Source organism: Meriones unguiculatus (genome assembly GCF_030254825.1).
Source record: "Meriones unguiculatus strain TT.TT164.6M chromosome X unlocalized genomic scaffold, Bangor_MerUng_6.1 ChrX_unordered_Scaffold_30, whole genome shotgun sequence".
NCBI classification, from domain to species: Eukaryota; Metazoa; Chordata; class Mammalia; order Rodentia; family Muridae; genus Meriones; species Meriones unguiculatus.
The window spans coordinates 11,957,869-12,029,957 of NW_026843706.1; the positions used below are offsets into that span (position 1 = coordinate 11,957,869).

At 40.6% G+C, this 72,089-nt stretch overlaps 1 protein-coding gene across 1 annotated transcript; it reads right to left on the reverse strand.

Annotated features, from left to right (window-relative positions):
* Positions 1 to 12,717: 12,717 nt before the first annotated feature.
* Positions 12,718 to 42,006, reverse strand: Clic2 (chloride intracellular channel 2). Its single transcript, XM_060376772.1, is given in 6 exon segments — positions 12,718 to 12,874; positions 13,307 to 13,487; positions 14,091 to 14,197; positions 41,331 to 41,456; positions 41,578 to 41,687; positions 41,959 to 42,006. Coding segments are annotated over 6 exon segments (729 nt in total).
* Between the last annotated feature and the right edge of the window lie 30,083 nt (positions 42,007 to 72,089).

Here is a 72,089-nt window from a genome sequence, read left to right on the forward strand (position 1 = left end):
AAATTTTGTCTACTTTGAACTCATGCAAGTTTTGGCATGCTGAAATAACATCTCTAAGTTCATGATCTGTTGTGGCTACATGACTCTTTTCCCTTGGTATTATCACCACTTCTGGATCTCAGTCTTTCTACCTCCTCTTCTACATAGATCCTTGAGCCTTGAGAGGAAAGGTTTGATAAAGGAACCCAATTTAGGGATGACCACTCCAAAGTCTCTCATTTGTTTTACATTGCCCTGTTGTAGGTCTCTGTATTAGTTACCATCTACTCCAGGAAGATACTTCTCTGATGTGATATTGATCTATGGGCATAACAATATGTTATTAGGAGTCATTTTGTTGCTATATTCTTTTAACAGAATAATAGTACTAGATTTCCTTCTAGGCCAATGAACCATTTGTGTCAAGTTCTTGGTCACTTTAGCAATATTAGTTATGGGGTTCCGTCTCATAGAGTAACCATTAAATCCAATAAAAAGTAGTTAGTTACTCCCATACCATTGTATCACTATTACACTAGTACATCTTGCAGGCAGTTTGCTGCTGAAAATTACAGGGTTGATATTGATTATCTTTCTCCTGCAGTAGCATGCAAAGTACCTTGTAGCACCTGAACAGCAGTCAATAGGAGTAAAAATTCAAGTTAGGTATCAGCTCAAATTCTCTGTGTTTTATGGAATAAGTGTTGTTATCTTCAACAATAGGGCCTTATCATAAGGCTGTGAAAAACAACTAATAGTCTGGTCATAGGCTGTGATAATTGGGGGTTGTATTGGACCTTTTTGGTCAATGACCCATTCCTAGCACTGGAGTTTTTACTTATTTAGTTTGGACATTGTTTCCTCTATTGTGAGAGATTCCTGAAGGCTTTATCGTTAACAGGAAAAGAAATCCAGGTGAGGAAAGAATGAAGCTTGATTTAGGTAACTGGGGTTGGACCATGACTTCTCGGAGTCTGACATCAGTCATTTATTTTATTTTATTGCCATATTTTAGTGTAGTATAATTTGGAAAAACGTTTTCAGATAACAATTAAGAGCCCTGTGAATGCAGCAAAACTTAAGACATGTTTACATTGAAACTCTTTACAAAGTACATATGGCTTCTCCCATAATATGGGTTCTTGTTGACTTAGAAACATGCTCTAGATAACAGTATAGGGAGAATGACTGAGGCAAACATAATTCCTATGGGACTTGGGATTATGGCCTGGCCCTAAGATAACATAGAAATCACTTAGGCCATTGTGAAGTGCAAATGACATCTCTTACAAGGATACATTTTATGACCTAGAAGTAATGCTCAAGGTTTTAGAGGAAAGGGGTCTGGAATAAGTAAAACATAAAATTTGGAAGATATAAGCAGAAATAGCAAGAGATCTCAGCTATTTATATTTCATCTTTTGTGAACTCTCTGTTCACTTCTACACCCAATTTTAATTGGTTTACTTGTTTTCCTGTTGTTCAGTTCTTCATGAAGTCACATTTATTACTTGCTGATTTAATGCCTGTGCTATCTGTGTTTTATTCAGAATGTCTTTTCCTATGTCAAAGAGTTCAAGCACATTCCTTATTTTCTTTTCTACCAGATTCAGGGTATCTTGTCTTATGTTGAAGTTCTTGTTTTGTTCAGGGATATATATGGGTTATATATATGTGTTATCTATCAGTCTATCAATCTATCTATCTATCTATCTATCTATCTATCTATCTATCTATCTATCTATCTATCTTCCTTTTATTCTTCTACATGAAGCTATTCAGATTGACCAGCACCATTTGTTGAAAATGCTGTTTTTTTCCTTCCATTGTGTTGTGGTGTTGTTGTTGTTCCTTCTTTGTCAAAACTCAGTTGTTTGTAGGTGTGTGGGATTATGTATGGGTTCTTCAATTCTATTACATTTATTGTGTCTGTTTTATATCAATACTATGCTCTTTTATTACTATTATCTCTTTTGTTAAAAAGATTGATTTATTTATTTAGTACACAATGTTCTGTCTGCATGTACAGCTGCATGCCAGAAGAGGGCATTAGATCTCATTGTAGATGGTTGTGAGCCACCATGTCGTTGTTCGGAAATTGAACTCAGGAACTCTGGAAGAGCAGCCAGTGCTGTTAACCTCTGAGCCATCTCTCCAACCCCCTATATCTCTTTAACACAACTTGAAATCTGGGATGATCATTCCTCTAGAAGTTCTTATATTATTTGTGATTATTCTGGATAACATTCTGTTTTGTTTTGTTTTTGTTTCCATTTGAAGTTGGAGATTGTCTTATTTTTCTCATTTTCTATGAAGAATTGGATTGGAATTTTGATTGGGTTGAATCTGTAGATTGTTTTTGGTAGAATGACAATTTGAACAATATTTATCATATTTATGTATGAGCATGGGAGATCTTTACATTTACTGGCATCTTCTTTAATTTCTTTCCTCAATATCTTAAAGTTTTTGTTATATAAGTCTTTCACTTGCTGAATTAGTGTTATCTCAAAATTGCTAGATTTTATTAAAGAATTTTTCTGCATCTATGAAATGACCACATGGTTTGTATCTTTTGGTCTGTTTATGTGGTGGATTACTTTTACAGATTCATGTATGTTGGAACATGTTTGCATCTCTGAGAAGTCCAAAGCAACTTGTAGATAATCGTTTTTGCTGTGTTCTTGAATTCAGTTTGCATGTATTTTTATTGAGAAAATTTGCATACGTGTTCAGAAGGGATATTTGTCTATAATTTTATTTTTATTGGGTCTTTGCGTGGTTTGGATAATAGTGGCTTTGTAAAAAGAATTAGGTAATGTTCCCTCAGTTTCTATTTTTGTTGAACAATTTGAGAAGTGTTGGTGTTAGTCCTTTGATGGTTTGCTAGAATTCTGAATATATATGGCCATGGCCTTATTTTGGTTGGGAGAATTTTAATTAATTATTCTATTTAAGTAGGGGTTATCAGTATGCTCAGCTTGTTTATTTCATCTTGATTCAACTTTGATATATCATATCTATTAGGAAATTTTTTTCATTTTTGTGAGGTTTTACAATTTGGTAGAATACAGATTTTTAAAGCATGTCCCTATAATTCCCTGAATTTCCCTGGTGTTTGCTATAACATCTCCTTTTTTTTTTAATCTACAATTTTATTAATTTGTATATTCTCTTTCCTTCTTCTGGTTAGTTTTATTATTTAAAGCTTGTCAATTTTGTTGATTTTCTCAAAAAAACCTAACTTTTCATTTCATTGATTCTTTGTACTTTTTGTTGTTTGTTTGTTTTGATTTCATTGATTTCAGTTTCATGTTATTTTTCTAGAGCTTTCAAGTGTGTTACTAAGTTATCAGTATGAGAATTCCCCAAGATTGTTTCATTTCTTTGTTTGTTTGTTTGTTTGTTTTTGTTTCATGGAGGCATCTAGTGCTACAAACTTTCGTCTTAAAACTGCTTCTGCTTTGTTCTGAGTTTGGGTATGTTACGTTTTAATTATCATTAAATTCTAAAAAAGTTTTTAATATCCTTCTTCTGTTGCTCTCCACAATTAATTCTTATTAATTATTAATGATAATTAAAATGTAACATACCCAAACTCATAGAACAAAGCAGAAGCAGTTTTAAGACGGAAGTTTGTAGCACTAGATGCCTCCATGAAACAAAAAGAAGGAGAGCAACAGAACAAGAAAATTTGAACACAGGGAACTTCCCAGAGACTCATACTCCAACCAAGGACTATTCATGGAGATAACCTAAAACCCTGACAATGCAGCCACTTCTGATGAGAACTGATAGACTAAAATCATAAAGAAGAAGAGGAGGACCTCCCCTATCAGTGGACGTGGGGAGGGGCATGCATGCAGAAAGGGGGAGGGGAGGGTGGGACCGGGAGGGGAGGAGGGAGGGGCTTATGGGGGGATACAAAATTAATAAAGTGTAATTAATAAAAGTTAAATAAAAAATTAAAAAATCCTTCTTGATTTTTGTCTTCACCCAATTTTCATTCAATAGTGAGTTCTTCAGCTTCCACAAGTTTGAATATTTTCTGCTATTTATTGTTCCTGATACCCGGTTTTATTCCATGGTGCTAATACAAGGTTCAGGGTGTTATTTCAATTTTCTGAAATCTGTTGAGACTTGCTTTATGTGCAATAGTTTCATCATGAACTTTTCCTTTAACGAATACATACTTTTCTTTCCTATCTCTTCTGATTAGTTTTGGTTTGAAGTCTATTTTCTCAGGTGTTAAAATAACTACGCCTGTTTCTTGGTTCTTCTTCGTTTGCTTAGAATACCTTTTGCATCCTTTTACCCTCAGTTGATGATTGTACTTGATGGTGAGGTGTATTTCTTAGATGTAGCAGAAAGATGGATTTTGTTTTCTGATCCAATCTGTTATGTCAGTCTGTGTCAATTTTATTGGGGGAATTGAAACCTTTGATATTGAGAGTTACTTTTGAAGAGTGCTTATTAATAATTCCTGTTTTCTTTTTTAATTGTTATGATGTGGGTTTCCTCTCCTCTTTTGATTGACTGTACTGAAATTATTTACCCCTTGTGTGTTCTTGGGTATCATTAACTTTCTCCAGACTGAAGTTTTATTTCTAGTGCCTTCTAGTCTGGAGAGGTGGACAGAAGTTGCTTAAATTTGCTTTATTGTGAAATATTTTTCTTTCTCTGTTGATTGTGTCAAATAGTTTTGCTATGCATAATGCTCTGTGCTCGTGTCTGTGGTCATTCAGAACTCGTAGAATATATGTCCCTTCCCTTCAGAGTCTCAATTGAAAAGTTAGGTGTTATTCCAATGACTTGCCTTTATATGTGACTTGGTCTTTTTTCTTGCCACTTTAAATATGCTTTCTTTGTTCTTTATATTAGTGTTTTGATTATCTTGTGTTGTGGGGAGTTTCTTTTCTGCTCCTGTCTATCAGGTGTTCTGTATGCCTCTTACACCATGATAGGCATCTTTTTCTGTGGAGTGGAGAGTTTTTCTTCTCCAATTTTATTAAATTATATTTTCTGACCAGGCAACTGTGGCACATGCCTTTAAATCCCAGAACTTGGGATGCAGAGGCAGGAATATGTCTGTGAGCTCAAGGCCAACCTGGCCTACAGAGTCCCAGGACATCCAGAGCTACACAGAGATACCGTATCTCAAAAATAAATAAATAAATAAATAAAATAAAAAATAAAAATAAAACATTTTCTGTGCCTTTAACCTGGGTTTCTTCGCCTTCCTCTATACCTATCATTTGTGCCTTTCATAGTATCCCAGATATCTTGAGGCTTTATGTCTCTGTCTTTTTAAAATGTTTTTAACATTTCTTTTGACTAAGCCTACGCTACTACTTTCTTTTTCCTTTTAATTTTGTCTTCTGCGTCTTTCAGTTAGTTTGTGAAGCTTACTTCTAAGTATTTTGTTTGACTTCCTGAATTTTTCATTTCCAGTTTAGTTTTTTTAGTGATTCTATTTCTTTGTTAAAATCTATTTTCATATCTTGAATCACTTTTATTATTCTACTCAACTATTAGTTGTTGTTGTTTTTTTTTTTTTTTTCATTGTCCTCAATGAGGTGTTTATTTATATCCTCTTTAAGGTCCTTGAACACATTCATAATTGCCATTTTGAAGTACATTTTATTTTTATATTAATTACAGTTTATTCACTTTATATCCCAGCTGTAGTCCCTCCGTTATTTCCTCTCAATCCCACCCTCCCTCCCTCATCTCTTCCCATGCCCCTTCACCAGTCCACCGATAGGGGAGGTCCTCCTCCCCTTCCTTCTGACCCTAGCCTGTCAGGTCTCATCAGGAGTGTCTACATTGTCTTCCTCTGTGTCATGGTAAGTCTGCTTACCCTCTCAGGGAGGTCATCAAAGAGCCAGGCACTGAATTCATGTCAGAGACAGTCCCTATACTGTACCCACTTGGATACTGAGCTGCCATGGGCTACATCTGTGCAGGGGATCTAGGTTATCTCCATACATGGTCCTTGATTGGAGTATCAATCTCACAAAAGACCTCTGGGCCAAGATTTTTTGGCTCTGTTGGCCTCCTTGTGGAGCTCCTGTCCCCAACAGGTCTTTCTATCTCCCCCATCTTTCATAAGATTCCCTGCACTCTGCCCTAAGTTTGGCTATGAGCCTCAGCATCTGCTTTGATACACTGCTGGAGAGAGTCTTGCAGAGGCCCTCTGTGATAGGCTTCTGTCCTATTGCCTGTTTTCTCCCTCTTCTGATGCTCATCCCATTTGCTTTTCTGAGTGAGGACTGAACATCTTACCCAGGGTCCTCCTTATTGCTTAGCTTCTTTAGGTGTGCAGATTTTAGTATGTTTATCCTATATTATATGTCTAATATCCACTCATAAATGAGTATATACCATGTGTGTCTTTCTGCTTCTGGGATACCTCACTCAGGATGATCTTTTCTAGTTCCCACAATTTGCTTGCAAATTTAAAGATTTTCTGGTTTTTAATTGCTGAGTAGTATTCCTATGTGGACATATACCATAATTTCTGTATCTGTTCCTCAGTTGAGGGGCATCTGGGTTGTTTCTAGGTTCTGGCTATTATGAATAAACCTGCTATGAACATGGTTGAGTAAAAGTACTTGAGCATATTTTGGATATATGCCCAGGAGTGCTATAGCTGGATCTTGAGGAAGCACTATTCTTAATTGTCTGAGAAAATGCCAGATTGATTTCCAAAGTGGTTGTACAAGTTTACATTACCACCAGCAATGGAGGAGTGTTCCCCTTTCTCTACATCCTCTCCAGCATGTGTTGTTACTCGAATATTTGATCTTAATCATTCTGATGGATGCAAGGTGAAATTTCAGGGTCATTTTGATTTTCATTTCCCTGATGACCAAGGATGATGAGCATTTCTTTAAGTGTTTCTCTGCCATTCGACATTCCTCTATTGTGAATTCTCTGCTTAGCTCTGTACCCCATTTTTTAATTGGATTACTTGATTTGTTGCTTTTTAACTTCTTGAGTTCTTTATATATTATGGATATCAGCCTTCTGTTAGATATAGGGTTGGTGAAGATCCTTTCCCAGTCTTTAGGCTGTCATTTTGTTCTGATGACAGTGTCCTTTGCTTTACAGAAACTTTTCAGTTTCATAAGATCTTATTTATTGATTGTTGGTCTTAGAGCCTCGTGGCAGCCAGAGTGGATTCGAATTAGCCAAAATGGAGTGCGTATTTGGTGCTGAGCTTGAGTAGTGGTCTCCGGTAAATAAAATTTTGTTTTCTGACTTTGGCAGTCAGTCAGCCTCTGAAAGACTGACCTTGGCAAACTTTGCATTAGGGACTGCTATTCTTGGGAACAAGATAGACAAGTTTGGCGCTATTCCTGGGAACAAGATTAAGAAGTCTTCTCTCTACCCTGGGAACCAGATAGCTGGTCCCGTGCAAACTTGAGCTACCCTGGAAGCCAGATAGCTGGTTTTGTGCAACCTTGAGTGAATCCTTGGAGAAGCTGCCAGCTGACACATGTGGATGTTACAATAAAGTAAGTGCCTTGTTTTCTCTTGCTTTAATATAGTTGGCTCTCCTTTCAATAAATCGGCACCTTGATCAATGACTTGGTGTCCTTCTTTGTGTCACCTTGTTCTCTTTATCTCCCAGCCCTCTCTAAGGCGGTATCCAAGTGTGGCTGTGGGCCACAGAGCCTGTGCTGTTGGTGTTCTGTTCAGGAAATTGCCTCTTGTGCCAATGAGTTCAAGTCTATTCCTCAGTTTTTCTTCTAACAGGTTTAGTATATCTGGTTTTATATTGAGGTCCTTGATCTACTTGGACTTTAGTTTTGTGCAGGGTAATAAATACAGGTCTATTAGCATTTTCTACATGTAGACATCTAGCTAGACCAGCACCATTTGTTGAAGATGCTATCATTTTTTTCATTGTATGGTTTTGTCATCTTTGTCAAAATCAGGTGTTCATAAGTGTGTGGGTTTACTTCTCGGTCTTCTATTCGACCCACCATTCTGTTTCTATGCCAGTACCATGCAGTTTTTTATTACTATTGTTCTATAGTACAGCTTGAGATATCTTGGATGGAGATACCTCCAGAAGATCTTTTATTGTAAAGAGTTTTAAAAAGCTATTCTGGGCTTTTTGTTTTTCCATATGAAGTTGAGAATCTTTCTTTCAAGGTCTGTAAAGAATTGTGTTGGTATTTTGATTAGAACTGCTTTGAATCTGTAGATTGCTTTTGGCAGAATGGCCATTTTCACAATGTTAATCCTACTGATCCATGAGCATGGGAGATCTTTCCATGTTCTGATATCTTCTTCAATTTCTTTCTTCAGAGACTTGAAGTTTTTTTGGAACAGGTCTTTCACTTGCTTGGTTAGAGTCACACCAAGGTACTTTATGTCCTTTGTTGCTATTGTGAAGGGTGTTGTTTCCCTAATTTCTTTCTCAGACCTTTTGTCTTTTGTATACAGGAGGGCTACTGATTTTTTGAGTTAATATTGTATCCAGCCACTTTGATGAAGGTGTTTATGTTTAGTTCTCTTATAAATAAATAACAGCATTTGAGAATTGTGTTTTTATGTAATTTATAGATAAATATACTTTTTTATAATTCACAGAGTTGTTATGGGCATTAAATAACAAAATAATAACAACATAGTAAGTATCCATTAAGTACTTACTATTAAGTATTGAGTCCTGTTAATATCATTTAAGAAGATAACAGGCTGGGAAATTTCTAAGATCCACTTCAACTGGCCCTGGCAGCTTAATGGAAAAAAAAAGATAATAATTCTTTTGTCTAAGAATAGTTGGGTAACAACTTCCTTGTAATGAATTCCCATCTTTTTTATATTCTGGATCTTACTTGGATCACTAAGCTGTAAAAACAGCTTGAACTAACACATTTCAAGGCATAACAGAAACTTTGTTGAGATGCTTTGTGCCTTAAAAATCATAAATCTTAAACAGCTTTGCTTTCTGAAATCATATTAGTGAAAAATGGAAATATCAGATCTGTTTAGAGATGCTACAACTCCACCAGATTACAGGTACAATTTCTTAGATCAGAAGACTTCCAGTGAGGAGACACATTGGCTTTATACATTTACTTTGAGTGATTATCAAAGACAGTACATTGTAGCATTTATGTGCCTAGGCTTGATGTTAGCTATATACTCACTGCCTCACTTTTCTTCTACCTATTAAAACACTTCATCCTCCTTCCCCTATTCTTCAGAATAGTGGAACACCCCTATCCAGACACACCAGCTCATCTATTCACATGAGGTCTTGGGTTCATTTTCCTCTCCTGTGGCCTGAAGTCCCATCAGGAGGAAGTGATCAGAAATCAGGCAACATTGTCTGTGTCAGAGATATTCCCACTAAACTAGTGGGTCGACATGAAGCCCAAGATGTCCATCGAACTTATTTTCTTGGGGTCTGTGCATTGCAGTATGTCTATCCTATACAATGTGACTAAATTCTGCTTATAAGTGAGTATATACATTGTGTGTCTTTCTGGGTCTGTGTTACCTCACTCAGGATGATCTTTTCTAGTTCCATTCATTTGCCTGCAAATTTTACACAATAAATTTACACAATAAATTTCACATTTCTTTATCCATTCTTCAGTTGAGGGACATCTAGCTTGTTTCCAGATTCTGGCTATTACAAATAAAGCTGCTATGAACATAGTTGAGCAAATGTCATTGCTGTATTGTGGAGCATATTTTGGGTATATGACCAACAGTGGTATTCACAATCTTCTGAAAAAGTGACAGATTGATTTCCAAAGTGCTTGAGCAAGTTTGTACTCCCACCAGCAATGGAGTAGTGTTTCTCTTTCTCCACATCCTCTCCAGCATGTGTTATCACTTGAGATTTTATCTTGGCCATTCTAACAGGTGTAAGATGGAATTTCAGGGTTGATTGATTTGCATTTCACTGATGACTATGGACATTGAGCATTTCTTTATGTGCCTCTCCATCATTTGATATTCCTCTGTTGAGAATTATCTGTTAAGCTTGTACCCCATTTTAATTGTATTATTTGGTTTGTTGGTATTTAATTTCTTGAGTTCTTTATATATTCTGGATATTAGCCCTTTGTCAGATGTAGGGTTGGTGAAGATCTTATCCCAATCTGTAGACTGCTGTTTTGTTCCATTGATAGTGTCAGATAGCCAACATCAAACTAAATGGAGAGAAACTCAAAGCAATCTCACTAAAATCAGGGACAAAACAAGGTTGCCCACTCTCATCATATATCTTCAACATAGTACTAGAAGTTATAGCCAGCAAATAAGACAACTAAAGGAGATTAAAGGGTTACAAATCTGAAAAGAAGTTAAAGCTTCACTATTTGCAGATAACCATGATAGTATACATAAGCGACCCCCAAAATTCCAGCAGAGAATTCTTGCAGCTGATAAACTTCTGTAGTAGCCCTTCTGTATACAAATGACAAATGGGATGAGAAAGAAATTAAGGAAACCACACTCTTCACAATAGCCACAAATAATATAAAATATCTAGGAGTAACTCTAACCGAAGAAGTCAAAGACCTGTATGATCAGAACTTCAAGTCTCTGAAGAAAGAAATTAAAGAAGATACCAGAAGGTGGAACGATCTCCCATACTGATGGATTGGTAAGATTAACATAGCAAAAATGGCAATTTTACGAAGAGCAATCTACATATTCAGTGCAATTCCCATGAAAATACCAACATAATTTTTCACAGGCCTTGAAAGAACAATTCTAAATTTCGTATGGAAAAACAACAACAACAACAAATCAGAATAGTGAGAATAATCCTATGCAATAATAGAACTTCTGGAGATTTCTCCATACCTTACCTCAAGGTATACTATAGAGCAATAGTAATACAACTCCTGCAGTAACAAAAATAGTAATAAAAACTGAATGGTACTAGCATAGACATAGGCTGGTTGATTAATGGAATCCAATCAAAGAACCAGAAATAAACCCACATATCTATGCACAACTAATTTTTGACAAACCACAATGGAAAAATGACAGCATCTTCATCAATGATGCTGGTCTAACCGATGTCTACATGTAGGAAAACGAAAGTAGAGCCATATTTATCACTCTACACATAACTCAAGTCCAAGTGGATCAAAGACCTCAACATAAAACCAGATACACTAACACTGCTAGAGGAGAAAGTGGGTAAGAGCTTTGAACTCATTGGCACAGAAGACAACTTCCTGAACAGAACACCAACAGCTCAGGCTCTAAGATCTAGAATTAATAAACGGGACCACTTGAAACTGAAAAGCTTCTGTAAGGCAAAGGACACATCTATATTTTTCTTTCTTGAAGCTTCTCATTTACTTCTTTCTCCTTCAAAGGAACAAGTTCAGTTTTTGTTCCCCTATTTGAATGATACATTGACATGTGATATGCAAGGCATTTATGAGTTTTAATATATATGGTACTCTTAAAATTCCGTAGAAAGCTTTATGATCATCTTACATTCACAATATAATTTAATAGCTCAAAATCCTTTTGTCAACTAAGTTTCTTCATTTACTTTTTTATATGAATGAAAGATCCAATTGATTTTGCAGCTTTGCTATGCATTCTCTCCTCATCTCTTTTTATAAAATTAAGGTTTGACAAATTAATACTTGTTCATTTAATAATAGTAATATAATATGGTCACAAAGGCCATAGTCTCATCTCTGGGATGTGATCATATTTCTAGGTATTGAGTACTCTTATATGACTAACTGGTTTTGGTCTCTTTAATGATCTTTATTTAGTTATTTGAAACAGAGTCTCACTATGTTGCCTTGGCTATGTTCTCACTAGGTAGACCAGGATGGCCTCAAATTCACAGAGACCACCTGTCCTCTCAAAAACGGGGATTAGGAGAAAGTGCTACCATGCCTAGACTGTTTAATTATTAAAAAAAAAAAACTCATTGTTTTGGAATTTCTGTCTTTGAAGTGGTCATGCTTTGATGTCAGTTTCACTTCAGAAACAGACTAATGTAGGTATTAATCAAAATGTAACCTTGCAATAGTCGAAATGCTATAGTTTAATTACTATAGATGGAATATTTTTTTTAGTGTTGAAATTGTGGGTATATCATTCAGTACCTCAGACATGTTGTTTTTTTCAATTATTTTATTGTATTGGCTATTATTAAACTCAAAACATTTTTAATTCTTCTCATTTTCATTTTGGGGATTCTACTTTAATAATACACATACTGTTATTATCTATAGTTACAGTAAAATGAATAAGAATACTAGAACTTATTTTTCATATCTAGTTGTAACTTAATGCCTATTGATCAAGGTTTTATTTTAGCTATTTTTCTATCTTTGTACTCTCCCAGCCTTTGGTAACTACTATCTTAGATCCTGTGACATCAGTTTCTGTTTGCAAGTTTACAAATGGGTGATGTCAATATCTACTTAGATATATGTTTTAGCTCACATGCTATGCAGTCTAGGAACTCAACAAAAAAGCAAAAGATCTTGATGCTTGCCATGTTTTAAGATTGAATGGTTTGTCATATGAATAAATAAAGTGAAAAATATGACGTATGTTAAACACAAAGATTACTTATGGTGCAAAAACTGTAGAATTCTTTTCTGTTACTGGGTTGATTAGAGGAAATAATATTTTCCATGCTATTATTATTTTCAATAATCTTTCTAAAAAGATACGAAGTGTTATTAAATAACAAAGAGAGCTTTTTCTTCTGAGTTGTTTCTACCGTTTACCCACACTTGCATAGGTATTTTCAATTTCTTTGTCTTCAGGACATATGTGGGCAAATTCTTCATGGGCATAGGCATTGTGAAGATAGCACCATACTCCTGAGAATTCTGCTGGAATGTCAAAGTTCCCATACTTCTTTACAGCAACCGATGGTTTTAAAAAGAAATGAGAAAAGTTGATAACAAAATAAATCAGTTATGTTCTAATATGTAGAAGCACACACCAAAGGCCAAATACTGTAAAATAAACTATAAAATAAGCATAAAAATATATTTACTATTTTTTATTTATTTATTAATATTAGTTATAGTTTATTAACTTTGTATCCCAGCTATATCCCCCTCCCTCATTCCCTCCCAATCCCACCCTCCTTCTCTCATCTCCTCCTTGCCCCTTTTCAAGTCCACTGATAGGGGAGGACCTCCTCCCCTTTCATCTGACCCTGGTTTACTATTTTAATGTTTTGTCTACAAAAGTAAACAAAGACATATTCTCCCTTACTAGAAGGTCACTGTATTATATACTACAAACTGATAAGCCCCTCACACTATATGGATACTTACTGATACTCAAACTTACTTTAATAATGTTCAGTTTGGGCAGCAAACTGCAGTCAGCCAGTGTTAGTTGGTCCCCATCCAAGAACAATCTTCTGGAAACTATGTGTTCCTTGGCACTGTCTGAATCAGTTTCATCCAGAAGTGGAGTATTTAAGTATTCATCCAGATGTTTAAATTCTCTAAGCAGAGACTTTTCAAAATCTGAGCAAATGACATAATAAGGTTACTTATAAATATTATAAGCATTATCTTTGTAACTAAATATGTTCTTAATAAACATCCATGGTTTGCACACTGATTGAATTGGCTCTTTTCCACTAATACACTGATGACACAGGGTCAGCTCAAATGGTGAGTAGAAATATCTTGGACCTTTCTTTAGGAGAAATACAATGGTAGGAAAGTCAAAGAAAGAAAGAAAAATCATTATACATTATCCAACACAGAAGAGTCAAAAAGTGAGAGGGGAGACTATTTTTATAAATCAGAAGAAAACAAATTTACTCAAGAATGTTTATTGGAGATGCTAGGTCCTTCAATTAAAGAACTTCAAAGGCATAGTTCTGCACTTAGTTCACAGCTGGCCCACAAATGCTCTATTTGAATTATTCTGTTACTTGATATATTGAATCTTGGATTCTAAACACAATGAAACTCAATGCTAGGGAATTTCAGAGGACAGACTGTAGAAGTGGGTTGGCCTCCAAAATGTACTATGTATTTGTGAAAATTCTGTTTTAGTTGAGTAGCAATGGAAGGATGAGCAAGTAACTTAGAAAAATAGAAACTTAAAAACATTCTTAATCTCATTTCCTTCCTTTTGTGTATTTTTAATGTATGCAGAAAACTTGAAAAAGAGATTACAGGCCACATCAAAAGATTCCTTTTACTTGGGACTTAGGTAAGGATACCTTAAAAAGAAACACAGGTGACTATTATTCCCATACTGTATCACAGCTACCAGGTTGTCCAAACCTTTATTGTACAAATAATAGAAATTTTAGGAAATTATGCTGAAAATTGAGGGTATTCAGAAACCTCTCAGTAGAAATATATTTTTCCTCAAACTGAGAATATTTTAGTTTCTAAAATTCAGTTGAAATTATACCTGGAATATAAAACTTATATATCTATAAGAATGCTTTAGAGTTTAGCTTATGTTCTTATTTGGTGCAAGGAACAAAAGCAATACATTTTCAGTAAGTAGTAGGGAAACAATCAGGTAAAATGTCTTGTTTGTAGACTCAAGCACATAAAAAGCATGATCATTTTTTAGACACAGAAAAGACCCTTGGCAAAAATCCAACATACCTTTATTATTAAAGTCTTAGAGAGACTAGAGATCCAAGGGACATATCTTAACATAATAAAGATAATTAGAGCAAGCCCACAACCAACATCATATTAAATGGAGAAAAACTCAGAGAATTTCTATTAAAATCAGGAATAAGACAAGGATTTTCATTCTTTCCATGCTTGTTCAATGTAGAGCTTTAACTCTTAGCTAGAGCAGTAAGACAAAGAGGATACAAATAGGAAAGGAAGAGGTCAAAATGTCCTTACTCACAGATATGATTCTTTTCATAAAGAGCATAAACACTCCATCAGAGATATAGCTGAAAATTTTATTCAGCAAAGTAGATGAATACAAAATTAACACACAACAATCAGTAGCCTTTCTATATACAAGTGACAAACACACTGAGAAAAGAATCAATGGAAAAATACCATTTAAAATAGCCTCAAAAATAGTGTAAGATTTAAAGTATATCTAACCAAACTAAACAGCTCGGTACACCTGTGAGAGATTTTTCTTCAGTAAATGATTTGAAGTAGGAAGAGCCACATTTAATCCAGATCTTTGAGGTGGGAAAATCCAATTTTAATCTGGGCTACACCTTCTGGTGGCAGCCTGTAGTGAGAATTTTGGTTTCTTTTTTGATTTTTTTTTTTTTTGTTACAGTTTATTCACTTTGTATTCCAGCTGCAGCCCCCTCATCCATCCCTTCCCAAACCCACCTTCCCTCTCTCTTTTGTCCCATGCCCCTTCCCCAGTCCAATGATGGGGAGGCCCTCCTCCCTTTCCCTCTGACCCTAGTCTATCAGGTCTCTTCAAACTGGCTTCTTTGTCTTCCTCTGTGGACTGGTAGGGCTGTTTTTAATTGCCAAGTAGTATTCCACTGTATAAATGTACCACAATTTCTGTATCCATTCCTCAACTGAGGGGCATCTAGGTTGTTTCCAGGTTTTGGCTATTACAAATAAAGCTGCTACGAACATGGTTGAGCTAATGTCCTTGTATACTTGAGCATCATTTGGATATATGCCTAGTAGTGGTATAGCTTGGTCTTGAGGTACCACTCTTCCTATTTGTCTGAGAAAGTGCCAGATTGATTTCCAAAGTGCTTGTACAAGTTTACATTCCCACCAGCAATGGAGGAGGGTTCTCCTTTCTCCACATCCTCTCCAGCATCTGTTGTCCCTTGAGTTTCTGATTTTAGCCATTCTGATGGGTGTGAGGTGAAATCTCAGGGTCATTTTGATTTGCATTTCCCTGATGACGAAGGATGATGAGCATTTCTTTAAGTGTTTCTCTGCCATTTGATGTCCCTCTATTGAGAATTCTGTTTAGCTCTGTACCCCATTTTTTAATTGGGCTACTTGATTTGTTGCTGTTTAACTTCTTCAGTTCTTTATATATTCTGGATATTAGCCCTTTTTCAGATATAGGGTTGGTGAAGATCCTTTCCCACTCTGTAGGCTGTCGTTTTGTTGTGATGACAGTGTCCTTTGCTTTACAGAAACTTTTCAGTTTCATGAGGTTCCGTTAATTGATTGCTGATCTTAGCGCCTGGGCTATTGGTGTTCTCATCAGGAAGTTGTCTCCTGTGACAATGAGCTCAAGGCTCTTCCCCAATTTTTTTTTCTAACAGGTTTACTGTATCCAGTTTTATATTGAGGTCTTTAATCCACTTGGATTTTGGTTTTGTGCAGGGTGATAAGTATGGGTCTATTTGCATTTTTATACTTGTAGACATCCAGTTAGACCAGTGCCATTTGTTGAAGATGCTATCTTTTTTCCATTGTATGGTTTTGTCATCTTTGTCAAAAATCAGGTATCCAAAAGTGTGTGGGTTTATTTCTGGATCTTCAATTCAATTCCATTGATTCACCATTCTTTTTCTATGGCAGTACCATGCAGTTTTTATTACTATTACTCTATAGCACAGCTTGAGATCAGGGATGGAGATACCTCCAGAAGATCTTTTATTGTAGAGGATTGTTTTAGCAATTCTTGGTTTCTTGTTATTCCATACGAAGTTGAGAATTTTTCTTTCCAGGTCTGTAAAGAATTGTGTTGGCAATTTGAAGGGAATTGCATTAAATCTGTAGATTGCTTTTGGTAAGATGGCCATTTTTACCATGTTAATCCTGCCAAGCCATGAGCATGGGAGATCTTTCCATCTTCTGATATCTTCTATTTCTTTCTTCAGAGACTGAAAGTTTTTTTCACACAAGTCTTTGACTTGCTTGGTTAGAGTTACACCAAGGTACTTTATGTCCTTTGTGACTGCTGTGAAGGGTGTTGTTTCCCTAATTTCTTTCTCAGCCCTTTTGTCTTTTGTATACAGGAGGGCTACTGATTTTTTTTTGAGTTGATTTTTTATCCAGCCACTTGGCTGAAGGTGTTTATTAGCTGTAGGAGTTCCCTGGTAGAATTTTTGGGATCACTTATGTGTACCATCATATCATCTGAAAATAGTGATACTTGGACTTCTTCATTTCAGAACTGAATCCCCTTGATCTCCTTTAATTGTCTTATTGCTCTAGCAAGAACTTCAAGTACTATGTTGAAGAGATATGGAGAGAGTGGGCAGCCTTGCCTTGTTACTGGTTTCAGTGGGATTGCTTTAAGTTTCTCTCCATTTAGTTTGATGTTGGCTATAGGCTTGCTGTACATTGCCTTTACTATGTCTAGGTAAGTGCCTTTGTAATGCCAGGTTCACGGGTTCCTCAGAGACCACCAGAAGGCAAGAGAGCTTTATTATGAGAACAATCGAACTTAGGACCCAAGTCTCGCTGACACAGCAGTAGAGAAGTCGGACCCCAAGCTCTGAGTGAACAGGATTTTTAAAGGGAAAGTCTGTGAGCAAAGGGTTTCTATGGCAACAAGCAGGGGGGGCACAAGCCTTGGTGTTACAGAATTGAGTGAAGTTTAGCAGGGCGGGGTGACCTTTTCTGAGGCACACAATCACAGTGGCTAAGGCATATAATCACAATGGCTATTCTTCTAAACCATATCTGAAACATTGGGGAGAATTTTCCCACCTGATTCCCAACCGATTCCCATTGATTATTGCCAGGGAGTTTGTCTCTATTTTCTATGAAGCATTTATTCTGCATTATTTCCTGAAGGCTGTTGCTAGGAGAGTTAACTCTGTTCTCTGCACATTCTGTGACATTTCCTGGTACCTGAATTCAGCTCCCAGTCAAGATGGCTCTTTACTCAGGCTATACCCAGACTAACTTAAACTCTTCATTTCCCCCTTTCCATGTACCTGAAAAGGCCAATCTTGGGCTCTTACATTTCAAGGTCATCTCCAAGCTGGCAGTACTGGATTTTCATTATCATTAACTGTATAGTCCCTAGTCTTTGCCTAATATATCTCCAGCTAAGCAGGTCCCCAAAATAATAACTAATGTCAGGGAGCCCCCTTTGACCTAGCATTTCAGCCTGTAGGTGGTGGGATTTTGGGCCAGTGGTCTCATTTTCTGAAAATGCTTCAGCACTGACAATAGGACCGTTGGCCTCAGGGGCTAGGAAGGCTGAAATGCCAGACAAAGGCTGGGCAATGGGGCAGTTCTCAGAAGCGTCTGGTTAGGTATTCCATCTGGGGAGGCAGTGAGCAATCATGTCAGCTTCCAGCAAGCTCAAATCTCAGCTTGCAGCTTCAACCAGGTGAAAATCTGCTGAGACAAATTTAAACTAGAAATAGAAATTAAAATTTGTCTACTAAATGGGAAAAGTGAGTAATCCCAAGACCAGGGAAAACTCATATGTGGTCAGTTTGAGCTATGTCAGATTCAGGTCTCATGACTTTTTGATTTCCTGAAACATTTTGCGAATAACAGGTAAAACTGCATCCAATGGAATGAGTATCAATTTTTCTTAGCTGTTTGTTTTATAACCTTTATAAACAACTTAAGTGTGTCCATGGTCTGAAACTCTAACATTTTAACTGTGAGCCCTGTTGTTCATAAACAGCCACCAAAGGAGCTTGGCTACTTTTTGTCAGTTCTTCTTAGCATTTACTTTTAGTCCCCATCTCCATGTTACACTGGAAAGTTAGGTGGAAATACATCAATGGCTTTAGTGCTGAACTCCGGATGCTTGGACTCCCCTTAACAAAGCAACTAGAAAAAAATAAATTTAAAATATTTCTAACTCTTATATCAAAGTCCACTTCAAAAATGGTAAATATTAAAAACATCATAATCTATCTTCAGAAAACAACCAAAAGGCAATTAAAATCTCAAGCCTGTGACTGGGTAATAAGCAGTGTTTTATCAACGTATCAGAACTTTATTGGTCAATGTCAAAACTCTAGACCTCTGAAATCTTATAACACCATAAGCACAACAATAGCAGAGAGAGAGAAGAGAAATCTGAAATATCTCCTATTTTTAATGTCTTAAATCATTTTTCTGTATAATTACAATTTATGTTCATACCTTAAGACACCTACTTATACCCTCCAATCTTTCTTGCATTTATCAAATCCGAAACATTTTCCCAGACCAAACAACATTTTTTAGATCCTCAAAACGTAAACTCCTATATCCTCAGACCCTACATAAATTACATTATTTTTCTATCCAGCCATCCATCATAAGACATAGATAATTAACATAAAGCCTGTAGGCAAGGCAACCCTGCTTGCCTTTTTTAAAATGGAAGACCTAGTACCTGGTAATTTTAACTAGCTAATAAATTAACCAATGAACTAACAATGGATCTAATTATCTGTTCTTTAGCTGTAAGGCTACCATTACCCCAGCTTAGCCATCAATGTTGTCAGAGACCTGAGAAGGATAAATATGTACCAATCCATGTACCAATCAAAATGACAGTGACAACTAGTCAGTCCATCACTCTAGGCAGCTGTCACTGGCTCCTGTGTGTCTCATGGCATCATGATCAGGGTGATCCAGTGACCAGGCACAGAAGATAAGAGACTGTTTCTATGGAGAAAGAAACGAGAGAATGGCCTCACCTTGCCATTAGCAACGTGAAACATTGACTCTCCAGGTGTCCACAGTTTAGGCTGGGCCCTAGCAGTGGGCCAGTTGGGGCAGTCTTGCTCAGTGGTTAGCATACCATAATCCACAGTCACATTGTGCCCAAATCTTCTTGGAGACCTTGGGGAGCTACTGCCAGGATTTTGGGACTCTCTGTCGTAATAAGCTTACACATGTTAAAATGCCATATCCATTAGATCTCTGACAAGCTTGAGGGCCAGCATATCTGAATTCTTTTTTATCTCTCTTTTAATTATCTATTTTAAATTGCATCCTATGAAATAGAATGCCATAATCTCTAATTCTGGCATATTCCTTAAATAAATATTTTAAACCCATATTTATCTCGAGTAGATCTATATAGGCCAACTTTATAATTACCCATCCTAGGCTTAACTTTAAAAACATAAACAAAAGACCAGATAAAATCCATTCTTATAACTAACTGCATTTATTAGCATAACTTTCTGAACTAAAATCAAAGCAAAACTTTTAATCAAATACAATACATAGAAGGGCCAGCAAATCTTGATCATCCTATCATATTGCATTAAGACTAAACAGCAAAAAGCATAAAGGACAAAAGTTTCATTTAGCACTAAACAGAGAACTAAACACAACTAGCAACCTTAGTAAAGATGGACAACTCTGGCCATTTTAAACCTGTCAGCCAGAAAGAAACAGCATTAAATAATTTATATAGGAACTGGCTAGGAACTGGCAACCAGGCATATATTTTTATAATAAATAAAAATGACTTGAATATAACCCTGTATAAACCTGGGCTAAAGAGCATAAGAAAACATTTTGTATTGAAAAAACATCTTGGGGATTCCGGGCTTTTGTAGTTCTGAGGTTGGGGATCTGTGCCCCAGTACCCAAGTGGTAATCTGTGGCGGGTGGGTACCGCTCTCCTGGTAACAGCAAGTTATCTGGCGCACAGCAGGTCCCTGGGTTGAGCAAGTCTACAGGCCATTTTCTAGGGATTTACTGGGTGGCCTAAGTCCGTCCCCTTTGCTTCGTTCCCTGTGAGGATTTCTCCTGACAGTGACTCCCAGTCTCTGGTGTCCTGGGGCACACAGCTCTGCCTGTGCCTAAGAGCTGGGCGCGCAGCAACTGTCTGTGATCTTGTCTGGAGCCCATTTCAGTGATGGTGGCTCCTACCCGCTGGTCTGCGAGACTTTTTCCAGGGAAAGACTAGGTGACCCAAGTTGATACCATTTCCTTCCTTCCCTGTGGGGTTTTTCCTGACGGGGACTCCCTGTCTCTGTTGCCCTGGGGCACACAGCTCTGTCTGTGCTGAAGAGATGGGCACACAGCAACTGTCTTTGCCCGTGGCTGGTGCCCAGTTCAGTGATGGCGGCTCGTACCCACTGGTCTATGAGACTTTTTCCAGGGAAAGACTGGGTGACCCAAGTCAGTACCGTTTCCTTCCTTCCCTGTGGGGCTTTCTCCTGACAGGGACTCCAGTCTCTGTTGTCCTGGGGTGCATAGCTCTGAAAGGCAAAGAGGATGGACATCAGAAGAAGAAGAAAACAGGAAACAACCTAGAAACCTGCCACAGAGGGCCCCTGAAAGGCTCTGCCCTGCAGACTATCAAAGCAGACACTGAGACTTATGGCTAACTGTTGGGCAGAATGCATGGAATCTTATGTAAGAAGTGGGAAATAGTAAGATTTAGAAAGGACAGAAACCCCACAAGGAGAGCAACAGAACCAGAAAATTTGAACACAGGGGTCTTCCTAGAGACTCATACTCCAACCAAGTACCAGGCATGAAGATAACTTAGAACCCTTGCACAGATGTAGCCCATAGCAGTTTACTGTCCAAGTAATGGGAAGAGGGACTGCCTCTGACATAATCTGATTGGCCTGCTCTTTGATCACCTCCCCCTGAGGGGGGAGCAGCCTTACCAGGCCACAGAAGATGACAATGCAGCCACTCCTGATGTGATCTGATAGACTAAGATCAGAAAGAAGGAGAGGAGGACCTCCCTTATCAGTGGACTTGGGGAGGGGCATGCGTGAAGAAGGAGGAAGGAGGGTAGGTCTGGGAGGGGAGGAGGGAGGGGCTTATGGGGGGATACAAAGTGAATAAAGTATAATTAATAAAATTAAATTAAAAAAAGAAAAAAACACCAGCCTTTTAAATGAAGAACAATAAATCGTACAGTTCTTCCTCAAATCATGTTTGCAGGTGTGAAAAACAAAGCAAATACAGTTTATATCTTTTATAACATTCTGTATATCTTCAGGTTGGGCTTTTCCCAGCTCCATTCTTTTGATTTAACCAGACATTTTCTTGATTATCAGACCATATAAAAGTTTTCATCAGAACCCTTTTCATTATTTTATCAAAACTGCAATTTTCATAATCGGCTCAAATACTATAACTTCGTTTTATTTGGCAAAATTAACAAAATAAATATCAAAGTCTATTGTTCTCCCCCAAAGAATTGAGAAACTGTTCCAAGTTCTCTGTTAAAATGTCCAAGGTCCTTACCTAAAATACCTGATAAACTTTAAAATAAACCTGTTTTTGCAATATCAAAATAAGGTACCTTTTTAAGGAATGAAGTCACAAAGTATAAAAGTCAAAACCGGTGGGGCGGGGCAAGATGGCGGCGCCAGGAGGACTCTCATTCTGAACAGCAGCACAGTGGGACAGGCAGAGTGACCAGCAAGCAGAACTTGTGGCCATAAAACACAAGTGATTGTGTTTCTCAGGTGAGAGGATACCCCACAGTGGGGGATTCAATCAGCTTTAACTCACGCGGCTAAACCGCAGAAGAGACCCTGGTTCCGCCAGGTGCTTGGTCGCCAGCCCAGAGCTACACACCAGCGTGATCTGGTTACTGTCCCAGACTGAACTGTGGGCCCACAACATCACAGACTGGATTTTCCAGTCGAGAGATAACCCCAAGGAGCAGGAAACAATTGGGACCGACCTTAGGTCACGCGGACATCCCCTGGAAAAGACTCGGGTTCCTCGGGCACCCCAGGAGCCAGCCCGGAGCCAGAGCCGGGGACCCAGGCGCTGGCACAGAGCCCTGCCTGTGCGCCTGATTCGCCACCTCAGATAGAACTGTGAGCCCCAGGGCACCAGAGACTCACTTTCACCATTGGGTGCAAACCCACAGGTAGGGAAACAGCTGGTCTGATCTCAGAGCACTCAGCTGATACCACCACCCTGAAAAGGTCTTGGGAAAATTACCCAGTTTAGGCAGACACCCAGGATTCCAACAGCCAGAAAGGCGGAGCCACGGGCGGCTGTCTGTGCCTATGGGTTCTACTCGCCGCCACCCCAGACAGAACGGCGGTCCCCAAAGCAAAGACTGGGTGTCCCTGGCAGGAGGAAACCCCCATCGGGGGGATTATCAGGTCTAACGCTCAGGACACCCAGCACCAAAAGACTTTGGATTCACGCAGACTCTAGGCTCTAGCTTTCTAATGCAGGCAGGAGCGCTGTGCTCAGCCACCATTATTGAGTACCCCTATGGCACTGGGGCACACAGCTGCATCCTCAGACCTACAAAAGCCAGAGAGCCATTACAGCAGCCCACAGATACTGTGCCAAGGATCAACCAGTTACCCCTAGCTAGACTGACAAAACTGTGGGAATCCCTGGTCCTTCAAGAGGGCTGCACCCACAGCGTCTGGACCAGAGCAGTGCCTGCAGCCAACATCCCAGACATGGACACACAGCTTCCGGTCCAGACGGAGGCACCCAGCCTCCAGACCAGAGCGGCGCCCCCAGGCGCCAACTCAACCTAGGTACACATTCTCTAGGCCCAGAGCGGAGCACTCAGCCTCTGGCCCAGAGACTTGCTGGGTGCTCCTCTCACTTTCTCGGACAGAACTGTGTCCCCCAGGATAACAGACTGAGTTTCCCTGTTGGGAGAAAACCCCACAGCTAGGGAATCATCAGGTTCTTCAAGAGGACTGTACCTGGAAAACTGTAACAACAGCAGCAGCTCACTAAATTTATAACGAGAAACCCAGCAGTGGGGCAGCTGTCTTGAAAACTTCTATGGGTAAGAGGAGAGCCCCCCCTGCCTAACAAAGACCATAGCTACTACTCAGTGCTATACACCTGAGGTGAGCAGTGACAATCCCTGAGAAACAGTGGCCATACAGTGACCGTAACCAAAAAGCAGAGGAGGACTCCTTCAGGAAAAATCATCTTCCAGCCAAGGGGATTCTCCCTACCTCAGGACTCCAGGAAGCACAGAAACTAACAGCCAACACCTAAAACAGCCCAATGGGTAGAGGTCAGCGTAAAAGCTCAACCAACAAAAGACAGAGAATTATGGCATCTCCAGAACTCAGCCATCCAGGGGCGAACAGCCCTAGACAACACAGCATAATAGAAAATGAAGAAGATGACCTTATATCTATGCTGATGAAGAGGATAATAGAGGAAACAAATAAAATACGTAAAGAATTAGAGGAAGATAAAACCAAACATATCATGGCTATCCGTAAATAATGGAGGAAGTTAAAGACAAGCAGATTATGGCCATCCGTGAAGAAATACTGGAAGATGCAGCCAATCAATTTGTGGCCTTCAGAGAAGAAATAATTAAATCACTGAAAGAAGTAAAAGAAACAGAGTTGAAGGAACTAAAAGAAAAAGAGGAAAATACAATCAGACAGGTGAAGGAAGTAAACAAAACAAATCAAGACCTGAAGATAGAACTGGAAAAATTAAAGAAAACACAAATGGAGGAAATAATGGAGAGGAAGAATTTAGGGAAGAAAACAGGAACTACAGAGGTAAGCATAACCAACAGACTACAAGAGATGGAAGAAAGAATCTCAGGTGTAGAAGATACAATGGAAGAAATCGATGTATCTGTCAAAGAAAATGTTAAATCCAAAAAATTCCTGACACAGACCGTCCAAGAAATCCAAGACAATATGAAAAGACAAAACCTAAGAATAATAGGTATAGAGGAAAAAGAAGACTCCCTTCTCCAAGGCCCAGAAAATATTTTCAACAAAATCATTGAAGAAAATTTCTCCAAGTTAAAGGAGAAGCCAATAAGAATACATGAGGCCTACAGAACACCCAACAAATCTGACCAGAAAAGAAAATCCTCCTGCCAAATAATAATCAAAACAGTAAGTATACAGAACAAAGAAAAAAATACTAAAAGCTGCAAGGGAAAAAGGCCAAGTAACATATAATGGCAAACCCATTAGAATCACACCTGAATTTTCAACAGAGACTATGAAAGCCAGAAGGGCCTGGAGGGATATCATGCAGACCCTAAGAGAACACAGATGTCAGCCCAGGATACTATACCCTGCAAAACTCTCAGTCCTCATAGACAGAGAAAACAAGGTATTCAATGACAAAAACAAATTTCAACAATACCTACATACAAATCTAGCATTACAGAAGACACTGGAAGGGAAAATACAACCCAAGAAAATTAGCTTCTGTCAAGAAAACACAGGAAATAATTAACCTTACTACAGTAAAACAAAAAACAACCAAGCACACAACCTGATGACCACAGCCAACATCAAAATCAAAGGATCTAACAGCCATTGGTCATTAATCTCTCTCAACATCAATGAACTCAACTCTCCAGTTGAGACACAGATTAACAGAATGGATACGTAAACAAAACCCAGCAATCTGTTGCATACAAGAAACACACCTAAGGCACAAAGATAGACATGAGGGTAAAAGGTTGGAAGATGGCTTTCCAAGCAAATGGACCCAAGAAACAAGCAGGAGTAGCCATTCGAATACCTGATAAAATAGACTTTCAACCAAAATTAATCAAAAGAGATGGGGAAGGACACTTCATACTCATCAAGGGAAAATTCCACCAGGAAGACATCACAATCCTGAACATCTATACCCCAAATACAAGAGCACCCACATTTGTAAAAGAAACATTGATAAAATTTAAACCACATAAAGATCCCCACACATTAATAGTGGGAGACTTCAACACCCCACTCTCAACAAAGGACAGGTCAACAAAAAAGAAATTAAACAAAGAAACAATATCTCTGACAGAGGTCATGAATCAAATGGACCTCACAGACATTTACAAAACCTTACACCCAAACACAAAAGAATTTACCTTCTTCTCAGCACCTCATGGAACTTTCTCCAAAATAGACCATATAGTTGGTCACAAAGCAAGCCTCCACAGATACAAGAAGATTGAAATAATCCCTTGTATCTTGTCTGATCACTATGGAATAAAGTTGGACTTCAACAACAACAGAAATAGCAAAAAGCCTACACACACATGGAAACTGAACAACTTGTTACTAAATGACAGCTGGGTCAGGGAAGAAATAAAGAAAGAAATTAACGTCTTCCTAGAACTCAATGAAAATGAAGACACAACATACCCAAACTTGTGGGACACAATGAAAGCAGTGCTAAGAAGAAAGTTCATAGCACTAAGTGCCTTCAAGAAGAAATTTGAGACAGCTCATTCAAGCAACTTAATGGCCCACTTAAAAACTCTAGAAAAAGAAGAAGCAGATACACCAAAAAGGAGTAGACGGCTGGAAATAATCAAACTCAGGGCTGAAATCAATCAATTAGAAAAAAAATAAAACAATTCAAAGAATCAATGAAACCAAGAGCTGGTTCTTTGAGAAAATCAACAAGATCGACAAGCCCTTAGCCAAGGTAACTAACAGGCAGAGAGACACCACCCAAATCAACAAAATCAGAAATGAAAAGGGGGACATAACTACAGACACTGAGAAAATCCAAACAATCATTAGGATTTACTTCAAAAGTCTATATGCCACAAAATTTGATAATCTAAATGAAATGGACAATTTTCTTGATTGATTTGACTTACTAAAGCTAAATCAGGACCAGGTAAATCAATTAAATAGTCCTATATCCCCCAAAGAAATAGAAGCGGTCATCAAAAGTCTCCCATCCAAAAAAAGCCCAGGACCAGATGGCTTCAGCGCAGATTTCTACCAGACCTTCAAAGAAGAGCTAACACCAATTCTCTCCAAACTATTCCACAAAATAGAAACAAAAGGAACATTACCAAACTCATTCTATGAAGCCACAGTCACCTTGGTACCTAAACCTCACAAAGACTCAACAAAGAAAGAGAATTTCAGGCTAATCTCCCTTATGAACATTTATGCAAAAATACTTAACAAAATACTCGCAAACCGAATCCAAGAACACATCAAAGATATTATCCACTATGACCAAGTAGGCTTCATCCCAGGTATGCAGGGGTGGTTCAATATACGGAAATCCATCAATGTGATCCACCATATTAACAAACTGAAAGAAAAAAACCACATGATAATCTCCCTAGATGCTGAAAAAGCATTTGACAAAATCCAACATCCATTCATGTTTAAAGTATTGGAGAGATCAGGGATACAAGGCACACATCTAAACGTAGTAAAGGCGATATACAGCAAGCCTATAGCCAACATCAAACTGAACGGAGAGAAACTTAAAGCAATCCCACTGAAATCAGGGATAAGACAAGGCTGCCCACTCTGTCCATACCTCTTCAACATAGTTCTGGAAGTCCTTGCTAGAGCGATAAGACAGTTGAAGGAGATCAAGGGGATACAAATTGGAAAGGAAGAAGTCAAATTATCACTATTTGCAGATGATATGATAGTATACATGAGTGACCCCAAAAACTCTTCCAGGGAACTCCTACAGCTGATAAACACCTTCAACAAAGTGGCCGGATACAAAATTAACTCAAAAAAATCAGTAGCACTCCTGTATACAAAAGACAAAAGGGCTGAGAAAGAAATTAGGGAAACAACACCCTTCACAATAGCCACAAATGACATAAGGTACCTCGGAGTAACCCTAACCAAGCAAGTCAAAGACTTGTATGGAAAAATTTTCAAGTCTCTGAAGAAAGAATTAGAAGAAGATATCAGAAGATGGAAAGATCTCCCATGCTCATGGCTTGGCAGAATTAACATAGTAAAAATGGCCATCTTACCAAAAGCAATCTACAGATTTAATGCAATTCCCTTCAAATTGCCAACACAATTCTTTACAGACCTGGAAAGAAAAATTCTCAACTTCGTATGGAATAACAAGAAACCAAGAATTGCTAAAACAATCCTCTACAATAAAAGATCTTCTGGAGGTATCTCCATCCCTGATCTCAAGCTGTACTATAGAGTATCAGTTATAAAAACTGCATGGTACTGGCATAGAAACAGAATAGTGGATCAATGGAACCGAACAGAAGACCCAGAAATAAACCCGCACAATTATGGACACCTGATTTTTGACAAAGATGGCAAAACCATACAATGGAAAAAAGATAGCATCTTCAACAAACGGTGCTGGTCTAACTGGATGTCTACATGTAGAAAAAATGAAAATAGATCCATACTTATCACCCTGCACAAAACTGAAGTCCAAGTGGATCAAAGACCTCAACATAAAATCAGACACATTAAATGGGCTAGAAAAAAAGTGGGGAATACGCTAGAACTCATTGGTACAGGAGAAAACTTCTTGAACAGAACACCAACAGCACAGGCTCTAAGAGCAACAATCAATAAATGGGACCTCATGAAATTGAAAAGCTTCTCTAAAGCTAAGGACACAGTCATCAAAACAAAGCGACTGCCTACAGATTGGGAAAGAATCATCACCAACCCTTTATCTGACAGAGGACTCATATCCAGTATACATAAAGAACTAAAGAAGCTGAAAAGCAGCAAACCAAGTAATCCACTTAAAAAATGGGGAACAGAGCTAAACAGAGAATTCTCTGTAGAGGAATATCGAATGGCAGAGAAGCACTTAAAGAAATGTTCAACCTCATTAGCCATTAGGAAAATGCAAATCAAAACAACCGTGAGATTTCACCTTAGCCATCAGAATGGCCAAGATCAAAAACTCAAGTGACAACACATGCTGGAGCGGTTGTGGAGAAAGGGGAACCCTTCTCCACTGCTGGTGGGAGTGTAAACTTGTACAACCACTCTGGAAATCAATCCAGTGCTTTCTCAGACAACTAGGAATAGTGCTTCCTCAAGATCCAGCCATACCACTCCTAGGCATATACCCAAAAGAGGTTCAAGTACACAAAAAGGACATTTGCTCAACCATGTTTGTAGCAGCTTTATTTGTAATAGCCAGAAGCTGGAAACAGCCCAGATGCCCCTCAACTGAAGAATGGATGCAGAAACTGTGGTATATCTATACAATGGAGTATTACTCAGAAATGAAAAATAAGGAAATCATGAAATTTGCAGGTAAATGGTGGGACCTGGAAAGGATCATCCTGAGTGAGTTGTCCCAGAAGCAAAAAGACACACATGGTATATACTCACTCATATAAACATACAACATAGAATACCCACTAAAATCTGTACATCTAAACATACTAAGCAAAAGAGAGGACCCTAAGTAAAATGTTCAATCCCCATCCTGAAAGGCAAAGAGGATGGACATCAGAAGAAGAAGAAAACAGGAAACAACCTAGGGATCTGCTACAGAGGGCCTCTGAAAGCCAGAAGAAGAAAACAGTAAACAACCTAGGAACCTGCCACAGAGGGCCTCTGAAAGCCTCTGCTATGCAGACTGTGAAAGCAGATACTGAGCCTGATGGCCAACTGACAGGCAGAGTGAATGGAATTTTATGTAAGAAGTGGGAAATAATAAGAGCTGGAGAGGACAGGAACTCCACAAGAAGAGCAACAGAACAAGAAAATTTGAACACAGGGAACTTCCCAGAGACTCATACTCCAACCAAGGACTATTCATGGAGATAACCTAGAACCCTGACAATGCAGCCACTTCTGATGAGAACTGATAGACTAAGATCAGAAAGAAGGAGAGGAGGACCTCCCCTATCAGTGGACTTGGGGAGGGGCATGCATGCAGAAGGGGGGGAGGGGGGGACCGGAAGGGGAGGAGGGAGGGACTTATGGCGGGATACAAAATGAATAAAGTGTAATTAATAAAAGTTAAATAAAAAATATTTAATGCCTAAATAACTTAAACAAAAAAAACTCAAAACCAAATTTTATCAATGCAAGCACTTCAGTACTTTTAAAATCAATACCAAGTATATTATTTTAATATTGGCTGCCAGCAAGAGAAGTTCCTATATACAACCACATGGAGGTGCAGTTTTCATATTTTTATAAACAGAGTTTTAAACCTTATTATTTTCATAAACCTGGTTTTTAAAACAGGACAGAAATTATGTAAAGTATTGATTATTAATACACTTAATAATCAATAATGAGACATCAAGATATATAAAACATAGTAAACTTATATATTTATAACAAACAAACAAAATTATAAAACTCATTTTTACTCCCTTTATCTGTAATTTCAAAGGAGGAACATCTTGTTACCTGTTGAATCCAATTTTTACAACCATAGAGGCTTGCAGCTTTTTTTTTAACCTGAGAAGCTGCTGTTGCCCCTTTAAGAGCTGTCTGCTTGCACAGAAGCCTTAAACATTTCTCAAAACCTGTTTTATCCACTTCAGCAGTAGCATCAGTCTTAAGGTTGGGTACTATAGAGGCTGGCATCCCATGTATAATCTCAAAGGAAGTTAAACCTAGCTGGTAAGGGGAATTCCTAATCCTGCAAAGGGCAAAGGGGAGGAGCATCACCTAGTCAGTGCCAGTCTACAAGGTCATTTTCATTAAGGTCTCTTTTAATGTTCTGTTCATCCTCTCTACCTGTCCTAAACTTTAGGGCCTATTTGCACAATGCAATCTCCAGTCTGCCCCAATAAACTTAGCTATATTCTGACTTACCTTCCTCTTCTTTGCCACAACCTGGGCAGTCTCATTCTCAGAACTGTCCTTGTTATTGTACACTCTCTGTTACCTCAACTAAATCTTGCAATGCCATCTGTCCTGTTCTTTCCTGTTTCTGTAATTTCTTTCTTATGTCTGGAGTGGACTGGTTAATGAAATCCAAAGCAACCATACCTGTATGTTCAGGTTTTTCTGGATCTACATGTATATATCTGCGAAAGGCTTCATTTCTTTTCAGAAAGGCAGTTGGACTTTCATCTGTTCCCTGTCTGACATCATATGCCTTGGCCAAATTAGTGGGCCCTGTTCTTGAGACCTGCCAACAGAGTCTAGTGGTAGACTAGGAGACACTCCTTACCTGCAGCCATGTTGTAATCCTAATTGGGCCTCTTATAGGGAAAGTAATCATCAATATGGGCTTGTTCTGTAGTTGGAACTCCTGTGGTGTCTGGGACATTTTTGTGCGCCTCTGAAATAATACGTCCCCTGCTCCTCTGTGGTAAACAAAACCTGTAAAAGCTGCTGGCAATCGTAGATTGACTGCCATTAGCATCTGGAGGGCCCCGTGGCCTGTAAGGGAAGGACTGTAGAATCTGCCTCTGGTTCCCCAGAGGGAGAAGCTGCCTGGAGGCTCTGAGTCCTTGGCACTGGGCCAGATGTCGGTTCCAACCTGCATAAAGGAGCAGAAGCTGGTTGAGGAATGGGAGGAGGAGGGGGTGGAAAAATTATTTCCATGGGAGTCCCATCCCACAAAACAAAGTAAGGGGGGTTGAGAGGGAGCCAGGGCAGTGGCCTCTGGTTTCAGAGAGCCTGCGGAAGGGGGATTGTTAGTGGGGGTCAGAAAGGACTTGATCCATGGAGGTGGATGAGTCACCAGGTCCTTCCAAACTACAATATGGGCACTTGGTCTGGGTGCCCATATGCCTTCTGAAAAATTCTATTTCCCACTGCAAGGCCAGTGGGAAGGTTGTAAGTTCCTTCTGGCGACCAGCCCATATTGAAGGTGGGCCATTCCGACCTGCAAAAAGTCATCATTTTTCCTTTCCTCACATCAGCTGAAAGACCGTGAGCTCTAGTCTTGTCTTCTCCAAAATGAGTCAGAACCAAGTCAAGAGGTTTGGAAGTATTCTGTCCCATATCGTCAGTCAGTCTATTCATCAAGAGAATTCAGGAGAATGCAAAAGAAAGTAAGGAGAACAATTTCAACAAATAGTAAATCACTCATACACAAAAAAGAACCAGCCGTCTCAGACAAAAATGAAACCAAAGGCAACAACTTATAGCCTATACCTGGGCTAATATCCCTGGACAAAACTGAAATCACAGAAACAAAAACAGCAGCAGTTTTAAACAAAAGTAGAATCAAGCACTCTCAAGTAGATGCAAAAGAACAAACAATTAATCACAGAAATGAAACAGCAACTCCGGGCACAACACCAAGAAAAAGACAATTAATCACACACAGAGACCAAGTAAAACAAAAAAACCTGGCTTTTCCCGGACTTCTCTGCCACAGAAGTTCCAGAAAGTCTATGAAAACCGATCCTCACTCTGGTTCTCCTATCCTAGGAGTGCCGAGGAGGCAGAAACAGGGCCAAAAACATCTTTTTGAAGCCCCTCCCTCAGCCGTAGGCCCCGACATGTCTGTCATACCTATATCTGGCTGCTCCCATAAGCACCTCAAGGCTTTTAAGGATAAGAAACAAAGAATAAAGGCAAATAAACATTTAAAGCAGATGGACAACATAGAAGATGTTACAGTGGAACTAAGCTCTCTGGGTCAGGAGTCCTAGAGGTCCCGAGGCATCCTGGGTGGACGGAGCCCCCAAATGTAATGCCAGGTTCATGAGACCCTCAGAGACCACCAGGAGATGACTCAATGCAATTCCAAGAGAGCTTTATTATGAGAGTGATCCAACTCGGGCGGGACCCAAGTCTCGCTGACACAGCAGTAGAGAAGTGGGACCCCAAGCTCTGAGTGAACAGGATTTTTAAAGGGAAAGTCTGTGAGCAAAGGGTTTCCATGGCAACAAGCAGGGGGCACAAGCTTTGGTGTTACAGAATTGGGTGAAGTTTAGCAGGGCGGGGTGACCTTTTCTGAGGCACACAATCACAGTGGCTAAGGCATATAGTCACAATGGCTATTCTTCTAAACCATATCTGAAACATTGGGGAGAATTTTCCCACCCGATTCCCATTGATTATTGCCAGGGAGTTTGTCTCTATTTTCTATGAAGTATTTATTCTGTGATATTTCCTGAAGGCTGTTGCTAGGAGAGTTAACTTTGTTCTCTGCCAAGTGCACATTCTGTGACATTTCCTGGTACCTGAATTCAGCTCCCAGTCAAGATGGCTCTTTACTCAGGCTAACTATACCCAGGCTAACTTAAACTTTTCACCTTATATCTCTGATCTCTCCTGGACTTTAAACATAAATGAAAGTTGGATTTTATCAAATGCTTTTTCAGCATATAAGGAGATTATCATGTGGTCTTTTTCTTTCTGTTTGTTTATATGGTGGATTACATTGATGGATTTCTGTATATTAAACTACCCCTACATGCCTGGGATGAAGCCTACTTAGACATAGTGGATGATATCTTTGATGTGTTCTTGGATTCGGTTTGCGAGTATTTTGTTGAGTATTTTTGCATCAATGTTCATAAGGGAGATTGGCCTGAAGTTCTCTTTCATTGTTGGGTCTTTGTGAGGTTTAGGTATCAAGGTGACTGTGGCCTCATAGAATGAGTTTGGTAATGTTCCTTCTGTTTCTATTTGGTAGAATAGTTTGAAGAGAATTGGTGTTAGCTCTTTTTTGAAAGTCTGGTAAAATTCTGAGCTGAAACCATCTGGCCCTGGGCCTTTTTTGGATGGGAGAGTTTTGATGACAGCTTCTATTTCCTTAGTGGCTATAGGATTATTTGATGAATTTACCTGTTATTGATTCAGCTTTGGCAAGTGGAATCAATCAATAAAATTGTCCATTTCCTTTAGATTTTCAAATTTTGTGGGGTATATAGGCTTTTGAAGCAAGACCTAATGATTGTTTAGATTTCGTCTGTGTTTGTTATGTTCCCCGTTTCATTTCTGATTTTGTTGATTTGGATGATATCTCCCTGCCTTTTAATTAGTTTGACTAAGGGTTTGTCTATCTTGTTTATTTTCTCAAAGAACCAGCTCTTGGTTTCATTGTTTCTTTGAATTGTTTTATTTGTCTCTAATTTATTGATTTCAACACTAAGTTTGATTATTTCCAGCTGTCTACTCCTCTTGCGACTGTCTGCTTCTTTTTTTTTCTAGGGCTTTCAGGTGAGCCTTTAAGTTGCTTGTATAAGATGTTTCAAATTTCTTCTTGAGGCACTTAGTGCTATGAATTTTCCTCTTAGCACTGCTTTCATTGTGTCCCATAAGTTTGGGTATGTTGTGCCTTCATTTTCATTGAATTCTAGGAAGTGTTTGATTTCTTTTTTTATTTCTCTCCTGACCCAACTGTCACTAAGCAGCGAGTTTTTCAGTTTCCATGTGTGTGTATAGGCTTTTTGCTATTTCTGTAGTGGTTGAGATCCAGCTTTAAACCATGGTAGTCAGATAGGATACAAGGGATTATTTCAATCTTCTTGTATCTGCTTATGCTTGCTTTGTGACCAACTATATGGTCTATTTTGGAGAAAGTTCCATGAGGTGCTGAGAAGAAGGTAAATTCTTTTGTGTTTGGGTGAAAGATTCTTTAGATGTCTGTTAGGTACATTTGATTCATGACCTCTGTTAGAGACATCGTTTCTTTGTTTAATTTCTGTTTTGTTGACCTGTCCTTTGTTGGGAGTGGGATGTTGAAGTCTCCCACTATTAATGTGTGGGGATCTATACGTGGTTTATGTTTTATCAATGTTTCTTTTACAAATGTGGGTGCTCTTGTATTTGGGGCATACATGTTCAGAATTGTGATGTCTTCTTGGTGGAATTTTCCTTTGATGAGTATGAAATGACCTTCCCCATCTCTTTTGATTGATTTTGGTTGAAAATCTATTTTTATTTGATATTAGAATGGCAACTCCTGCTTACTTCTTGGTTCCATTTGCTTGGAAAACTGTCTTCCAGCCCTTTACTCTCAGGCAATGTCTATCTTTGTGACTTAAGTGTGTTTCTCGTATGCAACAGATTTTTGGGTCTTGTTTATGTATCCATTCTGTTAGTCTGTGTCTTTTTATTGAAGACTTGAGTCCATTGATGTTGAGGGAGATTAATGAGCAGTGGCTGTTAGATCCTTTAATATTGATGTTGATTGTGGTAGTGTATTTGTGTGCTTGGCTACTTTTAGTTTTGCTGTCGTGAAGTTATTTATTTCCTGGGTTTTCCTGAGTGTAGTTGGCTTTCCTAGGTTGTAGTTTTCCTTCTAGTATCTTCTGTGACACTGGATTTGTGGGCAGATATTGTTTAAATTTGTTTTGTCTTTGAATATCTTGTTTCTCCATCTACGATGACTGAGAGTTTTGCTGGGTATAGTAGCCTGGGCTGACATCTGTGTTTTCTTAGGGTCTGCATGATATCTGTCCAGGCCCTTCTGGCTTTCTCTGTTGAGAAGTCAGGTGTGATTCTGATGGGTTTAGCATTATAGGTTATTTGTTTTTTTTTCTCTTGCAGCTGTTAGTATTTTTTCTTTGTTTTGTGTACTTACTGTTTTAATTATTATGTGGCAGGATAATTTTTTTTTCTGTTTTAATTTATTAGGTGTTCTGTAGCTCTCTTGTATGCTTATAGGCCTCTCATATAAATTGGGGAAATTTTCTTCTATGATTTTGTTTAAAATAATTTCTGGGCCTTGAAGGCCTTTTTCCTCTATTCCTATTATTATTATATTTTGTCTTTTCATGTTGTCTTGGATTTCTTGGATGGTCTGTGTCAGGAATTTTTTAGAGTTAACATTTTCTTTGATGGATACATCTATTCCTTCCATTGCATCTTCCACACCTGAGATTCTTTCTTCCATCTCTTGTAGTTTGTTGGTGATGCTTATCGTTGTAGTTCCTGTTTTATTCCCTAAGTTCTTTCTTTTCACGATTTCCTTTGTTCGTGTTTTCTTTAATTTTTCCAATTCTATCTTCAGACCTTGGGCTGGTTTGTTGATTTTCTTTACCTGTCTGATTGTATTTTCCTTTTTTCCTTCAATTTCTTCAGCTGTTTGTTTGAACATTCCTCTCTTTCTTTTATTTCTTTCAGTGATTTAAATATTTCTTCTCTAAAGGCCACAAACTGGCTGCATCTTTCCGTATTTCTTTACAGATGGCCATAATCTGTCTTTATCTTCCTCTAGTTCTTTACACATTTTATTTGTTTCTTCTATTATCCTCTTCATAAGCATATATGTAAGGTCATGTTGAATTGCATTCTTGCTGGGGTGTCCAGGGCTGCTTGCCCCTGGATAACTGGGTTCTGGAGATGCCATATTGCTCTATCTTTTGTTGGTTGAGCTTTTATGCTGGCCTCTACCCATTGGGATATCTTAGGTGTTAGGTATTAGTTTCTGGTGCTTCCTGGAATCCTGTGGTGGAGAGATTCCCCTTGGCAGGAAGATGATTTTTCCTGAAGGAGGCCTCCTCAGCTTTTTGGGTATGGTCACTGAATGGCCAGTGTTTTTCAGGAGTTGCCACAGCTCACTTCAGGTATAGAGACCTGAGTGGTAACTGTGGTCCTTGTTAGGAGAAAGGGCTCTCCTCTCACCCAGAGAAGTCCTGGAGATAGCTGCCCTGCTTCTGGGTTTCTTGCTGTAAATTTAGTGAACTGCTGATGTAACCTGGGTGTCCTGTGGTTTGGTCAGTTTTGTTAGGGATAACTGGTTGCCCCTTGGAGCAGTATCTGGGGACTGATCCTGTGGATCCCAGGCTTCTTTAGTTCTGAAGTTGGAGTTCTGTGCCCTAGTACCAAGTGGTAATCAGTGGCAGATGAGCATAGCTCTCATGCTTGCAACAGGAGTCTAGAGCCTTGAGCCTGCAGGTACCCAGAAACTTTTCCGGAGCTGGGTGTCCTGAGATAAGGCCAGATGTTTCCCCCACTATGGGGTTTCCTCCCAAAAGGGTGACCCAGTCTGTGTTGTTTGGAGTGGCACGTAGTGCATGCAGACACTGGCAGGTGGTGGCTGCAAGCTGATGACTGGCTGCCTGCAGGAAACTGGAAACTTTTCTGGGGAAAAGTTTTCTGTGTGTGGTGTGTGTGTGGGGGGGGAGGGGTCTGCTGAGTGCTCTAAGCTCAGACCTGCTGTTTCCCTCGCATGGGGTTTTCTCCTGACAGGGAAACCCAGTCTGTGATGCCCTGGGGCGCACAGTTCTGTCTGTGATGGAGAGTTGGGCGTGCAGCAGGTCTCTGGGCTGGTGGCTGGTGCCCCACTCTGGGATGGCGGCTATGCTCTCGCTGGTCTCCAGGACTTTTTTCAGGGTGACCTGAGGTCAGTCCCATTTGCTTCCTTCCCTGTGGGGTTTTCTCGAGACTGAGACTCCCAGTTTCTGATGTTTTCGTGCCCACAGTTCAGCCTGGGAGGTTGATCAGGACACGCAGGCATGTGGCTCTGGTCTGGTGACCAAGTGCCTGCTGGGAACTCTTCCGGGTTTTAGCTTGGTGACCTGAGAATGGACCCAATTGATTCCCACACCATAGGGTTTCCTCTCACCTTGGAAACACGATCGCTGGTATTTTAGGGCCCAGAGTTCAGTCTCTTGGTCACTGTGTCAACACTGCAGTACTGCTCCTCAGACACAGTGTCCTCCTGATCTTGGAGCTTGAATTTTGGTTTCTTTAAAAACTCAGTTATATTATGTGAACATGTTTTGTTTTAATCCCAGGTATGGGATATGGGGTTGTTTCAGATTGTCCAGAGCAGCTAACTAGAATATGTCTCATGCTCTGGCAGAGTTGTGTTATTTGTTTGTTTTGTTTTGTTTTTGTCAGTTACAGATAGTTTAATTCTGGGGACTCTGGAGAGGGTATAAATGGAAGATTCCCAAGAGGGCCTTTGGTGGTTGCTGTTCCCCTTGCTGCTGCCTCTGCTGCTGCTGGTTCCCGCTATTGTTAGTTCCTGCTGCTGCATTTATTATTGCTAGTTTTCTGGATTGCAGGATTGCTGGATATTCTGATGGAGAAGATTGGACTTTTCCCTAGGAACCCAATGACCTTAATCAACAGGAAGTAGTCTATGTCCCCCTTTCCCTCTAACCTTCTTTCTAGCTTACCTAGTGTTGGGGGTTTGAGAAGGATTGGGGTGGGGAAGGGCAGTAGATATAAGAACCCAATAAAATAGCTAAAAATATGCATAAATCAGCCTATATAAAGGATACAGATGAAGGAAGCTTTTGATTTTTTTTTCCTGCTTGCCCATGCTCTCACTTGCTCTCATTCCTTCACTGACATTAGAGCCTACTATACTCTGGGATTTTGGAATATACTGAAAGCCAACTGAGACAACTGACTTTGTGGATGAGACAACTAGCCTTGTGGACTGAAAAGTATTGGATTCTTGAACTTTTCTTTGGTATAAAGCCATTGTTGGACTAGATGAACTACCCTGTGCAATATAGAATCTTATAAATTCTATATATAATCATTCTGTCAGTTTTGTTCCTCTAGAGAACCCTGATTAATACACCCCTGAATAATCTATTGTTTTGCCCCTGTTAGCTCTTTCTGCTCAGCTAATGAATATGTCCATGTCCAGTTAAACCTAAAATCATACTCTCCTCCTCCAACATCCTCTCTTAAAGTACAATTGTGTCTTGATAGAGTACTCCTCTCTCTTCTTTCTCTGCTCTTTCTCCTTAGCTTGTTCCAGTCATTTTCACAAAACCAGTAATTGTGACATTTCTTTCTCATTTATTCCTAACTTGCTCCCAACATCTCTAGTTTAATGCATATATCCCAACTGCTACAAACCAGCTGGCCTTCCTCATGCTCCCTTTTGTTGCTGGATACAAATTCCTAGGTCATGCCATTTTGTCACAATGATAGAAAGCTAATTAAAATAGGGGAAATTCATATAGAGAAGGATGGAGAAACATTAAATAACATAAAGGATATTTGGAAAAGCCATCGGGGAAACCTATTGTATTGTAAGGTACTTAAAAGCAGTTATTCTACCTGTTAGGGTAATGTCCCCCTAGGAACAATGGACAATCTAACAAAAATGTCTGTGCCAGGTAGATGATACCTCTGTTCAACTTGTTGGTGACAGGAGCCAAAGAAACTCTCCTAAGCAAAAGGCTATTGCCAAGGCTTTTGATTGCCAGCCAGACCCAGTCTTGACTAGCTCTTATGAATTAATTATACAGGATTACTATTCTATCTCTCCACTCCCACCCCATGAGTTCTTTATTAAAATTTATACAGAAAATTGATTTTCCTATTTTAAAATATGTTATGTTAAAAATTATTTAGACCATTATAGCTCTAGTGTATTTGAAGTTGTAGGAGGAGGTTTATGTTTGTGTATTATTGTAGGAACAGATTCCCAATGCACTTTTAAATTAGCAAGAATTGCCAGTCTGGAACTAGTAAGATGGCGCAGTGGTTAAAGGCACTTTCTACTGAGTCTAAAGACCTGAGTTTGAATATTGGAACTCACATGATGGGAGGAAATATTTGACACCCACAAGTTTTTCTATAGTCGCCACACATGTGCTATGGTATGCACAAGTGTGTGTGTGTGTGTGTGTGTGCCTATGCACAACCGACATAACCCCCACACCAATTAATTAATCAATAAATGTAATTGGGAATAGCGCTACCTCAAGATACAGCTATACCACTCCTAGGCATATATTCAAAATATGTTCAAGAATAAAACAAGAACATTTGCTTAACCATATTCATAGCAGCTGTATTTGTAATAGCCAGAATCTGGAAACAGCTCAAATGTCCCTCAGTTGAGGAGTGGATACAGAAATTGTGGTAATTTCACACAATGGAATACTACTCAGCAATTAAAAACAAGGAAATCATGAAATTTGCAGGCAAATGGTGGAAACTAGATAAGATCATCTTGAGTGAAGTATCCCAGAAGCAGAAAGACACACATGGTATATACTCGCTTATATAGACCTATAAGATATGATAAACATAATATAGGATAAACATCCTAAAATCTGGACACCTAAAGAAGCTAAGCTAGAAGGAGGTCCTGGGTAAGATGATCAATCCTAACTGGGAAAGACAAACATGATGGATATTGAAAAAAGGAGAAAACAGGAAACAGGACAGAAGCCTACCACAGAAGGCCTCTGAAAGACTCTACATGACAGTGTATCAAAGCAGATGCTGGGACTCTTAACCAAACTTTGGGCAGAGTGCAGGGAATCCTAGAAAGAAAGGGGAGATAGTGGGGCCTGGGGAGGACAGGAGCTCCACAAGGAGAGCAACAGGACCAAAGTATCTGGGTACAGGGGTCTTTTTTTTTTTACAGTTTTTTTCTTTATTAATTACACTTTCTTCACTTTGTATTCCCCCTGTGGTTCCCTCCCTCCTCCCATCCCAATCCCTCCCTTCCTCCATCCTCTGCATGCATGCCCCTCCCCAAGTCCACTGATAGGGGAGGTCTTCTTTTCCTTCCTTCTGATCCTAGTCAATTAGGTCTCATCAGGAGTGGCTGCATTGTCTTCTTCTGTGGTCTGGTAACGCTGCTTCCCCCTTAGGGGGAGGTGATCAAAGAGTAGGTCAATCAGTTCCTGTCAGAGACAGTACAGGGGTCTTTTTTGAGACTGATACTCCAACCAAAGACCATTCATGGATATAACCTAGAACCCTTGCTCAGTTGAAGTCCATGGCAACTCAGTATCCAAGCAGGTTCCCTAGTAAGGGGAACAGGGACTGTCTGACACGAACTCAGTAGCAGGCTCTTTGGCCACCCTCCCCTGAGGGGGAGGAGCAGCCTAGCCAGGCCACAGAGGGGGACAGTGCAGCCAGTCCTGATGAGACCTGATAAGCTAGGGTCAGATGGAAGGGGAGGAGGACCTCCCCTATCAGTGGGCTTGGAATGGGGAATGGGAAGAGATGAGGGAGAGAGGGTGGGATTGGGAAGGAATGAGGGAGGGGCCCTATAGCTGGGCTACAAAGTGAATAAACTCTAATTAATATAAAAAAATAAAAATTTAATTAAAAATATTAAAAAATTAGTAGATATTAGACATATAATACAGGATAAACATACTAAAATCTGTACACCTAAAGAAGCTAAGCAAGAAGGAGGACCCTGGGTAAGATGCTCAGTTCTCACTCAAAAACAAATGGGGTGGACATTGGGAGAGGGAGAAGACAGGCAACAGGACAGGAGCCTACCACAGAGGGCTGTTCAAAGACTCTAACCAGCAAGTATCGAAGGAGATGCTGAGATGCTGAGACTAATAGCCAAACGGTAGGCAGAGTGCAGAGAATCTTATAAAAGAAGGGAGAGATAGAAAGACCTGGAAGGGTCTGGAGCTCCACAAAACATCAGGACCAAAAAATCTGGGACCAGGGGTCTTTTCTGAGACTGATACTCCAACCAAAGACCATTCATGGAGATAATGTAGAACCCCTGCACAGATGTTGCCTGTGGCAGCTCAGTTTCCAAATGGGCTTCCTAGTCAGGGGAACAGAGGCTATCTCTAACATGAACTCAGTGGCTGGCTCTTTGATCACCTCCCCCCAAGGAGGGGGCAGTCTTACCAGGCCACAGAGGAAGACTATGAGAGACAGTCCTGATAAGACCTGATAGGATAGGGTCAGATGGAAGAGGAGGAAGTCTTCCCCTATCAGTGGACTGAGGAAGGGCCATGGGAAGAGATGAGGGAGGCAAGGGAAGAGAGAGGGGGCTACAGCTGAGATACAAAGTGAAGACATTGCAATAAATAAAAAATTATGTTAAAAATATTAGAAAAATTAATCTAAAATAAATAGACCAAAAATTATCTTAAGCATAATAATAACCTATAAAATGTTGTACTTTGGATGAGCCAGTGTCTGCTCTAGAAACTCCTCAATTTTAATGAAGTCTGTTTTCAACTCTTTGTTATATACCAAAGATGGAGGATTGGTACTTGGGGCTAAGTTCTTCAGTTCTTCAGGTTTTCTGTAATTATTGAAAACAAGAAGGGTTAGATCTCTAGAGAAAATATATGCTATTACATACCAACATTATATTGTCTACCAATATCATGCCCCAGAATTAAATATATCCTGATTTATCTTACCTGGTTATGTCAATAGTAGTCACAATAAATTTAACTCCTTTAAGCCAGAATACCATGAAAAGGCATTGGCAAAAGGTACAGTTTCCAATACTTTCCCCATCACTTCTATCCTAGTAAGATAAAGTCCTCAGTGTACTCACTTTTTTGTTACAAAAGGGTGTATTAAGTGCTTATTGAGAAATTGGAAGTACTTAATCTCCTAGATTCTGACAGAGAATAAATGAAATAATATAAAAATTATAAGTGTGATGAGCTTATAATAATAAATCTTAATAAATTTTTATACTATATTTCATATAACTTTTTCTACTCTGTATATATGAAAAAAACATGAGCATACAACTTGTCTCACTTTTGAGATTTAAGTAAAATAATACATACTTTTTTACAGATCCTTTCAAATTTCCTCCTTGAGAAGATTCTTTCCATATTGCATGTGACCATTTCATTTCTTTTTTTGTGTAAATTGTTTAATAACATCTTTACATTTTTCTATTAAGGTTATTTTTTCCAGATCAATAAATATTATATAAATGTATGAAATTTTTAAAGAACTAAATAAAAATGTTATTTAAAATTTAAATTTACATAAAATCTATTATTATTTTTTTCTATATATCATGGTTTTCCTGATATCCATATAGATCTACATAAATATATGTATTCAAGATTACAAAAGCTTTATATTCTTACTTTAACCATGAATATATTCTATGATGCTTTCCTCTAGAAACCTTATAGTTTCATATTGTCATGTGCTTTATTTATTTGAAATTTTTGGTGTAAGGTGTATTGGGAATTCTGCTGTAGTGTGATTGTGTTACTTTAAATTTTCCATATAATATATTTTGATCACATTCTTTCCCCCTCCCCAAGATCCCTCTTCACCTTCATAGAGACACTCAACTTCATACTTTTTCCTTCAGAAAGCTCCCCCAACCCTCCCCAAACTCAGTAAAACAAAAACTGAAAAGACAGCAAATACTAAACCATATAAAATAGGCACATACAAAAAACACTGTGTGAGTGTGAGTGTGTGTGTGTGTGTGTGTGTGTGTTGGTCAACTACTCTGAGTATGAAGGTGGGTGTTGGTCAGCTACTGAGTATGAGGCCTGCCCTGGAGTGTAGCTGTTATACTCAGTCTCACCCCATTGACATTTTTTTCTTTCCCATCAGGTATCAATTATAAATAGCTTCTTGGTTAGGGATGAAACTTTTTGCCCATTTCCCCTTCTCCATGTTGGGAATTTTTCTCTGGCTTAATCTTGTGCAGGTTTTTTTGTGTACTGTCATAGTCTCTTTGAGTTCATGTAGCACCAACCCTGTTATGATGCTATTTCCTTGAAGTCATCCACTACCTCTGAGTCTTACAATCTTTTCAATCCCTCTTCTGCATAGATGTCTGAGCCTTGAAAGGAAGGATTTGATAAGACATCCAATTTAGGGCTGATGTTTCTCAATGTCTGCTTATCGGCCATTTGTTAGTCTCTTTGTTAATTACATTTATCGCAAGAATAAACTTCCCTGGTGAGGGTTGAGTGAAGTAAGTACTGGTCTATGTGTAAAGCTATATGTCATTTGAAGCCATTTTATTACTATGCTTCTTTAACAGAATAGCAATAGTAGATTTTTCCCTGAAGGCTCATGACCCATATAGTCTTCAGTGTAAGGTGTGAGTTCCATCTCATGGAGTGGTTCTACAATTCAATTTTAAAAAGTGGTTGTTTCCTCCATAACATTTGTTCCATTGTTGCACAAGTGTATCTTTTTTTTTTTGGTAGAGGGAAGAAAAGGAAATTTATTTTGCTTCCATTTCAACATTGTAGTATATCATTGAAGGGAGTCAGGACAGTAACTCAAACAGGGCAGGAACCTGGAGGTAGGAGCTGATGCAGAGGCCATGGAGGAGTGCTGTTTACTGGCTTGCTCATCATGGCTTACTCAGTGTGCTTTCTTATAGAATCTAGGACCACCAGCCTAGGAGCAGCACCACTTACAATGGGCTTGGCCCTCCCCATCAATCACTAATTTAAAAAATTCCCTACGGCCAGATATTATGAAGGTGTTATTTCTCAACTAAGTTCCCTCCTTTCAGATAACTCTAGCTTATGTCAAGTTGACATAAAACTTGCCAGGACATAAGGGTAAATTATTATCATGAAAGATGAATTTGGGCCCTCTGAAGGTCTGTAGACAGGTATGGGTCACTTACTTTAGGGTGTTCTAGCAAAGAAAATGTATATGTGTGTGTGTAAAACATTTTATTCTTTCCTTCTTTCTTTCCTTCTTTCCTTCCATTCTTCCTTCCTTCCTTCCTTCCTTCCTTCCTTCCTTCCTTTTTTCCTTTTTACATCTGGACTGAAAAGTTCCCTCTCTTCCTCTTCCCCTATATCCCCCCCCCACACTCCCAATGCACTTCTCCTCTGTTTCTCTTCATACAAGTAAAGACCTCCTATGGATATCAACCAATCATAGCATATCAGGTTGCAGTACAACTAGGCACCTCCCCTTGTATTGAGACTGGATGAGGCAACCCAGTAGGAGGAAAAGGTCTCTAAGGCAGGCAGAAGAGTCAGAGACAGCCCGGGCCCCCACTGTTAGGAGCCCCAAAAGAAGACCAAGCCTCACAACTGTAACATATATGCAGATGTCCTATGTCAGTCTTATGTAGGCTTCCTGATTGTTGGTTTAGTCTCTGTGAGCCCCTAGGAGCCCAGGTTGGTCATTTTTGTGAATTTTCTTGTAGTATCCTTCACCACTCTGGCCCCTACAATCCTTCTTCTCCCTCTTCCAAAGTATTTCCTAAGCTCTGCCAAATGTTTGGTTGTGGGTCTCTGCATCTGTCAACCTCAGTTCCTGGGTGAAGCATTACTGATGACAATTGGGCACCAGTCTATGAGTATAGCAGAATATTATTATTAGAAATATATTACTTGATTTGTTCCTTTTTAACTTCTTGAGTTCTTTATATTCTGGATATTAGCCCTCTGTCAGATATAGGGTTGGTGAAGATACTTTCCCATTCTGTAGTCTGTTGTTTTGTTCTTATGACAGGGTTTTTTGCTTTACAGAAGCTTTCAGTTTCATGAGGTCCCATTTATTGGTTGTTGATCTTAGAGCCTGTGCTGTTGTTGTTCTGTTCATGAAGTTGTCTCCTATGCCAATGAGGTCAAGGCCCTTCCCCACTTTTTCTTCCAACAGTTTTAGTATGTCTGGTTTTATGTTGTGGTCTTTGATGCACTTGGACTTTACTTTTGTGCAGATTGAAAAATATGGATCTCTTCGCATTTTTCTACATGTAGACATCCAGTTAGACCAGCACCATTTGTTGAAGATGCTATCTTTTTTTCCATTGTATGGCTTCTTTGTCTAAAATCAAGTATCTATAGTTGTGTGGGTTTATTTCTAGGTCTTCTATTCGATTCCATTGATCCACCATTCTGTTTCTATACCAGTACCATGCAGTTTTTATTATCATTGCTCTATAGCACAGCTGGAGATCAGGGATGGAGATAAGTCCAGATGATCTGTTGTTGTACAGGATTGTTTTAGCAATTCTGGGTTTTTTATTTTTCCATATGAAATTGAGAATTGTTCTTTCAAGTTCTGTAAAGAATTGTGTTGATATTTTGATGAAATTGCATTGAATCTGTAGATTGCTTTTGGCAGAATGGCCATTTTCACTATGTTAATCCTACTGATCCATGAGCATGGGAGATCTTTCCATCTTCTGATATCTTCTTCAATTTCTTTCTTCAGAGACTTGAAGTTTTTTTTTTTTCAAAAAGCTCTTTTATTTGTTTGATTAGAGTTACATCAAGGTACTTTATGCTATTAGTGGCTATTTGGAATGTGTAGTTTCCCTAATTTCTTTTTCAACCATTTTGTCTTTCATACAAAAGCACTACTGATTTTTTTGAGTTAATTTTGTATCCAACCACTTTGCTGAAGGTGTTTATCAGCTGAAGGAGTCCTTTGGTTGAATTTTTGGGGTTACTTATGTATACTATCATATCATCTGCAAATAGTGATACTTTGACTTCTTCCTTTCCAATTTGTATCCTTTTGATCTTTAGTTGTCTTATTGGTCTAGCGAGTACTATGTTGAAGAGATAAGGAGAGAGTAGGCAGCCTTGCCTTGTCCCTGATTTCAGTGGGATAGATTTAAGTTTTTCTCCATTTAGTTTGATGTTGGCTATAGGCTTGCTGTATATTGTATTTATCATGTTTAGGTAAGTGCCTTTTATCCCTGATCTCTCCAAGACTTTAAACATGAATGGGTGTTGGATTCTGTCAAATGCATTTTCAGCATCTAAGGAGATTATCATGTTGTTTTTCTCCTTCAGTTTGTTTATTATATGGTAGAATACATTGATGGATTTATGTATATTGAACCACCCCTGTATGCCTGGGATGAAGCTTACTTGTTCATAGTGGATGATATCTTTAATGTGTTCTTGGATTCTGTTTGCAAGTATTTTACTGAGTATTTTTGCATTAATGTTCATAAGAGCAATAGGTCTGAAGTTCTCTTTTTTTGTTGGGTCTTTGTGTGGTTTAGATGTTAAGGTGACTGTGGCCTCATAGAATAAGTTTGGTAATGTTCCTTCTGTTTTTATTTTGTGGAATAATTTGAAGAGAATTTGAGTTAGCTTTTTTGTGAACGTCTGGTAGAATTCTGTGCAGAAACCATCTGGCCCTGGGCTTTTTTTGGATAGGATACTTTTGATGACTGCTCAAAACAATTCTTAAAACTACTGGAAAATTGAATAACTTCTGGTATTCTATATGACCACAATGGAATAAAGCTAGCGATCAACAACAATAAAGAATAAAAGAAAAAGAAAGAAGCCCCAAAAGAATAAAATTCAAAATGAAAATGGAAGCATTACAACATATACCAATGAAATAAAAAGTAACAGAACACACTTTAAAGTATTTTTCTTGGTGAATCCAAGATGGCGTCAACCAGTATGCACCATATCTGAAGGATGGAGGATGGGAGACTGTGAAACCATTGAGTGGACAGGTGGCTGGATCCAAGACATTGACTTCGGTGTTTCCTGGACTGGAGGGGGAATCCTGGGAGTTGGGGGGGTCAGTTGAATTCAGGCCCCCTGTGGCCATATCCCAGGTCCAGGAATACTGAAATGTGGGCCCTTTGCCCTTTTCACATACTTCATTGAGTTTGAATCCCCAGATCCAGGGACCCTCCACTTTAGCTGCCAAATATTAGACCTCTCCCACTCCCCTGAGGGCAGCATTAGGAGTCCTGGGACAGTATCCCAGCTTCCAGGCCACAGTTTTTCTGGTCAACCTATGGTGACCAGGTGAACAATTGAATCACAGGGATCCTGAATCTAAGATGGTGGAGCCAAAATGAACCTGAGTACCAGGATCACAGTGTTGAATAGTCTTGTAAGCTGCAGACAATCTCCCTTCTGAGGCACTCCACGGTTTCCACCTGTGCTCGAGCCCTTTGAGGCACCTGCACCCGTGCTCCACAGCTGTGCCTGCACCCTGCCTTGTGGGGTTCCTGTGACTCAAGTGTGCCTGACCTCTGATCTTCAATGCACCCTTCTGCACCTGTGCAGATGCCAACACTTGTGCCCCACCCTTCAAGACACTCATGCCCATGCCCAACCTTCTGTAGCTGTACCCAAGTCATCAGCACCCATTCTTGAGCCCCTGGACCTCTCTCGTCTTCCTGAAGGCTACTCTACAGGCAGGTAGATCTATTCTTTGGTGCAGGCTCCAGGAATAAGGAGCCAAGCCTATGTACAGCTAGATGGCTAAAGGTTAGAGAAAGAACACAATCAACAAAAAGCAGGACATTATGGCAACCCCAATCAATGGATATATAATGCAGCTGAAACACAGGAAAATGACATTAAATATATGATTATGCAGTTTAATAACTTCTAATGAAGCACATAAAGAGGAAAAAGATCTCTCAAGGAAATACAGGCAAATACAATCAAACAAGTAGAAGCCATCATAGAAAGACAGGAAACCACAATCAAACCAATAAAGGAAAAGGATAAAATTGTTCAAGACATGAAGACAGAATTAGAATTAATCAACAAAATGAGAAACCCATGGAGATGGAAAATTTAGAGAAGAGATCAGGAAACACAGAGTTAAATCACCAACAGAATGCAAGAGATAGAGGAGAGAATCTGTCGTTGAAGATACAATTGAAGAAATCAATACCTCTCTCAAAGAAAACATAAAAACAGAAAAGTTTTTGACACAAAATAGTCAAAGAATCAAGCACACCATGAAAAGACAAAACAGACAAAACCTAAGAACAGTAGGAATACACAAAAAGAAGATTCCAAGCTCCAAGGTCCAGAAAATATTTTCAAGAAAATTTCCCCAACCTGAAAAAAGAGATATTCTTAAACCTGAAAGAGGCTTACAAAATGCCAAATAGACTTGGCCAGAAAAGAAATTCCTCCCACTACATAATAATTTAAACATTAAATCTACAGAACAAAGAAAACTATTAAAAGTGGTAAAAGTAAAAAGCCAAGTAACATATAAAGTTAGAACTATCAGAATCACACCTGACTTCTCAAAAGACTATGAAAGCCAAAAGGGCCTGGGCAGATGTCATGCAGACACTTAGAGTCCACAGATGCCAACCCAGACTACTATACGCAACAAAACTTTCAATCAACATCAACGAAGAAAACATGATATTTCACGACAAAACTAAATTTAAACAATATCTATGCCACAACTCAGCCCTACAGAAGATACTAAAAGGAAAACATCAGCCCAATGAGATCAATTACACCCAAGAAAACACAGGATATAGATAACTTCACAACAAAAAAGAAAAAGAAAAAGAAAACAAGCACTCAAACATACTATTACCATCAACTCCACAACAAAAGAAACTAACATTCATTGGTCACTGTTATTTATCAATATCAATGGACTCAACTCTCCAATAAAAAAACATAGGCTAACAGAATGTTCGCATAAACAGGATCCAACATTTTGATGCATTCAAAAAACACCTTAGCAACAAAGACAGATATTACCTCAGAGTAAAGGGCTAGAAAAGGGTTTTCCAAGCAAATGGAACCAAGAAGCAAGAGGGAGTAGCCATCCCAATATCTAATAAAATAGACTTTCGAGCAAAGCTAATCAAAAGAGTTGTGGAGGGCACTTCATACTCATCAAAGGAAATTTCCACCAAGAAGACATCACAATTCTGAACATCTATGCCCCAAATACAAGAGCACCCACATTTGTAAAAGAAACATTAATAAAAAGTGAAACCACACATAGATCACACACATTAGTAGTGGGAGACTTCAACATCCCACTCCCAACAAAGGACAGGTCAAGACAACATAAATTAAACAAATGACTCTAACAGAGGTCATGAATCAAATGGACCTAACAGACATCTAAAGAATCTTTCACCCAAACAGAAAAGAATTTACCTTCTTCTTAGCAATTCATGGAACTTTCTCCAAAATAGACCATATAGTTGGTCACAAAGCAAGCCTCAACAAATACAAGAAGATTGAAATAACCCCTTGTATCCTATCTGACTATCATGGTCTAAAGCTGGACCTCAACAACAACAGAAATAGCAAAAAGCCTACACACATGTAGATACTGAAAAACTCTACTTAATGACAGCTGGGTCAGGGAAGAAATAAAGAAATTAAAGGCTTCCAAGAATTCAATGAAAATGAAGGCACAACATACCCAAACTTATGGAATACAATGAAAGCAGTGCTAAGAGGAACATTCATAGCATTAAGCACCCTCATAAGGAAGTTTGAAACATATCATAAAAGCAACTTTAGGGCATACCTGAAGCAATTCTCAAATTCGTATGGAAAAACAAAAACCACAGAATAGTTAAAAAATTTTCCATATAATAAAAGATCTTTTGGAAGTATCTTTATCCCTGATCTCAAGCTGTACTATAGAGCAACTGTACTCAAAACTGCATGGTACTGACATAGAAAAAAGACTTGTGGATCAGTGGAATGGAATTGAAGACTCAGAAATAAACCCACACACCTACAGACACTTGAGTTTTGACAAAGTAGACAAAACCATAAAATAGAAAAAGATAGCATCTTCAAACAAATAGTGCTGGTCTAACTGGATGTCTACATGTAGAAAAATAGAAATAGATCCATACTTATTACCCTGCATTAAACTAAAGTCCAAATCTATCAAAGATCTTAATGTAAAACCAGACAGACTAAATCTGTTAGAAGAAAAGTTCGGAAGAGCCTTGATCTCATTGACACAGGAGATAACTTCCCGAACAGACCACCAACAGCTCAGGCTCTAAGATCAACAGTTAATAATTGGGACCTCATGAAACTGAAAAGCTTCAGTAAATCAAAGGACAGTGTCAACAGAACAAAATGACAGCCAACAGACTGGGAAAAGATTTTCACCAACACTATATTTGACAGAGGGGTAATATCCAGAACATAGAAAGAACTCAGAAATTAAATCCCAAACATATCAAATAATCGAATTAAAAATGGGGTATAGTGCTAAACAGAATTCTCAGCAGAGGAATATTGAATGGTGGAAAAGTATTTAAAGAAATGCTCAATATCCATAGTCGTCAGGGAAATGCAAATCAAACAACTCTGAGATTCCATCTTACATCCGTCAGTATGGCCAAGATAAAAAACTCAAGAGATAACACATGCTGGAGAGGATATGGAGAAAGGAGAGGAGAAAGGAGAACACTCCTCCATTGCTGGTGGGAGTGCAAAATTGTACAACCACTGTGGAAATCAGTCTTATGCTTTCTCAGCAAATTTGGAATAGGTATATTTCTGCCATATCACTCAAAGGATGCTCTACCACACAACAAGGACTTTTGCTCAAGCATGTTCATAGCAGCTTTATAAGTAATAGCCAGAATCTGGAAACAACCTAGATGTCCCTCAATAGAAGAATAGATACAGAAATTGTAGTACACACTCAGCCATTAAAAACAAGGAAATCGTGAAATTTGCAGGCAGAAGGATGAAACTAGAGAAGATCATCCTGTGTGAGGTAACCCAGAAGCAGGAAGACATGTATGATATATATTCACTTATAAGTGGATATTAGTCCTATAACATAGGATAAACACTAAAATCTATAGACCTAAAGAGAGTGGACGCAGGACTAGCCACAGGATTATCAACATGGATTGCTGCAGCCATGAATCATCTGAAGGAATGGGCGGGCATGGGAGCGTTAGCAGGCCTTCTGGTGTTGGTCTCCTTGGTTTGCCTGTGGTATATATGCAAGATTAGAGTCTCACAACAGTGTGATGCAGCCATGATCATTCAGGCCTTTACAGCCATTGAAGCAGGACATTCTCCCCAAGCATGGTTGGATACCATAAAAAGCTAAAATGATACGCTCAGGATGCGAGGCTAAGCACTGCACTCAGGGTCAGCCGCTTTGGACCCAGAGAAGAGCATGTCTGATTGCATGCGGGTTGATGCCCCAGGTCCCGCCTCTGAGAAAAAGGTATCGGACGGGTCTGATGCTCTTTGGGTGGATGACACCTAAATGAACATCTGTACAAAGTCCCAATTTATTTCTAATATCAGAGATCAGACCTCTACTCTTGCCTGATGCGTCTAAAACAAAAAGGGGGAACTGTAGAGAGCTGCGGAATGCTATGCCTTAAAGATGGAGCTGGTTTTTGCCTTCCACCTTCCCGATGGTGAGTGCTCTCTGTCACGAACAACTCCACATTTGGCTAAGGCCGAGGATCTGGCTTGCTTCCATGTATGTGGACCTATCTGCATTGCCCCCGTGGCACGCCTGGGTAGGTTACCCAGAGGCTATTTAAGCTGTGGGCTGGCTTTCCCCGGGGTCTGAGGATTGTTCAATGTTCCTGAATAAACTGCATTGAAAAAAAAAAAAAAAAAGAGAGACAAAAAAAAAAAAAGAAGCTAAACAAAAGGAGGACCTTAGGGAGGATGCTTAAATGTCATTCAGAAGGGCAAACAGGAATGACATCAGAAGCAGAAGACAGGGAACAAGACAGGAGCCTACCATTGATGTCCTCTAAAAGACTCCACCCAGCAGGGAATCAAAGATGTATAAACTTACAGCCAAATATTGGACAGAATGCAGGGAATCTTATGGATGAAGCAGGGGGGTGGTGTGAGAGAAGGACCCAAAGGGGACAGGAGCTCCACAAGGAGACCAACAGAGAAAAAAAATACCTGGGTCCAGGGGTTCCTGCAGAGTCTGATGTACTAACCACAGACCATGCATTGAGAAGACCTAGACCCCCTGCTTGGATGTAGCCCATGGGTAGCTCAGTCTCCATGTGGTTCCCTAGTAAGGGGAGCAGAGGCAGTCTCTGGCATGAACTTTGTTGCCTGTTCTTTGATCACTTCCTCCTGTCGGGGTGGCTTTTCAGGCAGTCCTGATGAGTCTTGACAGGCTAGGCTCAGATAGTAGAGGAGAAGGTCTGCCCCTTTTCATTTGACTAGGGGAGGGGAATAGGGGAGAAGAAAGAAGGAGGGTGGGACTAGGAGTAGATGAGGGAGGGGGCTACAATCAGGATACAAAGTGAAAAATTGTAAAAAATAATAAAATAAAAATTTAAAAATCATTTTTCTCCCAAATTCCAAATCTTCAAGTTGATGGATTTCTAAATACATACCACATACCAAAGTTAAATCAAGAAGAATTATTTATTTAATCATCTATGTTAGGATTTTAGAACAAAACCTGCTTCTGGGTTGCCTAGCAACTTATGATGTCATCATGTGTTGCCAGCCAGTTGGCCACACCTGAAAAGCATGGTTACCTTGCCCCTCAAAGGGACCAGCTGGCCATGTGGTCTCTCTCTCGGCCTCTCTTGGCCTCTCCTCTCTTGGTCCTCTCTCTATAGGGTCACCCCCTCTCTCTTTCCCCTTCTCTCTCTTTTCCTTTCTCTTTCCCTCTCTCTTTCTTTCCCCCAAAATGTCCTGCTTTCCCTGCTGTCTCTCTCTCCATTTCCACCTAATAAACCTCTTTTATATATAAGATCTGCCATACCCCTAATTGTCTTTATTTAATTAGTTTGTCTAATAACCTTACAATATCCATGACCAGCAATGAGGTTGAAACGTTAATAAAATATGTCTCCTAACTAATAAAAGCACCAGATCAGATGAATTTACTGTAGAATTTTACTGGAACTTCAAAAAAGAATTAATAATGATGATGCTCAGATTTTTCCATAAAATAGAAATAAAAAAAAGGCTTCCAAATCCTTGTTATGAAACTGGTATTACCTTAATACTAAAGTCAGATAGGGACAAAAGAAATAAAATAAGAAAAGAAAATTACAGACCGGTCTTCCTAATGAACATATATATATATATACATTTATATATATATAAATCAATAAAATGCTAGCAAACTGAATTCAAAACTACATCAAAAAATTATCTTCTACAACAAAGTTGGCTTCATTCTAGAGATCGAAGGATTTCTCAACATATGTAAATCAATAAATGTTATACAAGACATAGACACCAAGAAATATATCATCCCAATAACTACAGAGCAGGACTTTGACAACATCCAACATTCATGATAAAAATAATGCAGAGCCTAGGGATGGCAAGACTATACCTCAACACAGTAAAGGGTATATATGACAAACCTATACCCAACATCATGCTGTCTTAGTTATGGTTTATTTTTGTAAAGAGACATAATGACTATCACAACTCTTATGAAGGAAAACATTTAATTGAGGATGGCTTATAGGTTCAGAGGTTTATTATCATCATAGAAGAAGCATGATAGTACACAGGCAGACATGGCACTGGAGATGGAGACAAGAGTTCTATATCAGGATCCACAGGCAACAGGAGGAGACAGTGAGCCACCAGGCCTGGCTTGAGCTTCTGAAACTTCAATCCCACCCCTACTGACATACTTCCTTCAACAAGGCGACACCTACTCCAACAAGCCCACATCTTCTAATAATGTCACTCCCTATGAGCCTATGGGGGTCATTTTTATTCAAACTACCACACATGCTAAATGAAAAACAGAAAAGAAAACCCTCAAAATATTTCCACTAAGATCAGGAATAAGACAAGAGGACCCATTCTTTCCAATCCTATTCAATGTAGTGTTTGAAGCCTTAGCTAGAGCAATAAGAAAAGAGAAGGAAATAAGTAAGAAGAAAGGAAATAAAAGGGCTGCAAATTAGGATAAGAAATAGTCAAAGTATCCCTACTTGAAGAATATATTATTCTCTATATAACAGACCCTATAGACTCCATAAAAGAAACAACTTTTAGAGATTTTTTTTAAAACCAGAACATTACAAAAGTTTGTTTCATATTTAACAGCAATGTTATAATTGGTAAGTTTAATTCTTAACTGCACCAAGTAAACATAGTCATTTAGGTATCTTTAAAGTTATTATGTCTAAAAACTAAGGGTAATTTTATTTTCTGCCACCACACACTACATTTCCCAAACTTAAAACCATAGAACCGAAGAAGTTAGGTGTAAAGTAAGGTACTGGTGTGTGTGTATGTGTGCACACAGATAGATTAGGAAAGGGAAAGAGAATAGATAGTTATGGATAGATTGGGGGGGTTCACGGGGGGGGTCAAGTTGGGAGGGGAGAATATGAGGAAAGTCAGCTAAAATCAATGGCCGTTTGAGGGGTAGTATGGCAACCTAAAACAGTAGAAGCTTAATAAAATATATTCATATATAAAGGAGATCTAAAGGAAATCACCAAATAATGGGGGAAACAGAGCCTTACCTGGCCATCTCTTGTCACCAAATGAAGCAATCAATCCCAGGCTTTGGTTATATCTAATTAAAATTTGTTGGTCAAAAAGTTCCAATGAGAGTCCTCAAAAAACTCAGTATTATAGGTTACTCTCTACAACTAACAGCAAGGCACCACTGCTAAAGACAGCTACATAACTCATTAAGCTGGTGCCCACATAGAGCCTTCACCCCCATTGACAAGTATTTATGGTAATGGAAAGTATTCTGCATACTGCCAAAAGATAAATGTAAATATCAATACAGTCACAAACCCTTTGATCTACAATGGTGTGCTGCCTGCATGATATGCTAGGGCAATCATGGCACAAAGCTTGTGGCAGTAACCAAGCAATATCTGAGTTAACTTAAGGCCCACTCTATCTAGTCCAAGAGATTAGATAGCTGAAGGATATTGGGTAAAACCAAAATACTACTGGTCTAAATGTAGTGATTTCTAATGGTGTAGTGATTTCTAATGGTATTCTGCTATATTCATAGATCAGTGCTTTGTTCATTTATCATCAGGGAAACTTCGTCTTGCAGCAGGTGGGAACAAATACAGAGATCCACAGCCAGACAATATGCAGAGAGTGAGAAATATCAGAACCTAAATGCTATCAAATCCCTCTCCTCTGGGCTCAGAGAATCATGTGGAAGAGGAGGTAGAAAGAATTTAAGAACCAGAAGAAAACAAGTCCCTCTAAATCAACTTGATCAAACCACATATGAACTCAAAGAGATCAAGGCAGCACAGATCCTGCATAGGTCTGTACCAGATTATTTGTGAATATATTATGGCTTCCAGTTTCCTTTTCCTTTTTATCTTTTTAGTTTTTTGAGATAGGGTTTCTCTGTGTGGCCTTGGCTGTCCTGGAACTCACTATGTAGTCTAGGCTGACTTCAAGCTCAGAGCTGAGAGCTGCCTGCCTCTGCCTCCCAAGTGCTGGGATCAAAGGTGTGGGCCACTGTCGCCCAGCTATTTTTTTTTGTTGTTGTTGTTCAATCCAATTCCGGTGCATTCATTTTTGTTTTATGTTAGTATATTATATTATATTTTATTATTATCCCCTAGAAGCCTTTTTGTTTTCTAATGAGAGACAGAAAGGGTGTAGAGAAATTCTAATTCAGAACATGCTGTTCTGGCAAGAGATTATATCCAAAGACCTTTTAGGTGATCCAAATGGAATACAAATATGCCTTTAATCAAGGAGATAGGCAAGAAGATCTGAGTTCAAGGGCAGCCTGGTATAGAACAAGTTTCAGGTAAAGAAAAGCTTATGTCCAGGTGTGGTGGTACATGCATTTACTTCCAAACGATGAGTTTGTAGAAGAAAGCATCAATGTTTGAAAGTGATTCTTAATGGAGTGGCAGAAAAAGTGATGAATCAGAGAAGATTTGCCAGAACAGGATATACCCAACTCTCATGAGAAGAGAGAGGAAAGGAACGTTACTTAAGGGGCAACGCAGAGAGAGAGAGAGAGAGAGAGAGAGAGAGAGAGAGAGAGAGAGAGAGAGAGAGGAAGCAGGTTTTACCCGGACAGATATACAGAGACAGGTTCAAGAGAGAACAATCTGGAGAATGAGAAAGAGCCAGGATATTAGAGCAGACTGCTTGAGTTAGTTTGAGGCCAAACAGAGAAATTTCATAGGCCAAGAGAAAAGCCAGATTGAATAAGTCAGCCGGGAGAGGAGTTTGAGCCAAAATAGTTGAGTTGAAATACCCAGCCCAGAGCTCAGTAAAAACTAGAAACTGTGGGTTTATTAAGCAGTAAGTCTCAGAGGCTAAAAACATAGATTATACAGAGGCTAGAAGCTTCCAAGACTAGGCCTAGGCTAGCAGACAGAGGCAATAAGCCTCAGAGACAACGACTGGAACAGGCAAATAAAAGTGCCTTTTACAAAAGGAAGTGGATCTTTATCTGAGGGGTTATGAGGAAAAACTGGGAAGAATAGACAGAGAGGAAAACCATAATCAGGATGCATTATATGAAAAAATCTGTTTTTTTCTTTTCTTTTTTTTTAACTGATATAATTTTTATTTTTATATTAATTACAGTTTATTTGTTTTGTATTCCAGTTGTAGTTCCCTCCCTAATTGCCTCCAATCCCACTCTCCCTCCCTCATCTCCTCCTTGCCTCTCTCTAAGTCCACTTATAGGGGAGGTCCTCCTCCCCTTCCATCTGAACCTAGCTTATCAGGTTTCACCAGGACTGGCTGCAATGTCCTCCTCTGTGTCCTAGCAAGTCTGCTCCTCCCACGGGGGGCTGGGTAGGTCAAAGAGCTAGCCATAGAGTTCATCCCTTACTAGGTAACCCACTTGGATACTGAGCTGCCACGGGCTACGTCTGAGCAGGGGTTCTAGGTTATATCCATGCATGGTCCCTGGTTGGAGAATCAGTCTCAGACAAGCCCCTGTACCCAGATATATTTGGTCCTTGTGAAGCTCCTGTTCTCTCCAGGTCTTACTAATTCTCTCTTCTTTTATATGATCCCCTGCACTCTGCCCAAAGTTTGGTTATGAGTCTCGGCATCTGCTTTGATACACTGCTATGTAGAGTCTTTCAGAGGCCCTCTATGGTAGGCTCTTATTCTGCTTCTCATTTTCTCCTACTTCCAGTGTCCATCCTATTTGTCTAAGTAAGGACTGATCTTCTTACCCTGGGTCCTCCTTCTTGCTTAGCTTCTTTAGGTGTATGGATTTTAGTATGTTTATGCTATCTTATCTTATAGGTCTAGTAACACATAAGTGAGTACATAAAGTGTGTGTCTTTCTGCTTCTGGGATACCTCAGGATGATGTTTTCTAGGTACCACCATTTGCCTGCAAATTTCATTATTTCCTTGTTTTTAATTGCTGAGTAGTATTCCATTGTGTGAAATTACCACAGTTTCTGTATCCATTCCTTTGTTGAGGGACATCTGGGTTGTTTCCAGGTTCTGGTTATTATGAATAAAGCTGCTACAAACATGGTTGAACAAATGTCCTTGTTGTGTACTTGAGCATCTTTTGGATATATGCCTGGGTGTGGTGTAGCTGGATCTTGAGGAAGCACTATTCCTAATTGTCTTGGAAAGTGCCAGATTGATTTCCAAAGTGGTTGTACAAGTTTACATTCCCACCAGCAATGGAGGAAGGTTCCCCTTTCTCCACAACTTCTCTAGCATGTGATGTCACTTGAGTTTTTGATCTTACTATTCTGAAGGATGTGAGGTGAAATCTCAGGGTCATTTTGATTTCCATCTCTCTGATGGCTAAGGATTTTGAGCATTTCTTTAAGTGTTTTTCTGCCATTTTACAATCCTCTACAGAGAGTTCTCTGTTTAGCTCCGTACCCCATTTGAAAAAGCTATTTTTAATAAAAGGAAAGAAAAACTCTTAGAGCTGATAAACACTTTTAGCAAAGTGATCAGACACAAAATTAACACATATCCATCAGCAGCCTTTCAATACGCCAATGACAAAAGTATTAAAAAATATTCAGGGATAAATCCCATTCACACTATCACAATAAAATAAAATACCTTGGGTTAGGAATAAACCTAAACAAGAAAATGAAAGATTTTTACCATGAAAATGTGAATATATTAAAGAAACAAATTGATGAAGAATCTAGAAGATGGAAAGATCTACATTCATGGATTGGAATAACTACAATAAAAGTGACCACCTTGACAAAATATAATCTACTGATTCAGTACAAACCTAATAAAAATCCAGGGCTCTTATCTACAGACATGGAACAAACAACCTCAAAATTTATACAGCAACACAGAAACACACACCCACACCTCCCTCCCACCCCCACAAATCTAGGACAGCCAGTGCAATCTTGAACAAAATAATACTGGGGGCATTATCACCCTATCTAATTCTTAATTATATTGCAGGGCAATAATATTAAAAACAGCAACATAGTACTGGTGCAAAAATAAATGCATAGGTCAATGTAATAGAATAGGGGGCTCAAATATTAGTCTACACAAATAGAGCTACATGAATTTTTACAATGATACCAAAATACATACTGGAGGAAAACCATAATTTTCAACAAATGGTGTTGGGAAACCTGGATTTCAATATAAAAAAAAAACCCTGAAATTACTTACTTCCACTTTGCTTATAAAACACAACTACCAATGGATAATAAACATGAACATAAGCCCTTATACTCAGAGACTGCTAGAGGTTTAAGTGGGAAGTACTCTTCAACTTAGAGGCACAGGTATAGACTTTCTGAATTAGAATCCTGTGTGAAGTAATTAAGACAAAATCAACAAGTAGGATCAGATGGAATTCAAAGTTTCTATACAGTAAAACAAAACAAAACTCTATAAATTAAGAGAGAGCCCAGAGAACAGAAGAAAATATTTGCTAGTTATACTTCAGACAGAAGAGAAATGTCTAAACTATAAAAAGAATCAAACCAAACCAAACCAAACCAAACCAGCCAACCAAACAAACCTAAATATCAAGTCTGTCCTAGTGTTGTTTCTGCTGTTGTGATTTAAAAAAAAAAAAGGATCAAAAACAACTTGGGGAGGAAAGGTTCATTTCACTTAAGGACCTGACCACAGTCCATCATAAAGGGAATCAGGGCAAGAAATTTGTAACATGACCTGAAGTGGAGTTATAGAAGAATGCTGCTTACTGTCTTGCTCCTCATGTCTTGCTCATCTTGCTTTCTTATACACCCCAGGATCATATTCTAAAGGATGGTACCAAACACAAGGGGATGCCCTCCCCCCTTCAGTCAGAGAACTGCTCCATAAACTTGCCTACTAGCCAATATAATAGAGGATCCCTCTTCCCAGATGACTCCAGTTTGTGTCAAGTGGTCAGAGAAACAAACCTAACCACTATACTAAGAAAGTAAACAATGCAATTAAAAATGGGCTATGTATGCCTCGTCTGCTTTCATATCTTTAATTACTTAATTTGTTTTTATAAATTATAGTTTATTCACTTTGTATCCACACTGTAGCCCCCTCATCCTCTCTTAATCCCACCCTCCCTCCTTCATCTCCTCCCATGCCCCTCCCCAAGTCCACTGATAGGGGAGGTCCTCCTCCCCTTCCTTCTGACCCTAGCCTATCTGGTCTCATCAGGACTGGCTGCATTGTCTTCCTCTGGCCTGGTAAGGCTGCTCCCCCATCAGGGGGAGGTGATCAAAGAGCCAGCCACTGAGTTTAAGTCAGAGACAGTCCCTATTCCCATTAGGGAACTGCAATGTGCTACATCTGTGCAAGGGTTCTACGGGTTTTAGGTTATTTCCATGCATGGCTGTTGGTTGGAGTATCAGTCTCAGAAAAGACCCCTTTGCCCAGAATTTTTGGATCTTTTGCTCTCATTGTGGAACTCCTGTCTCCTCCAGGTCTTCCTATCTTCCCCTTCTTTCATAAGATTCCCTGCACTCTGCCCAAAATTTTCACTACGAGTCTCAGCATCTCCTTTGATACCTTGCTGGGTAGAGTCTTGCAGAGGCCCTCCATTGTAGGTTCCTGTCCTATTGCCTGTTTTCTCCCCTCTAATGTCCATCCCTTTTGCCCTTCTGAGTGAGGATTGAACATCTTACCCAGGGTCTTCCTTCTTGCTTAGCTTATTTAAGTGTACAGATTTTAGTATGCTTATCCTATATTATATGTCTAATATCCACTTATGAGTGAATATATACCATGTACGTCTTTCTGCTTCTGGGATACCTCACTCAGGATGATCTTTTCTAGATCCCACCATTTGCCTGCGAATTTCATGATTTCCTTGTTTTTAATTGCTGAGTTGTATTCTATTGTGTAAATGTACTACAATTTCTGTATGCATACCTCCGTTGAGGAACTTCTGGGTTGTTTCCAGATTCTGGCTTTTATGAATAAAGCTGCTATGAACATGGTAGAACAAATGTCCTTACTGTATACTTGAGCATCTTTTGGATATATGCCTAGGAGTGCTATAGCTGGATCTTGAGGTAGCGCTATTTCTAATTGTCTGAGCAAGCTCCAGATTGATTTCCAAAGTGCAGTTGTACAAGTTTACATTCCCACCAGCAATGAAGGAGGGTTCCCCTTTCTCTACATCCTCTCCAGCACGTGTTCTCACTTGGGTTTTTGATCTTAGCCATTTTGATGGGTTTAAGGTAAAATCTCAGTGAAATTTCCCTGATGTCTAAGGACATTGAACATTTCTTTAAGTGTTTCTCTGCCATTTGATATTCCTCTGTTGAGAATACCCTGTTTAGCTCTGTGCATAAAAAGCACTTAGGCCTCTGAAGGGCACCACATATACTCAACAAATGCTAGCTTTTATTTTGATAATTTTTCCATTTATTGCCATAGGCTGCTGTTGCTCTTCAGCAAGGATTTGCTGTTATTTATAATCCTTGCTAATGGATGCTGTGGTTTATTTTTCATTTATTTATTTATATTATTAGTTACATTTTATTGTATCCCAGCTGTATCCCGCTCCCTCATTCCCTCCCAATCCCACCCTCCCTCCCTCCTTCATCTCCTCCCTGCCCCTTTCCAAGTCCACTGATAGGGGAGTACCTCCTCCCCTTTCATCTGATCCTGTTTTATCAGGTATCTTCAGAACTGGCTACAAAGTCCTCCTCTGTGGCCTAGCAGGACTACTCCTCCCTTGGGGGGTGGGGAGGTCAAAGAGCCTGCCATCGAGTTCATGTCAGAAATAGTTCCTGTTCCCCTTACTATGGGAAACCAGTTGGTTACTGAGCTACCAGGAGCTTCATCCGAGCAGAGGTTCTAGGTTATATACATACATGGTCCTTGGTGGAGTGTCAGTCTCAGAAAAGACCCCTGTGCCCAGATATATTTGGTCCTTGTGGAGCTCCTATCCTCTCCACGTCATACTAACTCCCAAAACTGTGTAGTCCAGGCTGGCCCCAAAGTCGTGATCCTCCTGCCTCTGCCTCCTTCAGCAAATCCTACCGGTGTGTGCCACCACAAACGGCAGTTTATTTTTCAACTCAGTAAAGCTGTCTGACATTTTGATGGAAAATGTGTTAAAATCTCTATGGTCCCCCAAATTATGCAAGGCCCCTTGGCAGCAGCAGCATGCAAAGACTCAACACACTCCTGGGTGTTATCTCTTCACAGTGCAGAAAACTGTAGCTCCAGATCCACTAGGATTGCCATTGTGGGGAAAGAGTTTCTCTTTCCTCACCCTCATGCCAACAGAATGCGTCTTATTGTTATTTTTTCTCTCTGGCAGTTCTGATTTTTGGTAGCCAGAAGTAGGAAGTGATTTGAGTCTCCAAAGAGATATGTGGTGATTTTCTTATAAGGCAATGATTGATTATTTTATTGCATAATTTCATTTTGTATATCTGATGTATATAAAACCATATTGTGGTACAGTATGTATCCTCAATGTATATGAAATCAGAACTATTATTCTATCCTGGGTTCTGGTACTAATAAACAATCCATGAACGCTTTGTTCAGGTAGTTTGAAGCATTGCTGAGTGCCTTGATGGCATTACAGGCTTATCATTTACAGTCCGGAGTATATGATTCCTTTTATGTATTATAATACCCTATAATGTAATGAGTATCATTAATAAAGTGACAAAATCAAACTTGAAAAAATGGGCTATGGAAAAAAGAATCAAAACAAATACAAATCATTATTAAGGACTTAAAGTGCTTAGCACCCATAGCTACAAAGAAATACACAGAGTAGTAATTGAGGTCTCCAAAGCCCACACCAAGCCCAGGGTCACTTTGCCTGCAGATTAGGATGTAGCTCTCAGATACTTTTTCATCACCATGCCTGCCATGTGTACTTCCATGTTTCCTGCCATGATGATAATAGACTAGCCTCTGAAACTTTAAGGAAGCTCCAATTTAATGCTTCTTTTTATGAAAGTTGGCATGGTCACTGAATCTCGTCACAGTAATAGAACAGACAACACTGAGACCAACCATAAGCACAAGTAGGTGGCCCTTTCATCCTCTTGCAGAAACGGACACACAGTTCTATATAGATACAATCTATAAAACACCACGATAAAGTTTTAAATAGCATGGTGTCTGTGGAGTGTGGTATGTCTAAGTTTGGGGAATTCCAGTAAAAACTGGACTTCTACTATATAAAAATAAGGCTCAGTAGTTAAAAGCACCTGCAAAGAACCCAGGGAAGCAAACATATCTGAGGTGGGACACTGTTCCAAATAAAAAAAAAATGTCCTGAGACACAGGAGCCAAGAGTGTACAGCACTGAGGTGGGACAGTGTCCTCATAGATTTGCATCTTGAGGCACAGAGCCCAAGAACAATATATCATTGATATATTGATATATTGTAATATATATTGAGACAATATATATTACAGTGTCTCAATTGAAGGGTATCCTAAAATACAGGAGGCTAGAAACCACTTAACACTGAGATGGGGCAGTGTTCCAGTGGAAGGATATCCTGAGATAAAGGAGTCCCCGAACCACAAATCTCTGAGAGTGGACAGTGTGCACCTGGAAGGCTATTCTGAGTCAAAGAAGTCAACAAACTACACAACTCTGAAGTGGGACAGTGTCCCAATGCAAGACCATCCTGGGATACATGAGTTCAGGAACAACACAGCTCTGAGGTGGGACAGTGTCCCAGTGGAAGGGTATACTGAGAAAGAAGGACCCAGGATCCACACAGCTGTGAGGTGGGACAGTGCCCAAATTGAAGGGCATCTTGAGACACAGGAGGCCAGGAACAATACAGATATGATGTGGGATAGTGTCCCAATGTCTGGGGTTCATGAGACAAACTAGCCCGCCCAAAATACAGCTATGAGGTGGGACAGTGTCCACATGAAATGCTACCACGAAACAAACAAACAAACAAACAAAGCCAGGAACAAGACATCTCAGGAGTGGGACACTGTTCACATGAAAAGACATCCTTGAACACAGAAGCCCAGGGAAAGCAAAGCTCTGAGGTGGCACAGTGTTCCAATGGAATGGTATTCAGAGAGATAGGAGCCCAAGGGCAGTGTCACTATTGATGGGTATCATGAAACGCAGGAGCCCAGTAACTACCAAGCACTGAGATTCTCAATGAAAGTGTATCCTGAGACACAGAAGCCCACGAACAACACAGTTCTGGGTTAGGACATTGACCCAGTGGAAGATTATCCTGAAACACAGGATCCCAGGAACCACACTGCTCACACTGTGGTGTGACAGTGTCCAAATAGAAGTGTATCCTGAGGCACAGAAGTGCAGGAACAACACGGGTCTGATGTGGGACAGTGTCCAAGTTGAAGAGCATCCCAAGACACAGGAGTCAAGAAACCACACTGATGTGAGACATTGTCCCAATGGATAGCTATCCTGAGACACAGTAGCTCAGAAAAACATAGCTCTGTGGTGGGACAGTGTACCAATGGAAGTGTATCCTGAGATACATGAGGCCAGGAACAACACACCTCTGAGGTGGGTCAGTGTCCCAATGGAAAGGTATACTAGATACATGAGGGCATGAAAAACACAGCTATGAGGAGGGACAGTTTATTCTGAGACAGAAGTACCCACGAGCCACACATCTCTGAATCAGGAGGGTGTCCATACTGAAGGCTATTCTGAGACAAAGGAGCCCATTAACCACACAGCTCTGAGGTGGGACAGTGTTCCCATGGAAGGGCATCCTGAAACACAGGAACCCAAGGACCACACAGCTCTAAAGTGGGTCAGTGTCCCAATGGAAATGTATCGTGACACACAGGAGCCCAGGAAAAACTTAGTACTGAGGTGGGACAGTGTTCCAATGGATGGGTAACCTGACTCATAAGATCCCAGGAACAGGAGTCCTTTGAGGGGAGACAGTATACAAATAGAAAGGAATCCTGAGACACAGAATTACAGAAAACAAAATAGATCTGAGGTGGGACAGTGTTTGAATTCAAAGGCATTCTGAGACACAGGAGCCCAGGATCCACACAATTTTGATGTAGGAGACTGTCCCCATGGAAGGGTAACTTGAGACTCAGGAGACCAGGTACAACTAAGCTCTCAGTACAGAGAGGCTTCTAATGGAATACCATAGCTTTGAGGTGGAACAATATCCCAAAGGAATGGTATCCCAAGACACAGAAACCCAATAACAGCACAGCTCTTAGTACAGTGTGCCAATGGAAAGGTATCCTCAGACCCAAGAGCCCAGGAACAACAAAAGGCTGAGGTAGCACAGTGTCCCAAGAGTATCCTGAGACATAGGAGCCCAAGAACCACACAGCTCTGAAATGGTACAGTGTGCCAATGGAAGGGTATACTGACACACAAAGGTGCAGGAACACACAGCTCTGAGGTAAATCAGTGTCTAAATGTCTGGCTATTCTGAGACAAAGGAGCCCAGGAATAGCAAAGCTCTGAGGTGGGATGGTGTCCCAGCAGAAGTGTATCCTGAGATATAAGGCCATGAAAAATACAGTTCTGAGGTGAGACATTGTCTCACCTCAGGACATATCCAAGAATAGGAGGGAGGAATCCAGGAGTGGTTTCCTCTGTTGCTGGGAGAGCACAGAAGGGAAGGGAACAAAAGTCAGGGGTATTATGGGATTTCTTAAGGAAAAGAACTTTCCATGGCAGATATTTTCAGAGTGAGGATTGGTGGGATTTCATATCCTGAGCTTGGGCAGCTAAGGGATTTGATGGGTTTAGTGTTCAGTAATTTTTGGCTTCTTTTTCACCCTCTTTCCCCTGCCTCAGACCCATAGGATGGGATGGAAAGACCTTCCTGGCAGTGGGGGGAGAGGGGAGAGTCTCTGTTTGGGGATGGTGGAGAGGGAATGCTACCACTGTGGACAGCTCCTTTGGTGGCATCTAAAGACTGTAGCTGGCTGAGGTGTAGCTGTCTTGACAGGTCCCTCCATTTTGACAGATGCCACCATTTTAATAGCTCCTATGGCAGCACCTTATGGAAGCATGGGCAGGAGCCGAAAGGACAGGCCATTGCTTTGACAGCTCTTTCAGTGCACTGCTCAGGGACTGCAAAATAAGTTGGCAAGCAGTTCCTTTTTGTAAAGCAAAACAAAAGACAACATAAAAACAGAAAACCAAGATCTCAAAGCAGCTGCGGGTGGGGTAAGATTGGGGAAGAATAGTAGAACACACAGCTTAGATGGCTTTGTTTCCTCCTCACACAGTAAGGATCTCACCTGTTCCTCATTAGCTGATGTTCAGTGTTCCATTCTGGCCCAAACAGAGAAAGTGAAAGAACAATGGAGAACAGTGGGAGAATTCACAGTTGAAGAATACTGGGTTTTTAAGCATTTCAGTTCCAGGAAGCTTACCTGCAAGCATGCTTATCTCACAAAGAAATGACAAAGGGGACTCCGTGGAAAGGAGGGCACAGGAGGAGGCAGACACACAGCCCTTAAAACTGTTTGCTAGAGGAGAAAGGCCTGAAGCGTTCCCATGGCTGGTGCGGGCCTGGTGGACCAGACATATTTGCCGCTGTACCTCCAGGGCCCTCCATCCATAAACAAAAATCACCAGTCTATCCCAAACACTTTTGCCTGCTTGTTGTGGGAGTTTCTGCAAAACTGAGTCACCTAGCCACTTTTCAGTTGGGGAGAGGAAAATTGATTGCTCTAGTGGTCCACACCCAGATCACTCCAGTATGGCATCAAAGCCCACCCATTGGCCCTTGTCCTCACGTTTAGTAGCTTTTTATCAGGTGAGAGAGCAGAGGAAAGCAAGCAGGAAGTACAAGTACAGAAGAATACATGTGTCAGTAAAGGCTGGTTGCTGGGTTGAAATGCACTTTACCCCACCTCCTCAGGGGCTCTGGTTTCTTTGTAGTGGGCTCAGTTCACAGGGACAACCTCCACCATGGGAATTCCATTGTTTTTAACAGGGGCAGCTTGGGGAATTTCTACCACAGCTACACCCGTTTGTTGTTTGTATGAGATGTGCCCCATACTCTCAGGTAATTGATTATTTGGTCCTTCTGTTCATGGATGCTAGAATGCCCTGACTGTAGAAAACAAGAAGATTCCCATGACCTGCCATTGCCACAGTGCTCTGGGTCTATCATATCCACATCTCCTGGCTGGGGAAGGCAGTTTCCCAACCTAGACTGCCTTGCTTGGGAAAACAATCCCAGAAAGAGGAGATCATACATTTCTCAAGAATGTCTTAATCTACATGTAATCCTTTCCCCAAACACACACAGCTGCATCAGCTTCCTCCTACGCAAGCCCCGCACCCACTCCTAGAAGAGCCCTGACAAACTGCCTTCCCTTGGCACAAGCTTCATCCCAGAAAGTTGTACCCCTTTGCTGTGCTAATAAATGCAGTCAGGTTTATCTGTTACGTCAGATTTTGGTCTCTTCCCTGCCCCATTTTTTCTATGGTTTCCCCTCTGAAATCAAACTGTGGCTATAGTATGAAGGGGCTTAGGAGATGAGGCCTCTTGGGAGGAAACAGGTCTTGAGGTTTTGAAACTCACTCCATTTGGAGTTTTTTTCTCATTACTTCCTTTTGACGTTTGAGTTGGAATCCCTCAGCCCCAGCTTCCAGCTCTAGTTGCCATGTCTACCACTTCCTTTCCGTGCCTTTATGGACCCTAGCCCTCTGGAACCATGAACTTCAAATAAATAAATTCTTTTCTATTGCTGCCTTGGTTATGGTGTTGTGTCGCAGCGACATAAACCTTAACTGAGACAGCCGGGTGCAAGACCTGAATTGAAGGCTCTGCCCCAAGACAGGGGGTGATTTTAGCAGACATAAGTGTATACACGAGAAGGTGGACTGGAGAAAGAGAGGGCCTGGGGTGTCCAAGCCTGACTGTGTCGTGACAGAGTTAGGGATTTATGGTTTTCGACACCTGGTCCCCGGTGTACTCTTAAGGGCCAGACTAAACACCTGGATGCCCTTAAGATACAGCCGCAGGCCACACTGCCACAGGAGCATTCCTCGAGTACAGCCTCAGATCTCCTTGCGCATGCACTTATCATTGCCTGTTGTGACCCACAGGAAGCTCACCCTGAGCCTCTGTTATGCCTTGGTGCTTCTTTGTGTTCGAGCAAATCAGAAAGCATGCCGATAAAGAGACGGGCGTAACAGGCTGCAGCTGTAGCTCAAGGAAATGAAGCCTCGGGCCTTCCCTCACCAGAAGTTAAGAGCGATTGGACGAGGCATGCTGGCCCTTTGAAGCATGCGCATTGCGCAGGTACTGACTGCGCATGCGCAAGTGCTATGCCAGCCAATCAGAGGGCCTTGTACTGGTGTGCGGGCTAAACTAAGCGTGATCGACCTCTGAGGGGAAGAAGGCTGTGAGGTAGTGTCGAGGGTCCGAGGTAGGTCACAGGCCTTGTGGGGACTTCGTGTGCTGGGCTCCAGGGATGGTTTAGAGGAATAAGGAAAGACTAAGGCCCTTGTTGTAAGACTGTGGGGTCTCAGAGCCAGAAGTTCCAGGATAGACTGTGAGGTGACCTCGGGAGCTTTACTTTACTGGAGGCTGGCACACGTACCAGAGCCAGAAATGAAAAGTGGGGATGAGAGCAGCAGCGCCCTAAAGAGTGGGTGGGGCAGTTCATGATCTAGGAGCTGGAGTCGGTGCTTTCGTCTGTCACAGATTTTTGTTTGTTTGTGTGTGCATGTGGGTGTGCGTGCGTGCGTGCGTGCGTGTGTGTCACCGTGTCAGCAATTGTTTTGTAGCATTTGGGCCCCGAGTAGACACCGGGGTCCTCCTGTGATGCATCCATAGGCAATACCTGAACAGACCAGCTGGTCTGAAGGGGAAGGGGAACCCAGTGTGATTTGCAAAATTACAAGCGAAACAGCAGGATCCCAGGTTGGAATGGGTGACAGAATGGGCATGCCTCACACCTTTGGGAGTGCCTCTAAGTAGGCAGCCTCAGGTATGTTCCTGCTAATAAGAGACACATTCCTGGAGGTTGGTCCTCTGTCTGAGGGACAGGGAAGCAGCCTCTCAGGAATGTGTTGAAGTGTGGTCTGCTGGGTGGCTGACAGGATATTAGCAGACTCAGTCTCCTACCTGTGATTGTGAGAAAGCAAGGTCAGCCCGGATTCACAGGCCTTCGGGGATAACAGTGGGATCTTGAGGGGAAAGGGTTCAGATTTATCTGTGTTGGGAAATTTAAAAGACTCATTTCTACCTGGTAGTGAGAGGGCAGTGGAGGAAAGGGGTCCGGATGGTTGCGGGTTTGAAGAGAGCTGGTTTTGAGAGTGAAGTGTAGAAAAGATCTTAATGACCTCCCCGGCAGGTTCCTTGTTTCCAACTGGCGTCCTCGGTGGACATCTGGCTCCTGTTTATGTGCAGACATGGGCCTGGCCACATCTGAAATGCCTGTCTGGAGGGGATGGGGGGGGGGGCATGGGCCCCTTCACCAACCAGCAGCTTCTGCATGCATATCCCACAGGAGCCAGTTTAAAGCCACTTCCTTCTGGGTGTATATGCCTTTCCAGCCAGTGAGAGAGGTGTGTACTGGGAGGTGGGGCCTAGATAGGGGTGACCAGCCATTCTCTAAGAAGAAGTAGGCTCCAGGGTCAGGAGAGTATCCTGGGTGGATGACTTGCTATTGGGGAACTCTGTTACGATGGTCACCAGTTGGGACAGGGATCAGAGAGGAGCCTTAGCTCATGTGGTAGCCCAGTGGCACCACAAAGAGGCATGTCCAAGGCAAACCTGTGGCGTGATACCAGGAGCTTCACTTCCAAATGGGACTGGACAAGGTTCCAGATGACAAGGCTAAGGACAGGCCATGAGGGTTGCGGGATTTGGAGGGTTAAGTGGGACAGCATGTGAGCTGGGAGCCTTGGCCTCAGTGACTATGTAGGCACCAGTGACTTCCCAGGTCCCAGCCAGACAGAAGCTTTAGGTACCTTGTTTTAAAGGAGGCAGGGCCCAGGATTTTCCTGTTTGGGGGATGGGAAAGCAGCAGAGGGTACTTCCAGCTTCCAGCTTCCAACTCTAGTTGCCATGTCTACCACTTCCTTTCCGTGCCTTTATGGACTCTAGCCCTCTGGAACCATGAACTTGAAATAAATAAATTCTTTTCTATTGCTGCCTTGGTTATGGTGTTGTGTCGCAGCGACATAAACCTTAACTGAGACAGCCGGGTGCAAGACCTGAATTGAAGGCTCTGCCCCAAGACAGGGGGTGATTTTAGCAGACATAAGTGTATACACGAGAAGGTGGACTGGAGAAAGAGAGGGCCTGGGGTGTCCAAGCCTGACTGTGTCGTGACAGAGTTAGGGATTTATGGTTTTCGACACCTGGTCCCCGGTGTACTCTTAAGGGCCAGACTAAACACCTGGATCCCCTTAAGATACAGCCGCAGGCCACACTGCCACAGGAGCATTCCTCGAGTACAGCCTCAGATCTCCTTGCGCATGCACTTATCATTGCCTGTTGTGACCCACAGGAAGCTCACCCTGAGCCTCTGTTATGCCTTGGTGCTTCTTTGTGTTCGAGCAAATCAGAAAGCATGCCGATAAAGAGACGGGCGTAACAGGCTGCAGCTGTAGCTCAAGGAAATGAAGCCTCGGGCCTTCCCTCACCAGAAGTTAAGAGCGATTGGACGAGGCATGCTGGCCCTTTGAAGCATGCGCATTGCGCAGGTACTGACTGCGCATGCGCAAGTGCTATGCCAGCCAATCAGAGGGCCTTGTACTGGTGTGCGGGCTAAACTAAGCGTGATCGACCTCTGAGGGGAAGAAGGCTGTGAGGTAGTGTCGAGGGTCCGAGGTAGGTCACAGGCCTTGTGGGGACTTCGTGTGCTGGGCTCCAGGGATGGTTTAGAGGAATAAGGAAAGACTAAGGCCCTTGTGGTAAGACTGTGGGGTCTCAGAGCCAGAAGTTCCAGGATAGACTGTGAGGTGACCTCGGGAGCTTTACTTTACTGGAGGCTGGCACACGTACCAGAGCCAGAAATGAAAAGTGGGGATGAGAGCAGCAGCGCCCTAGAGAGTGGGTGGGGCAGTTCATGATCTAGGAGCTGGAGTCGGTGCTTTCGTCTGTCACAGATTTTTGTTTGTTTGTTTGTGTGTGCGTGTGGGTGTGCGTGCGTGCGTGCATGCGTGCGTGCGTGCGTGTGCGTGCGTGTGCGTCACCGTGTCAGCAATTGTTTTGTAGCATTTGGGCCCCGAGTAGACACCGGGGTCCTCCTGTGATGCATCCATAGGCAATACCTGAACAGACCAGCTGGTCTGAAGGGGAAGGGGAACCCAGTGTGATTTGCAAAATTACAAGCGAAACAGCAGGATCCCAGGTTGGAATGGGTGACAGAATGGGCATGCCTCACACCTTTGGGAGTGCCTCTAAGTAGGCAGCCTCAGGTATGTTCCTGCTAATAAGAGACACATTCCTGGAGGTTGGTCCTCTGTCTGAGGGACAGGGAAGCAGCCTCTCAGGAATGTGTTGAAGTGTGGTCTGCTGGGTGGCTGACAGGATATTAGCAGACTCAGTCTCCTACCTGTGATTGTGAGAAAGCAAGGTCAGCCCGGATTCACAGGCCTTCGGGGATAACAGTGGGATCTTGAGGGGAAAGGGTTCAGATTTATCTGTGTTGGGAAATTTAAAAGACTCATTTCTACCTGGTAGTGAGAGGGCAGTGGAGGAAAGGGGTCCGGATGGTTGCGGGTTTGAAGAGAGCTGGTTTTGAGAGTGAAGTGTAGAAAAGATCTTAATGACCTCCCCGGCAGGTTCCTTGTTTCCAACTGGCGTCCTCGGTGGACATCTGGCTCCTGTTTATGTGCAGACATGGGCCTGGCCACATCTGAAATGCCTGTCTGGAGGGGATGGGGGGGGGCATGGGCCCCTTCACCAACCAGCAGCTTCTGCATGCATATCCCACAGGAGCCAGTTTAAAGCCACTTCCTTCTGGGTGTATATGCCTTTCCAGCCAGTGAGAGAGGTGTGTACTGGGAGGTGGGGCCTAGATAGGGGTGACCAGCCATTCTCTAAGAAGAAGTAGGCTCCAGGGTCAGGAGAGTATCCTGGGTGGATGACTTGCTATTGGGGAACTCTGTTACGATGGTCACCAGTTGGGACAGGGATCAGAGAGGAGCCTTAGCTCATGTGGTAGCCCAGTGGCACCACAAAGAGGCATGTCCAAGGCAAACCTGTGGCGTGATACCAGGAGCTTCACTTCCAAATGGGACTGGACAAGGTTCCAGATGACGAGGCTAAGGACAGGCCATGAGGGTTGCGGGATTTGGAGGGTTAAGTGGGACAGCATGTGAGCTGGGAGCCTTGGCCTCAGTGACTATGTAGGCACCAGTGACTTCCCAGGTCCCAGCCAGACAGAAGCTTTAGGTACCTTGTTTTAAAGGAGGCAGGGCCCAGGATTTTCCTGTTTGGGGGATGGGAAAGCAGCAGAGGGTACTTCCAGCTTCCAGCTTCCAACTCTAGTTGCCATGTCTACCACTTCCTTTCCGTGCCTTTATGGACCCTAGCCCTCTGGAACCATGAACTTGAAATAAATAAATTCTTTTCTATTGCTGCCTTGGTTATGGTGTTGTGTCGCAGCGACATAAACCTTAACTGAGACAGCCGGGTGCAAGACCTGAATTGAAGGCTCTGCCCCAAGACAGGGGGTGATTTTAGCAGACATAAGTGTATACACGAGAAGGTGGACTGGAGAAAGAGAGGGCTTGGGGTGTCCAAGCCTGACTGTGTCGTGACAGAGTTAGGGATTTATGGTTTTCGACACCTGGTCCCCGGTGTACTCTTAAGGGCC